The following is a 72,089-nucleotide window of genomic DNA, read 5'->3' as shown; positions in this document are numbered from 1 at the left end:
TCCATATATAAGTGATATTTTACATCAGTGACATCACCGCTCTTCACATATAAGTGATATATTACATCAGTGACATCACCGTTGGTCTCCATACAGTATATATATCTATATGTACAAGCGATGAGGCACCTGCTCTGCCGCTAGCTGCTTGGAAGCCGCTGACGCCATCTTCCTTCTCTTCTAGCTGAGAGCCGTTGCTCTGCACACCGGAAGCTCTGACAGTCACGTGACTTTCGGTCGCGCTCCTGGGCTCCTGCAGTCATATTGAGGGAAAGAGCCGGATGTGGGGGGAAGGGGGGGTGGAGCTGGGGAGCGCAGCCAGGGCCAGCCTTAGGTGTTCAGGCGACCTGTGCGAGCTAGCCTTGTGGTAGTGTTACCTGCAGTCCTATGTAAAACCACAGATAACACTAGTGCTGAATAATGTAGTAGTGTTACCTGCAGTCCTATGTAAAACCACAGATAACACTAGTGCTGAATAATGTAATAGTGTTACCTGTAGTCCTATGTAAAACCACAGATAACACTAGTGTAGATCATGTGGAAGTGTTACCTTCGTCCTTAGTGTGCCTCCCTGTGTCTATCGCACGGACTCCATGCTGGCGCTGCCTCCTCTTCCATCTTCTTCTTCTTGCCCCGCACAGAACGTTCTGAAGCAGCTGCGTCAAGACATAGGAACACTGTGGGCATGGTGATACACACAGGGAGAGACACACACACACACACACAGGGACGGACAGTCACACACACACAGGGACGGACAGTCACACACACACAGGGACGGACACACACACATACATACAATAAATATGATCACCACACGGCTCCTGCCTGTCTGCTTTGGTAAAGCAGGGCATAGCTGGGCTATGCCAGGCTTTAGCAGAGGGGGCACAAGACAGTGGACACAGGGCACGATATGTATGCGAGCACAGCTGAGCGAGTGCAGGGCAAGGGCCTGCATACACATCGCCCCTCCTGCCTGTCATACCACCCCCCCCCCACGGGCATTTTGGGGGGAATTAGGGGTTGGATGATGCGGAGTGTGCACATAGCCACCAATCATATCCCCCCCTCCTAAAGGTAAATGATGTGCTGGGGGGAGAGGACTATGATTCGTGGCACTGGCACACTCAACATCAGCAGCAAGGAGTTAAAGTCCAACCCTTAATGGCCCCCAAAATCCCTGGGGGAAGGGGGGGTTGATGTAGTAGCAGGAAAGCACACACTGTCCCCCTGTCCTCTATGAGCCCCCCATGGCACATTTTTCCCACTCCATCATGGGCCAGTGGCAGATGGGATCCATCCAGTTGTTATCTTTGTACAAAATTGTACTTTCTACTACCAAATAAATACCTGTAAGTTCTGTATGGTGGAACTTGCTTAGTTGCATGGCTGGCTCAGGCTGTGTCTGTTGTGGCTGCTGGCTGGGGCTCGGGCTCACTCCGCCTCCTTCTTCTCTCTGCCTGTGCGGCAGCTGCGTCATGCTCCAGCAGCCACTGGTCTGCTCTGTTAAAGAGACAGGCAGGCCAGGCAGCAGAGCGGCCGTGGGCCCCGCCCCCTCCTCACTCAGTCTCTTTCTATAGTCTGGATTGTGACTCCTTACTGTTAGATGGCCAGCGGGCGGCGGCGGCAACAAAATATAGTAGTAAGCACAGCCCGCCCACACACCCCAAAGGCCTTGGGCCCCCCAGGAGCAACTGGGCCCGGGGCAGCTGCCCCTTTTGCCCCGCAGTAAAGACGGCCCCGCAGGGCATGTTGTATGCAATGCCACATTAAATTAATTATAAACTTTGCCTAACTAATTATTGTTGTCATGTATAGTATAATAACCCACATAAATAAGAATGGGTGTTTTTGGAATTACATTATATGGAAATATTAAACAAGATTTTAACCCCTTCAGGACCCTGCCATTTTTCACCTTAAGGACCAGGCCGTTTTTTGGAAATTTGACATGTGTCATTTTATGTGGTAATAACTAGGGATGAGCAAACCCGTGGAAGTTTGGGCTCGCCGGGTTCGGCTGAACTTCAGGTCAAAGTTCAGGTTTGGGACCCGAACTTGACCCAAACTACAGCCCGGACCCCATTTAAGTCAATGGGGACCCGAACGTCACTTTATTATTTTCCGTTATAACATGGGTATAACGGAAAATAAAAGCATTCTTAAAACAGAATGCTAAATAAAATGTCTGTTGAGTGGTTAAAAAAAAACCTCACCTCATCCAATTGATTGTGCAGCCGTTATCTTCTTTTCTTTAGGACCTGCAAAAGGACCTTCTATCTTCATTCAGCAGGACCTGCGGTGACGTCACCGCAGGTCCTTTTTCAGGTCAAGTGGATGAGGTGATTTTATATATTTGTTTTTTAACCCCTCAATAGACATTTTATTTAGCATTCTGTTTTAAGAATGCTATTATTTTCCGTTATAACCATGTTATAAGGGAAAATAATAAAATCACCAGAACACCGAACCCAAACCTGAACTTCAGTGAAAAAGTCTGAGTTTGGGTCCGGGTACCCGAACTCGCAAAGTTCGGTACAACCCTGAACTTTGAATCTGAACTCTAGTAATAACTTTTGAACGCTTTTATTTATCCAAGCCATTCTGAGATAGTTTTTTCGTGACACATTGTACTTCATGATAGTGGTAAATGTAAGTCAATATTTTTCATTTTTATTTAAAAAAAAAATAAAAAATTTCTAAATTTCAATTTCTCTGCTTTTAAAACAGATAGTGATACCTCATATAGTAATTATTACTTTACATTTATCATATGTCTACTTTATGTTTGGATCATTTTGTGAATGCCATTTTATTTTTTGGGGACTTTAGAAGGCTTAGGCTGCGTTCACACGGGCGAGATTTCCGCGCGGGTGCAATGCGGTAGGTGAACGCATTGCACCCGCACTGAATCTGGACCCATTCATTTCAATGGGGCTGTTCAGATGAGCGATGATTTTCACGCATCACTTATGCGTTGCGTGAAAATCGCAGCATGCTCTATATTCTGCGTTTTTCACGCAACGCAGGCCCCATAGAAGTGAATGGGGTTGCGTGAAAATCGCATGCATCCGCAAGCAAGTGCGGATGCGGTGCGATTTTCACGCACGGTTGCTAGGTGACTGTCTATACACTGTATTATTTTCCCTTATAACATGGTTATAAGGGAAAATAATAGCATTCTGATTACAGAATGCATAGTAGGTGATCAGTTGAGGGTTAAAAAAAATAAAAAAAATTAACTCACCTTCTCCGTTTGTTCGCGTAGTTCTCCCGGTCTTCAGTTCTTTAAAAAGATGAACTATGGGCTAAAGGACCTTTGATGACGTCAGATCACATGCTCCAATCACATGGTCCATCACCGCGGTGATGGACCCTGTGATTGGAGCATGTGATCTGACGTCATCAAAGGTCCTTTAGCCCATAGTTCATCTTTTTAAAGAACTGAAGACCGGGAGAACTACGCGAACAAGAGGAGAAGGTGAGTTAATTTTTTTTATTTTTTAACCCTCAATTGATCACCTACTATGCATTCTGTAATCAGAATGCTATTATTTTCCCTTATAACCATGTTATAAGGGAAAATAATAACATCTACACAACACCGAACCCAAACCTGAACTTCTGTGAAGAAGTTCGGGTCTGGGTACCACAGTCGGTTTTTTATCACGCGCGTGCAAAACACATTGCACCCGCGCGATAAAAACTGAACATCGGAACGCAATCGCAGTCAAAACTGACTGCAATTGCATTCCTACTCGCGCGGGTTTGCCGCAACACACCGGGACGCATCCGGAACTAATCCGGACACGCTCGTGTGAACCCAGCCTTAGAAGTTTAATTAGAAAATTTCCAAAACCCACTTTTTAAGGACCAGTTCAGGTCTGAAGTCACTTTGTGGGGCTTACATAATAGAAACCCCCCATAAATGGCCCCATTTTGGAAACTAAACCCTTCAAGGTATTCAAACTGATTTTACAAACGTTGTTAACCCTTTAGGAGTTCCACAAGAATTAAAGGAAAAATAGATGAAATTTCTGAATTTCACTTTTTTGACAGATTTTCCATTTTAATCCATATTTTTCCGGTAATAAAGGGTTAACAGTAGAACAAAACTCAATATTTAACACCCTGATTCTGTAGTTTACAGAAACACCCCATTTGTTATTGTAAACTACTGTAAGGGCACGTGGCAAGGTGCAGAAGGAAAGGAGCGCCATGTGGTTTTGGAGGGCAGATTTCACTGGGATAATTTTAAGTTGATATGTCACATTTGAAGACCCCCTTATGCACCCCTAGAGTAGAAACTCCAAAAAAGTGACCCCATTTTGGAAACTACAGGATGAGGTGGCAGTTTTTTGGGTACTATTTTAGGATACATATGATTTTTGGTGGCTCTATATTACACTTTTTGCGAAGCAAGGTAACAAAAAATAGCTGTTTTGGCACTGTTTTTATTTTTTATTATTTACAGTGTTCATCTGATAGGTTAGATCATGTGGTATTTTTATAGAGAAGGTTGTTTCGGACGCGGCAATACCTAATATGTAAACTTTTTTTATTTTATTTAAGTTTTACACAATAAAAGCATTTTAGAAACAAAAAAAAAATAATGTTTTCGTGTCTCCATAGTCTGAGAGCCATAGTTTTTTTTATTTTTGGGAGATTGTCTTATTTAGCATCTCATTTTTTGCAGGAGGAGATAACGGTTTGATTAGTACTATTTGGGGTGTGTATGGATTTTTGATCGCTTGGTATTACACTTTTTGTTATAGAGCAGGTTGTTACGGACGCAGCAATGCCTAATATGTATCCTTTTTTTAATTTACATTTTACACAATAAAAGCATTTTTGAAACAAAAAAATCATGTTTTAGTGTCTCCATATTATGGCACCAAAAATGATAAAAGGCAGACCCGGCATGCATGTGGATCCAACACTTCCTTTATGGCGGCCATTATGGCGCATAACAGGTAGTATTTAGTGTTAGGACCCGTCTTACAGAGATCGTCTTGACGTTCGGCAGATGGGCTCAGATGGTTTTGTACAAAATGCATTTGCCAAGCATCTCACTTTATAAATAGAGATGTCGCAAACATAAAATTTTCCGTTCGCTAACGTCGAACGCGAATTTTCGCAAATGTTCGCGAACAGGCGAACCGGGCGAACCGCCATAGACTTCAATAGGCAGGTGAATTTTAAAGCTCACAGGGACTCTTTCTGGCCACAATAGTGATGGAAAAGTTGTTTCAAGGGGACTAACACCTAGACTGTGGCATGCCGGAGGGGGATCGATGGCAAAACTCCCATGGAAAATTACATAGTTGACGCAGAGTCTCTTTTTAATCCATAAAGGGCATAAATCACCTAACATTCCTAAATTGTTTGGAATAACGTGCTTTAAAACATCAGGTATGATGTTGTATCGATCAGGTAGTGTAAGGGTTACGCCCGCTTCACAGTGACAGACCAAACTCCCATTTAAACCACCGCAAACAGTCCATTTGCACAACCGCAAACTCCCCATTTGCACAAGGTTGGATACCAAGCTAGCCATGTCCCGTTCCTTGTCCTCACTGATGTCATTGAAGGTCTCTTCCTCCACCCAGCCACGTACAACACCAAGGGTCCCCGAAAGGTGACAATAAGCCCCCTGGGACGCCTGCTGTGGTTGGTCTTCCACCTCCTCAAAGCCACCTTCCTCCCCTAACTCCTCTTCTTCAGACTCCTCTCTCTGCATTGCCTCTCTCTGCGTTATTATAAGGTGTGTTAAGTAGTACTATTCTTATCAGTTTAATCCCTGTGTATATGGCATCGATTTTAGGAACAGGGAGATGGAAAAAGATGCTTGGTCGGTCCTCCTACTTCAAATTTGGGGCACTGTGCGTGCAATCTAATGTGCCACCAGATAGTTGTGGTGTGTTATGTTGTTCTATTCTTATCAGTTTAATCCCTGTTACGTCCCCTATCAGAAGATGTGTATATGGCATCGATTATAGGAACCGGGAGATGGAAAAAGATGCTTGGTCGGTCCTCCTACTTAAAATTTGGGGCACTACGCGTGCAATCTAATGTGCCACCAGATAGTTGTGGTGTTTTATGTTGTTCTATTCTTATTAGTTTAATGCCTGTTACGTCCCCTATCAGGGGATGTGTATATGGCATCGATTTTAGGAACGGGGAGATGGAAAAAGATGCTTGGTCGGTCCTCCTACTTCAAATTTGGGGCACTGCGCGTGCAATCTAATGTGCCACCAGATAGTTGTGGTGTGTTATGTTGTTCTATTCTTATCAGTTTAATCCCTGTTACGTCCCCTATCAGGGGACGTGTATATGGCATTGATTTTAGGAACGGGGAGATGGAAAAAGATGCTTGGTCGGTCCTCCTACTTCCAATTTGGGGCACTGCGCGTGCAATCTAATGTGCCACCAGATAGGAGTGGTGTGTTATGTTGTTCTATTCTTATCAGTTTAATCCCTGTTACGTCCCCTATCAGGGGATGTGTATATGGCATCGATTTTAGGAACGGGGAGATGGAAAAAGATGCTTGGTCGGTCATCCTACTTCAAATTTGGGGCACTGCGTGTGTAATCTAATGTGCCACCAGATAGGAGTGGTGTGGTAAGTTGTTCTATTCTTATCAGTTTAATCCATGTTACATCCTATCAGGGGACGTGTATGGAATAGATTTTAGACAACCGCAAAGAGTTGTCAAAAGTTGACACACTCATGACATAGATTTTATACCTCTCTGCCTCAATCTTGGTGTAGTTATGACTGTGCTCGTCCGCACGTTTGGGAGATTGCAGGCGATGGGGGTTTTACAAAGCCTATGGTCATGCTGAGGTAGTCCAGTGACAGTTAAGTGACCCAGAAAACAATGATTCTGCAGTGTGGGCCCATTGTTGGCCTAGTAGGCTTTAATAATCACCTTAGATGATCACAAAGAAAATTAATGTTTTTTCTATGCAAAATTATCCAGCCGATCGCTTTTGGTCTGTTCACAATGAAGCAACGACCTTATCATCTGGGGTGTGCCAACATTGCCATTGCCAACACACTCATAGAGGTGGACGCTTCATTGTGATACGCAAGCCCCTTCACCACGACAAGGTAACGATCACGAAGGGGAATTGACACATGTATGTGCCTTTTTTTTTGTTTGGTTTTTGAAGTCACAGTGCAGCACCAGAGGCCAGAAAAATTAAGCATGTACACATGCTTGAAAAATTAGGTATTGTTGCAGCCGCTGCTGTAGCAGCGGCCAGAAAAATTTATGTTTGTTTCCCAGGCAGAAAGTGCCCTAAAACATTGCGGCTTGAACCCTAGTTGGTGGCGGATAAGTCAAGCAAGTCATCCGGCATTCAGAGATAAAATACAGCAGCGTGTGGACCATTTTTAGCCCAAGGCAGCTCATCTCATCAGGCCTTTTTTAGTCGAATGTATCGCCCACTGTCAGTCCCTTCGGGATCCATCCCTCATTCATCATAATAAAGGTGAGGTAATCTAGACTTTTTTGACCTAGGCGACTTCCGTTCTCAGTGACAATACCTTCTGCTGCACTGAAGGTCCTTTCTGACAGGACACTTGAAGCGGGGCAGGCCAGAAGTTCTATCGCAAATTGGGATAGCTCAGGCCACAGGTCAAGCCTGCACACCCAGTAGTCAAGGGGTTCATCGCTCCTCAGAGTGTCGATATCTGCAGTCAAGGCGAGGTAGTCTGCTACCTGTAGGTCGAGTCGTTCTCTGAGGGTGGACCCCGAAGGGCTGTGGCGATGCGTAGGACTTAAAAAGCTCCGCATATCCTCCATCAACAACACGTCTGTAAAGCGTCCTGTCCTTGCCGGCGTGGTCGTGGGAGGAGGAGGATTACTTTCACCTCTTCCCCTGTTAGATTCCTGTTGTGCTGTGACATCACCCTTATACGCTGTGTAAAGCATACTTTTAAATTTTTTTTTGGAACTGCTGCATCCTTTCCGACATGCGGTAATTCGGTAACATTTCAGGCACTTTCTGCTTATACCGGGGGTCTAGTAGCGTGGACACCCAGTACAGGTCGTTCTCCTTCAGCCTTTTTATACGAGGGTCCCTCAACAGGAACGACAGCATGAAAGACCCTATTTGCACAAGGTTGGATGCCGAGCTACTCATGTCCCGTTCCTCGTCCTCAGTGATCTCACTGAAGGTATGTTCTTCCCCCCAGCCACGTACAACACCACGGGTACCAGATAGGTGACAACAAGCACCCTGGGATGCCTGTTGTGGTTGGTCTTCCTCCTCCTCCTCAAAGCCACATTTCTCCTCGGACTCCTCTTCCTCACAATCCTCTTCCAGCGTTGCCGCAGGTCCAGCAAGCGATGCTGATAAGGCTGTTTCTGGTGGTGATGGTGACCTCAACTCTTCCTCTTCCTCTTCACGCTCATCTATGGCCTGATCCAGCACTCTTCGCAGGGCACGCTCCAGGAAGAAAATAAATGGTAGGATGTCGCTAATGGTGCCTTCGGTGCGACTGACTAGGTTTGTCAACTCCTCAAAAGGATGCATGATCCTACAGGCATTGCGCATGAGCGTCCATTAACGTGGCAAAAAAATTCCCAGCTCCGCAGAGGCTGTCCTAGCACCCCGGTCATACAAATACTCGTTGACGGCTTTTTCTTGTTGGAGCAGGCGGTCGAACATTAGGAGTGTTGAATTCCAACGTGTCGGGCTGTCGCAAATCAAGCGCCTCACTGGCATGTTGTTTCGCCGCTGGATATCTGAAAAGTGCGCCATGGCCGTGTAGGAATGCCTGAAATGGCCACACACCTTCCTGGCCTGCTTCAGGACGTCCTGTAAGCCTGGGTACTTATGCACAAAGCGTTGTACGATCAGATTACACACATGTGCCATGCACGGCACATGTGTCAACTTGCCCAAATTCAATGCCGCCAACAAATTGCTTCCGTTGTCACACACCACTTTGCCGATCTCCAGTCGGTGCGGAGTCAGCCACTGATCCACCTGTGCATTCAGGGCGGACAGGAGTGCTGGACCGGTGTGACTCACTGCTTTCAGGCAAGTCAACCCCAAGACGGCGTGACACTGCCGTATCCGGGATGTGGAATAGCCCCTGGGGAGCTGGGGGGGTGCCGTTGATGTGGAGCAAGACGCAGCAGCAGAAGAGGACTCAGCCGAGGAGGTTATGGAAGAGGATGGAGTAGGAGGAGTAGAGGAGTTGGCAGCAGGCGTGCCTGCAAGTCGTGGCGGTGTCACCAACTCCTCTTCAGAGCCACGCATTCCATGCTTGGCAGCCGTCAGCAGGTTTACCCAATGCGCAGTGTAGGTGATATACCTGCCCTGACCGTGCTTTGCAGACCAGGTATCAGTGGTCAGATGGACCCTTGCCCCAACACTGTGTGCCAGACATGCCATTACTTCCTTTTGCACAATTGAGTACAGGTTGGGGATTTTTTTTTGTGCAAAGAAATTTCGGCCGGGTACCTCCCACTGCGGTGTCCCAATAGCTACAAATTTTTGGAACGCCTCAGACTCCACCAGCTTATATGGTAAAAGATGGCGGGCTAAGAGTTCAGACAAGCCGGCTGTCAGACGCCGGGCAAGGGGGTGACTTTGTGACATTGGCTTCTTACGCTCAAACATGTCATTGACAGACACCTGACTGTGGGCAGATGAGCAGGAACTGCTCAAAGCGAGAGACGAAGTGGCGGATGGTTGAGAGGGGGCAAGGAGGACAGCAGTGGTTGACGTGGCTGAAGATGCTGGACCAGGAGGAGGATGGCGGCTTTGAATTTGTGTGCTGCTTGTACTCAAGTGTTGATCCCATAGGCGTTTGTGATGTGCGATCATGTGCCTTCGCAAAGCAGTTGTACCTAGGTGGGTGTTGGACTTCCCACGACTCAGTTTCTTTTGGCACAGGTTGCAAATGACATCGCTGTTATCAGAGGCAGACACACAAAAAAAATGCCACACTGCTGAGCTCTGCAATGACGGCATTCTGGTAGTGGCAACAGCATGCGTTGATTGGCGTGCTGTCTGGCTGACCACGGGTGCCGATGCATGCTGTCTGACTGTGCCACTAGCTCTTTGCGATGACCTCCCCCTGCTTCCAACTTGTCTCCTCCTCCTCTCTGTCTCCCCATCTGAACTTTCCCCCTGTTCTTCTTCTCTTCTAGCGGGCCCCACGTGACATCCACGGACACATCGTCATCATCAACCCCTTCACTTGTATCTGACAACTCAGCAAAGGAAGCAGCAGCGGGTACAACATCATCATCATCATCACACCGTACGTCCATGTGTGTAATGCTGCCTGACTGAGACATATCCCTGTTATCTACATCCTCTGGCAATAATGGTTGCGCATCACTCATTTCTTCCAACTGATGTGTAAATAACTCCTCTGACAGATCAAGTGAAGCGGCTGTGGTGCTAGTGTTGGTGGTGGCGGCAGGCGGGCGAGTGGTAACTTGAGAGGTGCCCGAAGCTAAGATGGAGGAGGATGGTGGTAAAGGTTCCGAGCGGAAGCTGTAGAAGATTGGGTGTCCTGTGTTAGCCAGTCAACTATGTCCTCAGAACTTTTCGAGTTCAGGGTACGTGGCCTCTGAACACTGGCCATTATTCTAGGGCCAAAGGGAATCACAGCACCACGACGGCCCCTGCGGGGTGGCCTGCCTCTGCCTGTCATTTTTTTTTAGATTAGTTAAGTTGTACTATGCGTGCAAGCTACTGTGACACCAGATATGAGTGGCATTGTGCACTGGCAGAAGTTGTCAGAGTAGACGCTGTAGGCCTGACACACCCGCTTGCAGACAACTAACTGCTATTCAATCTATTACAGTCAAAATTGTATTTTTTTTTTAAAATGTGCACTACTGTTACACCAGATATGAGTTGCACTGGTGTGACACTGTGCCCTGGCAGGCCCTGAAACGCACACGTGTGAAGGAAAATGACTGCTATTATTTCACAGTCCAAAAAGTTTTTTTTTTTTTAAATGTGCACCACTGTTACCCCAGATATGAGTTGCACTGGTGTGACACTGTGCCCTGGCAGGCCCTGAAACGCACACATGTGAAGGAAACTGACTGATATTATTTCACAGTCAAAAAAGTTGTTATTTTTTTTAAATGCAAGCTATTGTGACACCGGATATAAGTGGTGGCACTGGGCAAGTGGGCACAGTATACGCTGTGAGCCTGACACACACGCTGGCAGGCAGGCAGGCAACTGCAATTAGATTACACAGGAAAAAAAAAAAAAAAGCAGACTGATGTTCTAGCCCTAAAAAGGGATTTTTGGGGTGCTGTCCTTACAGCAGAGATCAGATGAGTCCTTCAGGACTGTAGTGGACACTGAATACACTAGCCTAGCTATTGATTTCCCTATTAAATCAGCAGCAGCTACACTGTCCCTCCTCTCACTAAGAATGCAGCTTCCGAATGAATCTAAAATGGATGCTGTCCAGGAGGTGGGAGGGTCTGGGAGGGAGTCTGCTGCTGATTGGCTGGAATGTGTCTGCTGACTGTGAGGTACAGGGTCAAAGTTTACTCAATGATGACGAATAGGGGGCGGACCGAACATCGCATATGTTCGCCCGCCGCGGCGAACGCGAACAAGCTATGTTCGCCGGGAACTATTCGCCGGCGAACTATTTGGGACATCTCTATTTATAAATAGGCGTAGCATTAGCACTATAATATTTTTTGTGACTATGGCATTATTGTACTTTATCTGGTATGCAGGGTGCTGTTGCATTGTCTTTTTTTCTCCATATTCTGAGAGCCATAGTTTTCTTTATTTTTTGGGCGATTGTCTTACTGTAGGTAGGGTCTTATTTTTTGCGGGATGAGATGATGGTTTAATGGGTACTATTTTGGGGTGCGTATGGCTTTTTTATCGCTTGGTATTACACTTTTTGTGATTGTAAGTTGGCTTTTTTGACACAGTTTTTATTTTTATTTTTTTACAGTGTTCATCTGAGTGTTTAGGTCATGTGATATTTTAATAGACCTGGTTGTTATGGACGCAGCGATACCTAATATGTCTACTTTTTTATTTTATTCACTTTTAACACAATAAAAGCATTTTATTTAGAAAAAAAATCATGTTTTAGTGTCTCCATATTCTGAGAGCCATAGTTTTTTTATATTCTTTGCCGATTTTTTTTATGTAGGGGCTCATTTTTTGCGGGATGAGGTGACAGTTTGACTGGTACTATTTTGGGGGGCATACGCCTTTTTGATCGCTTGGTGTTGCACTTTTTGTGATGTAAGGTGACAAAAAAATTATTATTTTAGCACAGTTTTTATTTTATTTTTTTCTAAGGCGTTCAGGTGAGGGGGTGGATCATGTGATATTTTTATAGAGACAGTTGTTACGGACGCGCCAATACCAATATGTCTGGTTTTCTTTTTTTTTTTACAATTTTATGTGTTTTATTTTGGGAATTTATTTATTTATATTTTTTTACTTGAAACGTAATTTTTTTTAATTATCAAAAACACTGTTTTTTACTTCTTCTTTTTTACTTTTTAAGGGCTGGATCTCACAGGCTTCCATAGAAGGCATGCCCCGATGCCTATGGAAGGCATCTGGCTGCCTTCTCTGCCATCGGTTCCGACCACTGCAGCGCGGGGACCCGATGGGGAAGCGGAGGGCACGCGTATCTTCCGCAAACCCTCTGTATAATGCAGTCAGCTTTGACTACGGCATACAAGGGGTTAATACGCCGGCATCTGTGTTTTCTCCGATGCCGGCGTATGCAGCAGGGGCCCAACTGTCAGTGGCTGCCGGGTCAGTGCTGCTGATCAGGCGGGCACAGCTCCTGCATCCGCCCGATCAGCCCGCTTTACATGCACGGCACTGGTCCTCAAGTCACGTTTACAAGCACCGTACATGTACAGTACAGCGAGGGTCCTCTACGGGTTAATATATATGATAGCCGTAGTTACTATATAGAAAAAACTATTGAGAAAAGCTCTTATAAAAACAAGGGCAGCATGGTGGCTCAAGAGTTACCACTATTGCTTTATAGCCCTGTGATCCTGGGTCTGAAGTAAGCTAAGGGCAATGGGTAACATTTGTATGGAAGTTGTATGAAATTTATATCACAAGTCTAAATCACATACATATATACTGTAGTTATTAGAAAAACAAAAAGACAGGTCTATCATGTTCAGCAATTTTATACTTACAAGTTGATACAGAAAAAAGACAAAAAACACTCTTATAAAGGGAACCTGTCACTATGAAAGTATAATGTAAGTCACAGGGACAGTGTCAGACTGGGGTGCCTAGGGCCCTACCAGTAAAATTTATTTTGGGGCCCACCGTACGGACACATTCAAATATTACCTGCTCACACAGCAGCAAGATGCTACCAGATGATTGAATATGGGGGTCCCTGCAACAACTTTGAGAAGGTAGGACCTGGGGAGAAGAGGACACTGGCAGCTTTCCACTATGCTTAGAAGCTGGTTGAGGTGGTGTGGTGTACATTGAATATACATATGTAGTGCAGTAAGTCTTCTGTGTTATGTGCCATTTGTGCAGGGGGTGGTATTTGTATTTTATTATATTTTTAACTTATTTTTTTACATTTATATTTATCACATTAAAAGACCTCTGGAGGAAGCTGACACTTTTTATTTTTTTGCATTTTGACTCTGGACTCTGAAGCTCTGCCTTGCCCCTGAGACACCTGGCAATCATGTGATTGTCTGGTCCAATAGAGGAAGTAGCCCAGCCTCTTCCTCTATTCACTGCATAGTGGTCATTCAGCTCTATGAATGAAGCACTGAAGAAAGCAGAAGAGGTAATGAAGCACTTCTGTCTTCTCCTTCGGGTTTCTAGCTGGGACTCGACCTGCTCCTGCCAGATTGCAGAATCAGGAGGTTTAGGCCTCGTCAACATTTCCAGTTTAACGTCCGTGAAAAAAGCATAGGTGTTTTATCCGTGAAGATATCCATGAAGGATTCGTGCTTGGTCTGTGTGTCCGTTTTTACCCTCCATGTGTCATCTATAATACATGACACTGCTCAACTGAAAATAAATACTCATGTGTGAACAGACACATTCAAATTAGTGGGTATGTGTGCTGTCCGCAGAAAATGCTGATAGAACACGTCAGTGAAAAATGGAAATGTGGAAGAGGCCTTAATCCAGCACCGCAGATTAAAGACCAGGAGCAAGCACCATAGATGTGAAAGTTATAGAGGCTGTCAGATTTTTTTTCTCTTAATGACCTATCCTCGGGATAGGTCATCCATATCAGATCAGTGGGGGGGCCAACTCTTGGCACCCCCGCCGTTTAGCTGTTTAAAGAGACCGCTGCATTCATACCTTCTCTTCAGTGTTTACCTGCTCGCCATCATAACTGCAGCGCTGAGCAGGTGTAATTACAACAATAGCGCAATTGTCTCCATTCACTTCAATGTGACAGCTCCTTCCTACTCAAGTGAATACTACAGAGCCGTCCCATTGCAGTAAATGGGACGGCTGAGATGTACGGTAATTACTAGTGTTGAGCGAACTTCTGTTTTAAGTTTGGCGTCTAAAGTTCGGCTTCCGGTTAGCAGAGAATCCTGATATGGATTCCGAATTCCGTTGTGGTCCGTGGTAGCGGAATCAATAATGGCCGATTATTGATTCCGCTACCACGGACCACAACGGAATTCGGAATCCATATCAGGATTCTCCGCTAACCGGAAGCCGAACTTTAGACGCCGAACTTAAAACAGAAGTTCGCTCAACACTAGTAATTACCCCTGCTCACTGCTGGCACATTGGGGCACATTTACTAAAGTGCTTGCGCCTGTTTTTAGTAAAAAGAAAATGCTGTTTTAGACATTCTTATTTTTTTGTTACATTTACTACTCAAATTGAGCATGTTTTGGAGGCCTTTGTGCCTTGTTTGACTATTTAGATTTTTTAGACTAATTCAGGTATTTTCTAACTTTTGCGACTTTTTTCTGAATTATTTATGTACATATGCCTTTGTTGCAACTGAATTTGTAGCAATAACAGTCTCATTGCTACGCAACATCGGGGCTGGTGTACATTTCTTCATTTGATTTCGGCCTTATGCACACGACCATTATGTGTTTTGCGGTCCGCAAATTGCGGATCCGCAAAACACGGATTTCGTCCGTGTGCGTTCCGCAATTTGCGGAACGGCACGGACAGCCATTAATATAATTGCCTATTCTTGTCCTCAAAACGCGCACAGGTTATATTTTTTTGCGGACCACGGAACGGAGCAACGGAGTGCTGTCCGCATCTTTTGTGGCCCCATTGAAGTGAATGGGTCCACATCCGAGCTGCCAAAACTGCGGATCGGATGCGGACCAAAACAACGGCCGTGTGCATGAGGCCTTCAGTGGTGATGTGCAACTTTTTTTTACATTGAAAATTGCACATTTCTGGAGACATGCGACTTTTCTTCTCAACGATACAACTTTTTCATGTGCAAATAAATGAAACCAGTCTAAGTCAATATGAACCTGTCTAACTTAAAAACAACCACCACGACAGAAAAAAATATATGTCTAGCCTAATTCGTCAACGGCTATGCGACTTTGAAGAAATACTCGGCAAAAGAAAGACAGCCGAATGAAATATGCTTGCCTAATTTTACGGCCAAAAACAGGCGAATACAAGAATACCCTGAGCATACCATTACATTTTGCTTAGATCTCCATGGACACACATCAAGCATGTACGTATGTGTCTATAATATCAGAAATATCAGAGAAGACTAGTCAGAAAAGCAGCAGTTTTGTTCATATGCCGTGCAACATAAGCCCTGAATAGCTTATGTCCAAATACGCTTTCATGAAATCTCTCCGATGAACAAATTAAAAGTGATCACCCAACAGGTGTCATCTGAAATACGATAACTGATTACTCATAGCATCTTAGACAAAATAGGCTTTCGCCCCTTTTGGATTAAGAGAATCAGACTGTTGTCAAATATTTGGAGACATTAATGGATTATAAATCAGTGTGTGAAGAAAAAACATTGCACATATTCCTGGTCGGAAAGACACTGGTGCTGGTTGGAGCAGGGGACACACCTGTTTGAGAACATGAAGCTTCTGTGTTATTTACCATTTCGTCCACTTCAGCATCATTACACTACAAAGGCCATCTCCCGAGGTTCCCAGACATACTATGTATTATCACCTGAAGGGTCAAACCCACTGTGCACACACCTGCATGTAGCAATTGTTTAAGGGAATGGCATGTTTCAGATTTTCCTAATCTTCTTTGTAAACATATGTGTCAGATAATTAATTACCATCGCTCACACAGTATAAATAGCATCGTCTGAATGCTCTGGAAACTACACCTATAGCAACTGCCCTGCTACAGCTACCATGGTAAGTCCACCGTCTGCCATTACATTGCGTCCCATGCCATCTATTGCTATGTCTTGTACTATTGTTTTTATAGAGTTATAGTATAGGGACTAGGAAGATATTCTGAAAACCAAGGTTCCTTGTGTTTCCCAAACCTGGGAACTGTTCCCAATGGCAGCAGAACTCCATTTCCTTATATAGCCAGTCACTGCTTCTGTTGTCTAATAGTTTTTTATGTTCAAAAGTAACTGCAGTTTCATAAAACATTTGACATAATCAGTGGGGTACTGACAGGGTTTCAAAGCATCCAGAAATTTCTGACAGTCCGTGAAAATTAGGCAACTTTTTTTCGTCTGTCCGTTAAAAAAAAATAGACGTGTCCGTGATTTTTTTTTTTAAAGTGTAACTGCCATTCTATTTTTATTTGTGAAATGTATAGGATAGGGGCAGTGATGCTGACAATTTTTGGAATATACCATGATTACTGAAATCGTACATTTCTATTAAAAAAAATTGCTCTAAAGTGCCCATTTTGAGCCTTAGCAATGCTCCTCTGTCGTCTGTTTTACATAACACAGTCAGTGTTAGCAAGTCTCCACTGTTACAGTTAGGTCCATATATATTTTGACAGAGACAACATTTTTCAAATTTCTGTTCTGTACATTACCACAATGGATTTTGAACAAAACAATTCAGATGCAGTTGAAGTTCAGACTTTCAACATTAATTCCGTGGGTTGAACCAAATGATTGCATAAAAATGTGAGGAACTAAAGCATTTTTTCAACACAATCCCTTCATTTCAGTGGCTCAAAAGTAATTGGCCGAATTAAATAATTGTATATAAAATGTTAATTTCTAATACTTGGTTGAAAACCCTTTGTTGGCAATGACTGTCTGAAGTCTTGAACTCATGGACATCACCAGACGCTGTGTTTCCTCCTTTTTAATGCTCTGCCAGGCCTTTACTGCAGCGGTGTTCAGTTGCTGTTTGTTTGTGGGCCTTTCTGTCTGAAGTTTAGTCTTTAACAAGTGAAATGCTCTATTGCAGGCATGCTCAACGTACGGCCCTCCAGCTGTTGTAAAACTACAACTCCCACAATGCCCTGCTGTAGGCTGTTCGGGCATCCAATTTAGCCTCTATTTGTGAAAAGTTTCTGCCGGGATTTGAACTCATAACCTTTTACTTTAGAGCCAAGAACTTTAACCACTACGCTACACAGCTCCATGTTAAAGTGCAGTGAAATATGAAATTATACTTCTGCTGTATAGTAATACTACTACATGACAAACTACTATGAGGTTTTTCTGACACTGTTTATCATTCAGCTTTATAGCTGAGTGGTTAAAGTCCTTGCCTTTAATTTAGGCTACTTTCACACTAGCGTTCGGGGCTCCGCTTGTGAGCTCCGTTTGAAGGGTCTCACAAGCGGCCCCGAACGCATCCGTACTGCCCCAATGCATTCTGAGTGTATGCGGATCCGCTCAGAATGCATCAGTCTGGCAGTGTTCAGCCTCCGCTCCGCTCAGCAAGCGGACACCTGAACGCCTGGCCGTGCGGAGGCAAGCGGATCCGTCCAGACTTACAATGTAAGTCAATGGGGACGGATCCGTTTGAAGTTGACACAGTATGGCTCAATTTTCAAACGGATCCGTCCCCCATTGACTTTCAATGTAAAGTCTGGACGGATCCGTCTGAACTACTTTCACACTTAGAATTTTTTTTAAACTATAATGCAGACGGATCCGTTCTGAACGGATCCAAACGTCTGCATTATAGGAGCGGATCCGTCTGTGCAGACATCAGACGGACCCGCTCTGAACGCAAGTGTGAAAGTAGCCTTAGAAGGTTGTGAGTTCAAATCCCAGACACTTTTCAGAAATAGAGGCTAAATTGTATTTAAATACACTGACTCGAACATCGCGCACACGGTATTTGGCTGAGCATCACGATGCTCGAGCCGAACTAGTGTTCAGCCGAGCATGCTCGCTCAACACTACTGATAACCCATTGATAAGTGAAACAATGGGGCAGAAGCATTCAGCTGAAAGCTGTGCCCCTTTCCCTTTGAGCAGTTCTCCTCCTAGAGCCAGGCTGATTGAAGATGGATTCACATGAGGAGATTTTTCAAAGTTGGAAAACTGGCTTTGTTACCCATAGCAACCAATCAGATTCCAATTTTCATTTTTCAGAGCTCCTTTGGAAAAGGAAAGGTGGGATCTGATTGGTTGCTTTGGGCAACTAAGCCAGTTTTCCTTTACAACAGTTTTGATAAAACTTCCCCATAGACTTCTATGAGCTTAAACACCTCTAAACCTGTTACCTGAGGAGGGAACAGCCAATTGGGAAGGGGACAGGCCCGTCTCATTTATCATTTTCTACGCCTGGTTAAGGCCAGAACCTCTACATATCTTCGGCGATCCACAGCCAGCGCAGGACTTTATTAAGACCGGAATCCAAAATGCCATTCTTAATAAATGTGCCCCCGAATGCGGGTCAAAAACACAGAACAGGTGCAGATCTTTCCATTATATCTTTGTAGCCTTCACTCCTGGTTTTGGTCCACAATTAATGATAGAAATCACTGACCAAATCATTGAAAAATGAACTAGCCCTAACAATGCCTAATCTTGTCCCTAAACCGGGCAAGAATAGGACATTTTCTATTTTTTTTTGCGGGTGCCGCATAACTGACATACGGATGCGGACAACACATGGTGCGCTCTCTTTTTATGCGACCAAATTGAAACGTGTCTACATCTGGTACGCAAAATGCGGATCTGATGTGGACCAAAAATATGGTTGTGCGATGGGGCCTTAAAGGGGATAGTGCTTGGCTGAGAGCATCTGCTTCTTTGTTTCATCGACCAGTGGGGAGTCTTAGCACTAGGAAACCCAATAATTTAAACTTCTTGAAGTTCTGACATGACAGTATAATTAGAGGTGAGCGAATTTTTAAAAATTCGGTTCGCCATTTTTTTTATTTTAAATTCAGTTCGATCTGTATTTATTCGCGCCAAATTGCGTTAAAAACGGCTAATTCCTGGCTGCAGAGAGCCTTTATAGTGCTGTAGAACACTGGGCCTTGCAGAATCACTGCACACTTCACTTATTAGGGCAGTCACAGGGCCAAAACTGACCAAATAAATCAAGCATGGCCTCAGCCTTACAGGTCGATGTTAGCGCCAAGAAGAAGCGCACTCCTTTTACAAAGTCGTCAGCTGATTCCACAAAGATGTCTACAGAACCTGTTCTATTAAACGCTAATACAAGTAGAGCCCCCTAACAAAGTGGAGAGCGTGTCAGCAGTAAGTTTGTGTTGACATCACTGATTATTTTGCCCTTCCTCCCGTCAGAACAATACCCCCCAAAAAACGGATCCTGTCTGTTGAGCATCCGCCTCAACTCGGTCAGCATTTGGTCAGTAATCTATCAGTATTGGTTGTCAGTGGGTGATGCAGTGGTTGCTGGGGCAGACTGGACCATCACATCGGAGCCACGGTTCTCCCAGGCCACTTTATGGCGAAGCTGCATATGTTGATGCAGGACCGTAGTGGCAACATTGGCACCCTGGCCACGCTTCACCCTCTGCCCACAGGTTCTACATATGACCACGTTCACCTTCTCCGGCAGCTTATAAGAAAACTGCCAGACCGCCGAATAGGTGAATTTCCCCCCAACACTACGCACTGACTGACTGCTACCGCTGATGCCTCCTTTAACCCCTGCACCGCTACTCCCTGGCAGGTAGGCTCCCGTGAAGTAGGTGTTCCACCCTGGGCATGTTTGGCTACTGACCTCCCACTGCTGCCACCCTGCTCACTCCTGCCCACGCTAGCGACTTGCTGGCTCACCGGCAAGCTGCTACTCTCTTTTCATGATGATGATGATGATGATGATGATGATGATGATGCTTCTTCGTCACCCGGCTCCCAAGTGCAATCAGCTACATCATCATCATCGCATACTGTCTGCACGTCACTGATGTCCTCCTCAACCGTCTCTGGGTCAGGAGCCTGACCGCTCTCAACACCAGCTTCCTCGCCACTCTCCTCATCACTACTTGCCCACCTAGGGGAGGAAGCAGCGGATGTCTCCTCCATATCTTGGCTGGGCAGTAGTTGCTGACTGTCCTCTAGTAGCTCTTTCTTGCTGAATAGTGGAGCCGAGCCTATAACATATAATACTTCTCGCGGTGAGGGAACAGAAAAGGACAGATGCAGGTGAGGGCACAGGGCCTGCTCCCGGGCCATGCCAACTAAGGGTTGTGTCTGACAAACTCATCAACTCTTGGCTGGGGGTGTCTGATGTTACTTGCAACAAAGTCGAAGATCGAGTCAACCATTCAAGAACCGCTGGGTTTCTGGTCACGACACGACCACTAACTGACACTGGGAGCTCCGGCCTCTTGAAGTGACCCCTGCTGCCACGGCCCCTTACTCTGCTGCAACCTCTGCCTGCGCCAGAAACATTTAAGCCTCTGCCACTCCCCTGTGCAGGGCCTGGCACTTCTCTGTCTGACATACTGTTAGATCAAATAACCAAATGTTATATCAAATATTTTTTATTTCGCCACTAAGACACAGCAAACAGGGCTTTAGAATATATCACTGCACTGCTAAACTGCAATTAGGCCCTAATTTTTTTTCTATTTTTACACTACACAAAATGCTTTTCAACAGATAAGTGCAATGCTGAACGGCGATGCTGAACTGGGCTTTAGAATATATCACTGCACCGCTGAGCGGCAAAAATATTTTTCCTTTTTCCACTAATACACGCAAAAAAGGGCTTTAAAACAGATAATTGCGCCTCTGAGAGGCAAATATATTTTACTTTTGCCACTAATACACGACTAAAAAGAGCTGTATTTTCACACTTCACCACACAACGGCTAATAAGCCCTTTTTTACCCACTAATACAATCCAAAAAATGCTTTAGACCATATAACTGCACGCTGAATGACAAATAATACTTTTTTTGCCACTAATACACACCAAAAGAGACTTTAGAACATATAACTGCACCGCACATGGGTAAATAAAACGTAGAAATATTTCTTTGTAATAACCCCTGTTAATGGCTGTATCAAACGACACTTGCACCCTAATTACAGAGCTGTATAATGGCAATTTGGATCCCCAGTCAGTGCTGCAAGGTGTAATAGGATTGTCACCTCCCCGACTAAACCCTGTTCAACAGAAATGCTGTGGAATGATTCTTCCCTATCCTTTCCCTACACCTTGAATAATCTTTCCCTGCACTTGTAAATCTTTTTTTTTTTTTTTTTTAGCACAATGATGTTTTTTCTATTACTGTCCCTAGCGCCTGCTGACGTCTCTCCCTGCACTAAGTACACTGGTAAATGGCAGAATCTAAGATGGCTGCTGCTATTTATAGGGATGTGACATCACAGGGCTGGCTGCTGATTGGCTGCATGCATTGCATTATTGGTGATCCCGCCTTTCCAGAGTTTCTTTCTCCATGTCTTCACACGTGCAGCAGCCATTTTAGGAAAAAATGTGATTCGTTACCATGAAGTGGAGGAAATTCGCATTTGGTGAGAATCAAATTTTTCCTGAAATTCGGAACGAATTCCACTTCGTCAGCTTCGATTCGCTCATCTCTAACTATGATGTGTCACAAGTTTTTTAAAATGGAATTTTGTTTTGAATTTCTCATAACAAGTGTACAATGTAACCTAATAACAACTTGTCCCTCATTTGTTGACTCTTCTATGGTATTATATCCTATTTCATTATAATTAAAGGGATGATTACAGAGATTGATGGTATTTCACTAGGAAATGCGAGCCCCCCATAAATTGAAGGAGATCACACTGTGCAAGTGCGGCCACCCTCCATTTACCACTATTGGAGTTCCAAATATAGCCAAGCGCTGGCTTGGTCTTTTCCGGCAATCCCATAGTACTGCAAGTCTTGCATGTGTAGTGTGTTCTACTGCACTTTGGGGGACTCGTTCCTCAGATAGGTGCGGGTCCCACCTCTGAGACCTGTTCCTATCTGACACGCATGTCCTAGCCATATGCCATCAATCTCTGTGAAGGGAATATCCCTTTAAATATGATTAAACAAATCTTATTAGGATTAAAATAATGATTAATTACTCGATTACACTAATTTCTGATGACACAGTCCCTTTAAAGGGGTTGTCCGAGTGTTTTTTACTGATGACCTATCCTCAGCATAGGATCTGACGTTGCGGGGCTCACTGGAGCTCTGCAGCCTCTTCAAACAGCTAATCAGCAGGTTGTGACGGGTGTCTGACCCCCCACTGATCAGATACTGGTGTCCTATCCTAAATATTTTTATCAGTTATGTCTAGAGATGAGCGAATCGAAGCTGACGAAGTGGCATTCATTCCGAATTTCAGGAAAAATTTGATTTGCACCGAATGTGAATTTCCTGGAGAAAGGAATTCTGGGAAGGCGAGATCGCCCATACTGTCATGCATGCAGCCAATCAGCAGCCAGTCAGCCCTGTGATGTCACAGCCCTATAAATACGGCAGCCATCTTAGATTCTGCCATTCACCAGCATACTTAGTGCAGGGAGAGACGTGTCTACAGGCGCTAGGGACAGTAATAGAAAAATTGTCATTTAAGTGCAGGGAAAGATTATTCAAAGTGTAGGGAAAAGATAGGGAGGAATCATTGCACAGCATTTCTGTTGAACAGGGTTCATTTGGGGAGGTGACAGCCTGGGTAATAGGAACATTCCTATTACACCTTGCAGCACTGACTGGGCACCCAAATTGCCATTATACAGCTCTGTAATTCCAGCAAACCGTTCTTATTAGGGTGCAAGTGCTGTTTGATACAGGCATTAACAGGGGTTATTACAAGGAAATATTCCTATGTCTTATTTGCCCTTGTGTGGTGCACTTATCTGTAGTAAAGGCTGTTGTGGGGTGTTTTAGCAGAAAAAGAAAAAATATATTTGCCGGTCAGCGGTGAAGTTATTTCTTGTTAAGACTTTTGTGATGTGTATTAGCACAAAAAGAAAAAATACCTTTTCCTGCTCTGCAGTGCAGTTATTTCTTGTTAAGCCTTTTGTGACGTGTGGAGTACATTGGAGCACAAGCAATGTGTAGCGAAATGGGTGGTTTTTCTACACAGGTGAAAGGAGAGGAGGAGCAGGAGCAGCCGGAGGAGCAAGAGGGAGATGAAGAAGATGAGGCAGATGACCCAGGCACACCGTGGCAGTATGCAGTGGTGATGGAGGCATGAAGTCCCTCCGAGTCACTTGTTTAAATGGCCCGCTGCATGCTTACTTGCTTGGGTAGTGACAGCTGAATTGTCACCATTTGGCAGAGGGGTGACTCCTGGCTCTTCACCTTGTTGGACCCTCGCTACCGGTCCAAAATGGGGGGCCTTTTTTACACCCGCTGAGGGAGGACAAACTGAACTACTATAGAGATATACTATGTAGTCAGTTGGCTGCTGCCTATCTGAGCCATCCATCCTCTCACAGGTCTGACCGCGGGGGCCCTCTGCGCTCACATTTCACTGCCATGGCTGATGGGGAGGTGTGGAGTGGCAGGAACAGTACCAGCTCCATCAGCAGCAGCCTGAGTCTAGAGTCGCTGATGAGCAGCCTCCTTCACCCGCATAGTGAAAAAACTACTCACCAGCAGCTATACATAGAGCAGGACCTGAACCAGCAGGTGGTGGCATACTTGGAGTGCACCCTACCAACCCACATTGAAGATGCGCTGGACCACTGGGCAGCCAAACTGGATTTATAGCTGCAACTAGCAAAGTTTGCCCTGGAAAAGCTGTCCTGCCCAACCAGTAGTGTGGCATCAGAGCAGGTGTTTAGTGTGGTGGGGGCCATAGTTACCCCAAAAATAACTCGCCTGTCCACACAAAAGGTGGAGCGACTGACCTTTGTCAAGATAAATTAGGCGTGGATCAGCCAGGATTTTTACCCACCAATGCCTGACGCATCAGACTAGATCATCCTTGGTGCCACACCAACACTTTGACAAAAGAGACCGGTTTCTTCTGGCTACCTGCCTCAGCTACTATTTTGATGCTGCCACCTGCCTGAAGCCACACATCTGATGCCAAGTGCTCCTTCTTTCACCTACCATCTTCAGCTGGTACTGGTATTGCCACCAACCTCCCCACTCTGTCAATGGGTCATTCTGTGGTCTCCTGATGCTGCTGCTGCCACCTCCACACTGTCATTTTTCCACTCTGTGGCTTCCTGATGCTGCCGCCACCTGCAGACTCTGTTATTGGGCCACACTGTGGACTCCTTCTGCCACTTCCGCACTCTGTCATTGTGCCACTCTGTGCCCTCCTCATGCTGCTGTCACCTCCATACTATGTCACCTAGCCACTCTGTGGCCTCCTGATACTGCCACCACCTACAGACTCTGTCATTGGGTCACTCTGTGGTCTCCTCATGCTGCTTTCACCTCACCACTATGTCATAGGGCCACTCTGTGGACTTCTCATGCTGTTCCCACCCTCCCCTCTTCATGACTGGGCCACTATTTAGCCTTTTTGGCTTGGCTGACATCATCATTTATTTGACCCATTTTCTGATCTGTCAGAGAGAAGGAAAAATGAGATGCACAACAGATTCTGTCTGTGTAGCAGCTGTAAAGCGTGTGTGGTCCCATAAGAATTGGCTTAGGATTTGGTAGCCAAAAGCAGTAGTGGGTACAAAACGCAGAAGACATGCAAATATTCCGTTCACTTGTCATCTCTGTTTTGGATCCACTCCTGTTTTTTTTGGCATTAGCAATACTGATGGATTACTGACCAAATGCTGACCGAGTGAAGGCGGATGCTCCACAGACAGGATCCATTTTTTGTGGGTTATTGTTCTGACGGATCAGAGGAAGGGCAAAATAATCAGTGACGTCAAAACATACTTACTGCTGACACCCTCTCCACTCTGTCGGGAGGCTCCACTTGTATAAGCGTTTAATAGAGCAGGTTCTGTAGACATCTATGTGGAATCCGCTGACGACGGTGTAAAAGGAGTGCGCTTCTTCTTGTCGCTAACATCGACCTGTAAAGCTGAGGCCATGCTTGAATTATTTGGTCAGTTTTGGCCCCGTGACTGCCCTAATAAGTGAAGTGATTCTAAGTAAGAAGCCTGTCATCTGCATGTCATACGGACTCGGTATTATTTCACTACCAAAGCAGACTCCCTACTCCTGATACTGCAAGGTACAGTGTTCTACATCACTAGAAAGGCTCTCTGCAGCTAGAAAAAAATCAGTTTTTTAATGTTATTTGGCGCAAATTTATTTGAATCGAACCAAATTTTTCCGAAAAATTTGGCGAAACGACGAATGGAATTTTTTAAAACTTCGCTCCATATCATTTTGGAAACAATGCAAATATTATTTTATTTAAAAGCTTAGTGAAAATGCTAAATAGTGGGAACCAATCTTGTGTATTGGGAAATGTGTTCCGTACACATTTGTTATCTTCATTCTCCCCTGCAGAAAGTACTTTTGGCTCTCGGTGTTGTGCTCGCAGTCTCTGTTGCACTGTCCAGCGCTTTCTGCTCTAAGGATTTATTGAAACTGGATTTGAAAACAAGACAAGCAGGTAATAAATTTACTTTTGACACCCCTACACTATATGCATTCACACAATTATGGTTACTTATTTAAAGAAGAGTTCTGGGGCCCTACAGTATATAACCTCCTCCCCAACAAAACTCAGAATTCAGACGTAGTCAGAATAATGAACTAAAGTCAAATTTCTGACTGTCTCAAAAGTTGGGCTATTTTTCATTGATTTTACATGGTTCCTGGGCACTTCTGTACTTATTTACTCCCATTTATTGGCGGAACTACCGCTGTAGCAGCCAAGCGACTGCTACAAAGCCTCAGCAGTGGGCCAGGGCTATTACCAGGGGCATAACTAGAAGTGCCTGGGCCCCACAGCAAATTTTTGTATGGTCCCCCCCAGCCCCCCGCCCAATTTTTGATATACTATTTTTACCCCACCTGTCCTTTTTTATTTTTGATAAAAATCTTTTTTATTTATATGCAAATTACCTTCCTAAAGTGCCAAAAGGGCTGTCCCTGTGGCCGTTTGTGCCCAGCTGCATCCATTATCGCCAAGCCCAGCGCCGTCCCGCTATTAATTATTCACTGCTGTCCTCGTCTTTTTTTTTTCTTTCTAAGTGTGCCGTAGTCTCGCGCATGCGCCGATGTTACTCACGTGCGGTGTCCTGGCAGCAGCCTTAAGTAATGTAATCGCGCATGCGCCAGAAAGCGGAGAAAGCTGGCGCATGCGTGATTACACTACTTGTGGCTGCTGCCAGGACACCACATGGGCCCAGACGTGAGTAACATCAGCGCATGCGCGAGACTACGGTGCACTTAGAAAAAAAGACGAGGACAGCAGTGAATAATTAACAGCGGGGCGGTGGTGGGCTTGGCGATAATGGGCGCGGCTGGGCACAATCAGCCGGAGGGACAACCTCTAGGGCACGTTAGGAAGGTAATTTGCATATAAATAAAAAAGATTAAACTTGACTGACACGCTGCCGGGCCCCTTGTCAGCCCGGGCCCCGAAGCAGCCGCTTTCCCGGTAGTTACACCACTGGCTATTACTCTTGGGCCTATAACTACTGTGCGGTGGCACTAAGTGGGCATTCTAGTATGAAGGTGCACTAAGGGAGAAAACTGTGTGCGGCACTAAGGGGACATAACTACTCTGTGAGTGCTGAAACCTGCTTGGGGAGGCAAAAAGGATGGTAGTGGTAGTTGTGCCACTGATGGGAGTGGTGGTTCACAGTGGCTGTCCTCATTCCAGCAGTCCCTTAGAGCATGCTGTATTCGGAGGACACACCCTTTTGTTCCCTCGGGGGACACCCTGGACTTTGTGGGGGCTCCTGCCTGGTATTAAGTGGGGTACCCTGGATGGTGAATGGTTTACAGGGTGCAAGGCAGGAAAGCAGGTATAGTGGGCTGACATTTGTACTGCATGATGGTGAAATCAATGACTACGTCTCTTTGGTTTTAATAAAAAACGTAATGGATGTAGTGGTACAGAGAGCCGCAATAGGAATGGTTTAGTAGTAAGTTACACAGTAAGGCCTCATGCACACGACCGTATTTTTTTGCGGTCCGCAAAACGGGGTTCCGTTTTTCCGTGATCCGTGACCGTTTTTTCATCCGTGGGTCTTCCTTGATTTTTGGAGGATCCACGGACATGAAAAAAATGTCGTTTTGGTGTCCGCCTGGCCGTGCGGAGCCAAACGGATCCGTCCTGAATTACAATGCAAGTCAATGGGGACGGATCCGTTTGACGTTGACACAATATGATGCAATTTCGGATCCGTCCCCCATTGACTTTCAATGTAAAGTCAGGAGTTAATATACCATCGGATCGGAGTTTTAACCCATCACCATGGGAACGCCTCTATGTTAGAATATACCGTCGGATTTGAGTTACATCGTGAAACTCAAATCCGACAGTATATTCTAACACAGAGGCGTTCCCATGGTGATGAGGACGCTTCAGGTTAGAATATACTAAAAGAACTGTCTACATGACTGCCCTCTGCTGCCTGGCAGGTGGGGGCAGCCCCCCCCCTGTAGTTAACACATTGGTGGCCAGTGTGGCCGGCCCCCCCCCTCCCTCTCCTGTAGTTAACTCATTGGTGGCCAGTGCGGCCGGCCCCCCCTCTCCTGTAGTTAACTCATTGGTGGCCAGTGCGGCCGGCCCCCTCCCTCCCCTGTAGTTAACTCGTTGGTGGCCAGTGGGCCCCCCCCTCCCTCCCCTGTAGTTAACTCGTTGGTGGCAAGTGGGCCTTCTCCCCTCCCTCCCCCTCCTAATTAAAATCTCCCCCCTATCATTGATGGCAGCGAAGTGTACCGATCGGAGTCCCAGTTTAATCGCTGGGGCTCCGATCGGTAACCATGGCAACCAGGACGCTACTGCAGTCCCGGTTGCCATGGTTATTTAGCAATTTGTAGAACCATTATACTTACCTGCGATGTCTGCGTCCGGCCAGGAGCTCCTCCTACTGGTAAGTGACAGGTCATGTCACTTACCAGTAGGAGGAGCTCCCGGCCGGATGCAGACATCGCAGACATCGCAGCTCGCAGGTAAGTATAATGGTTCTACAAATTGCTAAGTAACCATGGCAACCGGGACTGCAGTAGCGTCCTGGTTGCCATGGTTACCGATCGGAGCCCCAGCGATTAAACTGGGACTCCGATCGGTACACTCCGCTGCCACCAATGATAGGGGGGAGATTTTAATTAGGAGGGGGAGGGAAGGGAGAAGGCCCACTGGCCACCAATGAGTTAACTACAGGGGAGGGAGGGGGGCCCACTGGCCACCAATGAGTTAACTACAGGGGAGGGAGGGGGGGGGGCGGCCACACTGTCCACCAATGTGTTAACTACAGGGGGGGGGCTGCCCCCACCTGCCAGGCAGCAGGGGGCAGTCATGTACACAGTTCTTTTAGTATATTCTAACCTGAAGCGTCCCCATCACCATGGGAACGCCTCTGTGTTAGAATATACTGTCGGTTCTGAGTTTTCACGAAGTGAAAACTCAGCTATGAAAAAGCTTTTATGCAGACGGATCTTCGGATCCGTCTGTATAAAAACTAACCTACGGCCACGGATCACGGACACGGATGCCAATCTTGTGTGCATCCGTGTTCTTTCACTGACCCATTGACTTGAATGGGTCCGTGAACCGTTGTCCGTCAAAAAAATAGGACAGGTCATATTTTTTTGACGGACAGGATACACGGATCACGGTCTCGGCTGCAAAACGGTGCATTTTCCGATTTTTCCATGGACCCATTGAAAGTCAATGGGTCCGCGAAAAAAAAACGGAAAACGGCACAACGGCCACGGATGCACGCAACGGTCGTGTGCTGGAGGCCTAACACTCTTACTAATGGCTGTTTATAAGCAGTGACAATGATGGCAGTAATCTCCCCTGAGTCTCTCTCTAAATATGATTCTCAATCCACCTGAATAATCATAGGTATGCAACACAATTTTCATTAACTCGCTCTGCAATCCCCAGTCTGAGAGTTGCAGATGCTAGATCGGTTGGCTAGATAGTTAACCCTTTCCAAGTGTAGTAAAGTCTTAGTGCCATTAACAAGTGGTACCTTAATGTCTGTCCAAAGCATAACCTTGCGAATCTTAACCAACAATGGAATCTGGTCTCTTTCTCTCAGTGGTATTCTCTCTACGTTCAGCTTCTCTGGCATCACAGTCACAGGGATAGAGCTTCCCTGGATCTGACCTAGTTGTAAGGACCTCCAGGCTGCAAAACTCTTCTCAAGAGGCAGGTCAGCCCATCTCCTAGCAATGAACTACAAGACTGTCAGACATAACTTTACGCTGCCTATAATCAACCATTAAGAATACATAAAATACCTATTTTCCTATGCTTTAACAAGAAATCACAACATTCAACTCAGTAGCATTAAATTAACCCTTTGCAGTGATCTACTGGGTCACTGCATGGAGGCAGTAAGGAGGCATTCTACTGTGTGAGGGAGCTAAGGAGGCATAGCTACTGTGAAGGGTACACAAATAGGAAAAGGGGGAGTAACGTCTGTATGGGGCACTAAGGGGTATACAAGGCCTGGGCGGCAAGCTGTAAAGTAAACTCTTGACTCCTCTTCCTGTCCAGTGCTTGTAAGTGTTTTATTTTAAAATTGTATATAGGAGTGGGTAGGGGCTTGTATGTCAGAGAAAACGGATCCGTCCCCATTGACTTGCATTGTGGGTATTGACGGATCCGTCTTGCTCCGCATCCCATGACGGAAAGAAAACTGCAGCATGCTGTGGTTTGCTCTCCGGTATGAGAACGCAACATAACAGAACGGAATGCATTTTGGAGCATTCCGTTCCATTTAGTTACGTTTTGTCCCCATTGACCATGAATGGGGACAAAAGGGATGCGTTTTTTTTCTGGTATTGAGACCCTATGATGGATCTCAATATCGAAAAATAGAAACGCTAGTGTGAAAGTAGCCTTATTGCTGCACAGTTACATGGCTGCTTTGATATTGCCAGGGAAGTTGCAGCTGCCTTACATATTTCCCAACAGGGGCTATCGCAGGAGAAATGCAGTACTGCATGATTTCCTTTTAAATCAATTGGTACCAGGCCAGCTGTAGAGGGCACAGAAGTAGAATGTGCCCCTGGATCCTAGTGCCTGATGAAGTCCAAAGATTAAGACCATTTGCCATATAAAGACCATTTCAGACAAACCTGTCCACTGCAGAAAACATGCTCCTTATAAGAGCGTGATTTCCTGTTACTGACAATGCTCCTTTGACAGGACCACGAAACATTATAATAATTTATAATGCTGTGTGTCCTTGCCCAACCCCACATTTACTGAATTAGGCTACTTTCACACTTACGTTTGGGGTTCCGCTTGCGAGATCCGTTTGAGGGCTCTCACAAGCGTCCCCGAACTGATCCGTTCATCCCCAATGCATTCTGAATGGATAAGGATCCGTTCAGAATGCATCAGTTTGGCTCTGTTCCGCCTCCATTCCGCTCTGGAGGCGGACACCAAAACGCAGCTTGCAGCGTTTTGGTGTCCGCCTGGCCGTGCGGAGCCAAACGGATCCGTCCTGACTTACAATGAAAGTCAATGGGGACGGATCCGTTTGACGTTGACACAATATGGTGCAATTGCAAACGGATCCGTCATCCATTGACTTTCAATGTAAAGACAGGAGTCCCTATTAATATACCATCGGATCAGAGTTTTCTACAATCCGATGGTATATTTTAACTTGAAGCGTCCCCATCACCATGGGAACGCCTCTGTGTTAGAATATACTGTCGGATCTGAGTTTTCACGATGTGAAAACTCAGATCTGAAAAAGCTGTTATGCAGACGGATCCGTTCTGAACGGATACCATCGTTTGCATTTATAGGTGCGGATCCATCTGTGCAGATACCAGACGGATCCGCACCTAACGCAAGTGTGAAAGTAGCCTTATACTAACATAATACTGTCAGTACAATGCAATAGATCCCAGGTAGGCCAGGGACCCACAGCACTATATACAGTATGTTCAGGTCATACCGTAGTGTCAGAGATTTTATTTCCATCTGTGTAACATTTTATATCTGTGTTAGGTATACATTTTATGTCTACGGTTATGCAGGATAATACTTTCTTTTTCAGTTTGGTATCAAATTTCACTTACCTTTCTTTCAGCCTGTGAGGAAGGAGGAAAACAGTACAAAATAGGCAGCACTTGGACTTCAAGATGTATGTCATGCTCATGTTCGAAGACTGGCATGACATGTTGTTCACTGTAAGTTATAAAGCTTTTCAAACTTTGGTTTCATTTTAGGCCTCTTTCACACTTGCGTTGTCCGGATCCGTCGTGCACTCCATTTGCCGGAATTACACGCCGGATCCGGAAAAACGCAAGTGTACTGAAAGCATTTGAAGACTGAGCCGTCTTCAAAATGCGTTCAGTGTTACTATGGCACCCAGGACGCTATTAAGGTCCTGGTTGCCATATTAGGAGCGGGGAGCGGTATACTTACAGTCCGTGCGGCTCCCGGGGCGCTCCAGAATGATGTCAGAGCGCCCCATGCGCATGGATGACGTGATCCATGTGATCACGTGATCCATGCGCTTGGGGCGCCCTGACGTCACTCTGGAGCGCCCGGGGAGCCGCACGGACGGTAAGTATACTGCTCCCCCGCTCCCCGCTACACTTTACCATGGCTGCCAGGACTTTAGTGTCCCGGCAGCCATGGTAACCACTCTGAAAAAGCTAAATGTCTGGTCCGGCAATGCGCCGAAACGACGTTTAGCTTAAGGCCGGATCCGGATCAATGCCTTTCAATGGGCATTAATTCCGGATCCGGCCTTGCGGCAAGTGTTCAGGATTTTTGGCCGGAGCAAAAAGCGCAGCATGCTGCGGTATTTTCTCCGGCCAAAAAACGTTCCGTTCCGGAACTGAAGACCTCCTGATGCATCCTGAACGGATTTCTCTCCATTCAGAATGCATTAGGATAAAACTGATCAGGATTCTTCCGGCATAGAGCCCCGACGACAGAACTCTATGCCGGAAGAAAAGAACGCAGGTGTGAAAGAGCCCTTAAAAGAGCATGAAATGAAAAAAAAAAAAAAAGTTAGTACGTCATGTTTCAAGGCTTTCTATGGGGTTGCACAGTAAAGAGAATTGGCCAATTGTGGCTGAATTCTTGCATAATTTGCATCATAATTTGGTGCATTCTTGTAACATTTTATTTTTATTGAAAATTTTTCATATATCAGGCATAATAATCACTTATGTCAATATACACTTCTTTTCCAACGGTGCATTCTTGGCACATCTCAATTTAAAACTTCTGACACATTGACTGCCTAGAATTATAACCCTTTACCCCACCTTTAAATGCCTTCTTTGTTGGGTGAGAGTTGGTCACAGCTTTATTAATGATTTTTCTCCAACAACCAACTTTTCAATATTAAAACTTATGGAACAAAACTCGGAGTATCAAGAAGCAGTATGCCCCACTGAATCCCCCGTGGGCAAGTCCGCCTTCTTCTCCTCCATTGATTTAACTCACCGACCTTTGCTGTGACTTATTGCATAAAGATTGAACTAAAATAACACCAACAGCGAAATAATCTGAAAAACCAGTCAAACCAAGGGCAGGTGGGTGGAACCGCATGAGGTGACGGAGACAAGAGACTGGGCACACGCCTACTGTATCCTTTAATGCCACGGCCCAAACCACTACCCCCTAGCCAATCAGAACCGAGGGGGGGGGGGGAGGGGAGGCACCATGATAGCCAGCTGCTGCCCCATAACCATAAATCCAGCTAAACAACACCCACGCGGGCTGAACCATTAACGCCTAGCTGCAAGCCCAGTTATATTAACCCTTCTCCTGCCCTGACCCTCTCTGCAGTCAAGTTCTGCCATGCCAACCATTTTCTCCAGTCCCAGGAAACTTATAACAGCTTGAAAAATGTAGCATAAGTGACAAACGTCTGTATTTTGCGCGCATTACGTGAATATTGCATTGGCGATTTTCGCAATCAAGAATATAATCGCAAATTCGTTAATATATGATGAATATTCTACAACTGTCCTCATCACTACTTTCCCGCCTACTGGAGGAAGCGGCGGATGTCTCCTCTACATCTTGGCTGGCCAGTAGCTGCTGACTGTCCTCTAGTAGCTCGTCCTTGCTGTATAGTGAAGCTGAGCCCACAGCATAAAATACTTCTCTGGCTGAGGGAACAGAAAAGGACAGAGGAAGGTTGAGGACAGCTGAGGGCACAGGGCCTGCTCCCGGGCCATGCCTAATAAGTGTTGTGTCTGATGAACCCACCGACTCTTGGCTGGGGGTGTCTGATGTCACTTGGGACGAAGTGGATGACCAAGTCAACCATTTAAGAACCGCTGGGTTGTTGGTCAATAGAGATGAGCTAGTCGAAGTTGACTAAGTGGAATTCGATTCGAATTTCAGGAAAAATTTGATTCGCACTGAATCAGAAATTCCACACGCTTCGAGGTAACGAATCACATTTTTTTCCTAAAATGGAACTCTGGTTGCATGCATGGTATTATGAGTGATCCCGCCTTCCCAATCAGCAGCCAGCCAGCCCTGTGATGTCACAGCTAGGGGCGAGCGAATCGACTTCGGATAAAACATCCGAAGTCGATTTGCATAAAACTTTGTTCTAATACTGTACAGAGCAGTATTAGAATGTATTGGCTCCGATGAGCCGAAGTTATTGCTTCGCGAAGTCTTGCGGAACTTCGCGCAATACCTTTCATACATAAATTTTTACTGTAAAAAAACATTTCCCGTACCTTGGAACGAAACCCGATTTCAGGAAATGGTTTTTTACAGTAAAAATGTATTTATGAAGTTATTGCGCAAAGTTCCACAAGACTTCGGGAAGCAATAACTTCGGCTCATCGGAGCCAATACATTCTAATACTGTACGGAGCTCCTGCTCCATACAGTATTCTAACAAAGTTTTTTATGCAAATCGACTTCATATGTTTTATCCGAAGTCGATTCGCTCATCCCTAGTCACAGCCCTATAAATAGCCTCAGCCATCTTGGATTCTGCTTTTTTCCAGTGTACTTAGTGCAGGGAGTGACGTCACCAGGCGCTAGGGACAGTGCTAGAAAAAACTTAATTGTGCTAAAAAAATTATAAATAAAACGGAACAGACAAGGAAATAAAATACGTTAATGTGCATGAGCCCTTCACCATTGTATTACAGCTCACGCCCATTTGTTTGACAGCTCATGTGTGCAACAGTTTCTAATCTCATAAGCCCCCTCTTAAAGGGTAGACATCTATAGACAGCAAAAAAGTAGCATCTATCTAAAAGTGATGAACATGACAATATTGAGAAATTACAAAATTATGTTCACACCCATTTCTGTAATGTTTGGTGCACAGTAAGATCTAGATTCTGCCTTGCATTTTGACAGATAAGATTTAATTTCATTGCTGGTAAAATTATAGACACATGATGAGTATACTAGATAAAAATTACATTTTCATTTAGTGGCACCAATTATAAAACATTACAAAAAATGCTAAATTGTCCCACATATACAGTGCATTCATAAAGTTTTCAGACCCTTTAACTTTTTCACATTTTGTTATGTTGATGTCTTGTGCTAAAATAAATAAAAAATTCAAACTTTTCCCCATCAGTCTGTACACAATATCCCACCAATGAGAAAACAAACATAATTTTTGAAATTCTTGCAAATGTATAAAAAAAATTCTATGGCATTTGAAATTTAGCTCTGGGGGCCTCCCATTTCTCATGATCATCTTTGAGATTTTTCTGCACCTTGATTTGGAGTTCATCTGTGCTAAATTCAGTTGATTGGACATTATTTGGAAAGAAACATCCCTGTTTATATAAGGTCTCACAGCTGACAATACATATCAAAGCAAAAAGCAGGTCGGGAGGAAAGAACGGTCACGACCATGGTTATGGTCGTGACTCCTGTTCCGCAGGCTGTTGCCTGCGGTTTGGTTTTGTCAATCACATGGTGAGGGCGGCTGGATTGTTGCCTCACGTGTGGTTGCCGCTGGCAACATGTTTGTGCTTTGCAGCTTGCTGCAAGCTGCATGCGGTTACACCTAGCAACCTGCGTTTGTAGGTGTGCCTTTTTATATATCTGGTGTGCACGAAGTTTAGATGTGTGCACTGGGATGGTTTCCCTTCACTTGTGGCTGCCCGAGGTAACGTGGTGTTTTCTGTACATGTGGTGGCGGTGTCTCGGCCTTCTGGCTGACTCCCAGGACACGGTGGCCATGCATGTCGTTGCCTGCGGTAACAGCTGCAGAGTGATAAGGGTTTGTTCACTTCCCCTGTAATGGCTGTCTTCCCTTCCCTGGTGTGTGAAGGGTTAATTCCCTTCTGGGTGTGTCTGTGTGGGTGTGGCTACTTGGGCTATAAAGCCTCAGTGGAGACCTGAAGCTGAGAGGTACTCCAGCCTTGTTTGTAAGCTGGAGGCACCCTCCTGGTTTATACCATGTGCCACTGAGAGCCACCCTTGTGATCATAAATCTTGTTTGATGTTATGAAATTGTGATACACTATGTTATGAAGATGTGTTTCTGTTATCCTTGATTATTGCAGCGTATGGTTTCCTGGGTTCCTGTGTGGTGTGTGTGTGCTCTGTCTCTTGTGTTGTTGTGGACAGCAGCACTTATACTTGGGTTCCAGGCTCTTTGTCTGTGGCAGGTAGGTGTGGTACTAGTTGCACTTACCTGCCATTGCCATATGACTGTTTCTGTTCCCTTTGTAGCTTGGCCACTTTAGACTCCTGTTCCTCCGTGTCCAGGAGGAACGGGCTGTCTACCCAGCTCCTAGTTCAGGGATCGATGGAGGGTCAGAAGGGATCCAAGGTTCCTGAGCATGAGCCCTCCTACCTTCAAGGGCGGCCCATGCAGCTAGGAGTCAGGGTCAGATTAGGGAAGCTCTAGGAGGTGACCTGCTCCCTATTTCTGTGGTACTGGCCAAGTAGCGACCCACCATCTTCCGTCATCGCACGGCTGAGGGTTTTCCCCATCCTCAGCCGTGACAAGAACTGCCTATAGAGATCATAGACAGGATTGTGTAGAGGTACAGATCTCCAAAAGGGTACAAAATATTTTTTTTCTGCACTGAAAGTTCCCAAGAAAACAGTGGCCTCCATAATTCTTAAATGGAAGAAGTTTGTAACAACCAGGAGTCTTCCTAGAGCTGGCCACCCCAGCAAACTAAGTAATCAAGTGGAAAAGGCCTTGGTAAGTGAGGTGATCAAGAACCCAATTGTCACTTTGGCTGAGCTCCAAAGATCCTGTGTAGAGATGTAAGAAACTTCCAGAAGGTCAACCATCACTGCAGCAGTCCACCAATGCTGGCTTTTTTGCACTGACCAGAAAGAAAGTCTCTCCTCAGTAAAAGACAAATGAAAGTTCACAAAAAGTCTCTCAAACTGTGATGAACAAGATTCTCTGGTCTGATGAAATGTGCTGTTCCTTTCATATTGAATTTCTGCACTGTATTATTTCTTGTTTTACCTATGTTGTTTAAGTCTATTGTTCTCTGCTGCCATCTGCTGGCCGGAATTCATATGCTGCACGCCTTCGTTCTTGTTAATAAAGTTTTTTCTCTGGGCGTGGTTTTAGCAGCCTTGGGCCTGGTCACTTCCTGTAGCCTTTTTTCAGTGCTGCATCCTTTGTGACTGGAGACACACACCTCGGCTTGTGAAGGCATCAGTTTTTGACCAGCAGTTGCCTCAGCAGTTAGCCTCAGAAAAGACATCCACATGACAGCATCTACTGCATTCCTGTATTGCATCACTGTATGTCACTGCTCTGGATCAAATAAACCCACGTTTGATTGCATCCTCATGTCTACGTCTGGATCCATCTAACCTGAGCATCTGCCGGTCCGGTCTGCTCCACTGCTTGGATACGAAGGTAGGCCAGTCACAAAGTCATTATCATTTACACCTTCATTCGCCTTCATGTGGGGACAGAACATGAAACAAAGATCAAACTTTTTAAACTCAATTTTAAGCATCATGTTTGGTGGAAATCAGGCAGTGCTCATCATCTGTCCAATACCATCCCTACAGTGAAGCATGGTGGTGGCAGCATCATGCTGTAGGGGTGGTTTTCACCAGTGGGGTAGGAAGACTGTTCATTGTTGAGGGAAAGCTGAAAGGAGCAAAGTACATAGATATTCTTAATTAAAACCTGATCTAGAGGGCTCTGGACCTCAGACTGGGTCAAATGTTCACCTTTCAACAAGACAACTCATTGAATGTCCTTGAGTGATCCAGCCAGAGCCCTGACTTGAACCCAATTGAATATCTTTGGAGAGACCTAAAAATGGCTGTCCACTGACTGTCCCCTTCCAACCTGACAGAACTTGAGAGGATCTGGAAAGAAGAATGGCAGAAAATCTCCAAATCCAGTTGTGCAAAACTTGTGGCATCATACTCAAAAAGTGCTTCAACTCAGTCCTGAGTAAAGGGTCGTAATACTTATGTCAGAGCAAGAATTTAGTTTTTCCTTTTCAATAAATTAGCAAAGATTACAAACATTGGGGCACATTTATTAAGACCGGCATTTTAGACCCCGGTTTTAATAAAGCCTTGTAATGGTGAATGCGCCACACTTATGTAGAGGCGCTGGCTGGTGGATCCACCTCCACTTCTAAATGTAAGACAGCTTCCTAGCTGTCTTATATTTAGACTATTTTTTTACACCTAGAAAATGGTAAATTAGGCGGATCGGCAGCTTTCCCTGTCTATGCCACGCCCGCTTTTTTACCTGCCGTGAGAAATCGCAGTTTGAGGCACAAAGGTCCTTTGAGCCACTATCTGCGCCAGAAATGTGCCTAATTTAGGCGTATTTCTGTTTAATAAATGAACCCCATAAAGTTTTCACTTTCTCATTATTATTTTTTTCTTAGCACAATGCTGCAACATAACAAAATGTGAAAAAAGTAAAAGGGTTTGAAAACTTTCTGAATTAATTGTACATAGTATTTTACACTGAAGTTGCATAAAACTATGTCACAGTACCATTTTTATGATTTTATTTATTGCTGCTCATATATAGCACCAGCATATTCTGCAGAACTATACACAGATTATCAGGGGCATAGCTATAGGCATAACTATAGGCTTGAGCCTCTGAACAACTTCTCCTCATGCTTGCCAGCTGCAGCCCATCCATACTTTATTTCTATTTTTATTTTATTTTTTGCTGCATTGCTGGGTCTCTTAAGTGAGTCATTGATGCAGCACTAGCAGCCAGTGATTACAGTTCAGTTACATCTTCTTTGAATGTAATCACCTACCTCCTAAAGGCTCATGCACACGACCGTTGCCCGGCCGTGGCCTTATTGCTGTCCGTGGTGTTTCTGTCCGTGCCTCCCCACAGCAAAAAAAATAGAACATGTTCTATATTTTTATGGTGCGGATGGGTCACGGACCTACTCAAGTTGAATGGTTCTCGATCCGTCCCGGCCGCCGCACGGATGTTCCCTGTGCATTGGGGACCGCAAATTGCGGTCCTCAATGCACGGAACGGCCTTGTGCAGGAGACCTAATAGTGAATGCAGCGTCTACGTTCTTTGACCACATTGTGCTTTTTATAAAGTTATATGTATGCAATTGCTCTTCAGTAATAAGTGCATGGCAGCCCACATTAATCTGCTTTTGGTCCTGACAATAATTAGTGGTACCCCTACACATGACCAGCACCAGGGTGGGGGTGGAAAATTATCTCCAGTGCAGTTCAGCATCTCTTCCATATGACATGTAACTCTCTAAGCCACCTGTCTGCAATTTCTTCACAACCTCACTTTCTTGCCTATATGCTGCCTAACTGCTATTTCTGGCACTAAAAGATGAATGATCTTCTTTCTGACAGTGGGATATGCAATATAAATCTTCTTTCCCTATCTCCCTTACTCCAGCATCTCGTATTCACAATACACAAAATGCCAGACATCAATGAAGATCAAAAAGGAGATCAAAGTAGTACAATCAGCCTATGTAGCGATATGTGCTTGTGAGCCTGGTAGCCACTGCTGTAGCCCCATAGTTAAGACACTGTAGATTATAATCATATCAATCTCAGTGGAACAGTGTTGTGTCTACTAAGTAGTTGTAATCTATAACATAACGTTCCGAATTTGCATTGTTTGACAAAGTCTGTCTACTGTAGTCCTAGCCTTATTTACTGTATTCTTCAGGTGTGTGATATTTATTTATTTTTTTGCCGCGTTTTATACACACTCATACATTGACATTTTTTTCTTTGTATAGGGTGAACATCCCATCTGATTATGATAAAGAGAACTGTGTCGCTATTTTAGATGAGGAAACCTGTAGCTACAGAGTGACCAAAAAGGATAACCCATCTGAAGAATGTGAAGTCAAGGCGATGGTCGGATAAAACATCTCACAGCATCCTTCAGTCAAGCATATGGGTGTATTAACATGAGTCATTATTTCAAGTTTTGTTTCCCTTTTTTTTTTATTATCTCTGGCGCAGTTGTGAAGTGGCAAAAAATTACTTTACATACTATGCTCTGTTTCCACCATCTTTCTAATCACCATTATTTCTTCCTGTTTGACTTGAATCGACCAGTTATTCCAGCTTTCTCATACTGAAAAATAATAATGTACCTAATAAGTCTATTCAATAAATCTCAATCATCTAATTGGTTTATATTTTCTAGCCCCATTAAATTTCTCGGTTTTATAAAAAAAAAACAGTTATTCACATTATGAGATCTAGTGTTACAACTGGAAAGTTGTAAAAAAATTCAAAGAGTAGCCACCACCTTTTCTTTTCTGTTTTATCTAGATTGAGGGCTGACTAAAGAATGTATCAGGATTGTCAGGACTACAGCATACATCTTTAGACACAGCTCGGGACAATTACTGTATTTTTTGCTCTATGAGACGCACCTGACCATGAGAGCCTATGTAGTGCACATAGCTGGACATGCCTGTCACATCTGGATGACCCCCTAGATGACAGCTAGTGTTCGGACAGTGCCTGATGATGATGGTTATTTCTCAAAAATTTTCGCCGAATTTCCCGAAAAGATTTGATCCGAATATATTTGTGGCGAATCGTGTTAAAAAAACAGCGATTTCCTGGCTGCAGAGAGCCTGTATAGTGGTGTAGAACCCTATGCCTTGCAGTAACACGCATAGGGAGTCTGTTGTGGTAGTGAAACTATATTGTGAGTCAGTATGACGCGCAGATAGCTCTTAGAATTACTGCACACTTCACTTATTTGCACAGTTATGGGGCCAAAACTGACCAAATAACTCAATTGTGAACGGAGCCTTACATGCTTCGATGTTAGCGTCAAGAAGAAGAGCACTCCTTTTACACTGTCGTCAGCTGATTTCACATAGATGTCTACAGAATCTGTTCTATTAAACACTTATACAAGTAGAGCCCCCTGACAGAGTGGAGAGGGTGACAGCAGTAAGTTTGTGTTGAAATCACTAATTATTTTGCCCTTCGTCTGATCCGTCAGAACAATAACCTGCCAAAAAACGGATCCTGTCTGTTGAGAATCTGCCTTCACTTTGTCAGCATTTGGTTAGTAATCCATCAGTATTGCTAAAGCCCCAAAAAACTGGAGCGGATCCAAAACAGAGATGACACATGAATGGAATATTTGCATGTCTTCTGAGTTTTGTACCCACACCTGCTTTTGGCTACAAAATCATAAACCAATTCTGATGCAAAATAGGGACCATGTCATACAGGCCTTACAGCTGCTACATAGACAGGATCCGTTGTGCATCAAATTTTTCCTTCCTTCTGACAGATCAGAAGAAGAATCAAATAAATGATGTCAACCAGGCCAAAAAGGCAAAATAATGGCCCAGTCATGGAGTGAGGAGGGTGGGAACAGCATGAGAATTCCACAGAGTGGCCCAGTGACATAGTGTGGTGGTGGCAGCAGCATGAGGAGACGACGTAGTAGTGATGTGGCAACAGCATGAGGAAACCACAGAGTGGCCCATTGACACAGTGTTGAGGTGGCAGCAGCATGAGGAGACCACAGAGTGGCCCATTGACATAGTGTTGAGGTAGCAGCAGCATGAGGAGAGCACAGAGTGGGCCAGTGAAAAAGTGGTGAGGTGGCAGCAGCATGAGGAGACCAGAGTAGTGATGTGGCAGCAGCATGAGGAGACCACAGAGTGGTGACGTGGCAGCAGCATGAGACCACAGAGTAGTGACATAGTGTTCAGGTGGCAGCAGCATGAGGAAACCACAGAGTAGTCATGTGAGAGCAGCATGAGGAGCCTACAGAGTGGTCCATTGACACAGTGTTGAGGTGGCAGCAGCATGAGGAGACCACAGAGTAGTGATGTGGCAGCAGCATGAGGAGACTATAGAGTGGTGAGGTCAAAGCAGCATGAGGAGACCACAGAGTGGCCAGTGACATAGTGTTGAGGTGGCAGCAGCATGAGGAGACCACAGAGTGGCCCAGTGACATAGTGTGGTGGTGGCAGCAGCAGCATGAGAAGACCACAGAGTAGTAATGTGACAGCAGCATGAGGAGACCACAGAGTGAACCAGTGACATAGTGTTGAGGTGGCAGCAGCATGAGGAAACCACAGAGTAGTCATGTGGCAGCAGCATGAGGAGCCTACAGAGTGGTCCATTGACATAGTTTTGAGGTGGCAGCAGTATGAGGATACCACAGAGTAGTAATGTGGCAGCATGAGGAGACCACAGAGTGGCCCAGTGACATAGTGTTAAGGTGGCAGCAGCATGAGGAGACCACAGAGTGGTGAAGTGGCAGCAGCATGAGGAGACCACAGAGTGGCCCAGTGACATAGTGTGGTGGAGGCAGCAGCATGAGGAGACCACAGAGTAGTGATGTGACAGCAGAATGAGGAGACCACAGAGTGGCCCATTGACATAGTGTTGGGGTGGCAGCAGCATAAAGAAAACCACAGAGTAGTGATGTGGCAGCAGCATGAGGAGACCACAGAGTGGTAAAATGGCAAATGCATGAGGAGACCACAGAGTAGTGAGGTAGCAGCAACATGAGGAGCCTACAGAGTGGTCCATTGACATGCTGTTGAGGTGGTAGCATCATGAGGAGACCACAGAGTAGTGATGTGGCAGCAGCATGAGGAGACTATAGAGTGTTGAGGTCAAAGCAGCATGAGACCACAGAGTGGCCCAGTGACATAGTTCTGAGGTGGCAGCAGCATGAGGAGACCACAGAGTGGCCCAGTGACAGAGTGTTGAGGTGGCAGCAGCATGAGGAGACCACAGAGTGGTGAAGTGGCAGAAGCATGAGTATATCACAGAGTGGCAAAGTAACATAGTGTGGTGGTGGCAGCAGCATGAAGAAAACCACAGAGTAGTGATGTGGCAGCAGCATGAGAAGACCACAGAGTGGTGAAGTGGCAAAAGCATGAGGAGACCACAGAGTAATGAGGTGGCAGGAACATGAGGAGCCTACAGAGTGGTCCATTGATATGGTGTTAAGGTGGCAGCAGCATGAGGAGACCACAGAGTGGCCCAGTGACATAGTGTTGAGGTGGCAGCAGCATGAGGAGACCACAGAGTGGCCCAGTGACATAGTGTGGTTGTGGCAGCAGCATGAGGAGACCACAGAGTTGTGATGTGAGAGCAGCATGAGGAGCCTACAGAGTGGTCCATTGACACAGTGTTGAGGTGGCAGCAGCATGAGGAGACCACAGAGTGGCCCAGTGACAGAGTGTTAAGGTGGCAGCAGCATGAGGAGACCACAGAGTAGTGATGTGGCAGCAGCATGAGAAGACCACAGAGTGGTGAAGTGGCAAAAGCATGAGGAGACCACAGAGTAGTGAGGTGGCAGGAACATGAGGAGCCTACAGAGTGGTCCATTGATATGGTGTTAAGGTGGCAGCAGCATGAGGAGACCACAGAGTGGTGAAGTGGCAGCAGCATGAGGAGACCACAGAGTGGCCCAGTGACATAGTGTGGTGGAGGCAGCAGCATGAGGAGACCACAGAGTAGTCATGTGACAGCAGAATGAGGAGACCACAGAGTGGCCTATTGACATAGTGTTGAGGTAGCAGCAGCATGAGGAGACCACAGAGTGGCCCAGTGACTTAGTGTTGAGGTGGTAGCAGCATGAGGAGACCACAGAGTGGCTCATTGACATATGTAGTGTAGTGTTGAGCTAGCAGCAGCATGAGGAGATCACAGAGTGGGCCAGGCAGTGACATAGTGTTGAGGTAGCAGCAGCATGAGGAGACCACAGAGTACCCATTGACATAATGTTGAGGTAGCAGCAGCAGCATAAGGAAATCACAGAGTTGCCCAGCGACAGAGTGGGGAGGTGGGGGGCAATACCAGTACCAGCTGAAGATGGTGTCTGGCAGTAGGAGCACATGGCAGCAGGTGTGGCATCAGGCGGGTGGCAGCATCAGAATAGCAGCTGAAGCAGGTAGCCAGAAGAAACAGGTCTCTTTTGTCAAAGTGTTGGTGTGGCACCATGGATGATCTAGTTTGATGCTGCAGGCACTGGTGTTTGAAAATCCTGGCTGATCCACACCTGATTCATCTTCACAAAGGTCAGTTTCTCCACATTTTGTGTGGACAGGCGAGTTCTCCTTGGGGTAACTATGACCCCTGCCACACTGCTGGCCGGGCAGGAAAGCTTTCCAGGGCAAACTCAGCCAGTTGTGGCCGTAAATCAAGTGTGGCTGCCCAGTAGTCCAGGGGATCTTTGATGTGGGGTGGCAGGGTACACTCGAAGTATGCCACAACCTGCTGGTTCAGGTTCTCCTTAATGTCTAGCTGCTGCTGCTGGTGAGTAGTTTCTTTGGTAGGTGATGTGAGGCGGTGACAGTCATCTATGAGGGAAGATATGTGTCACCCAGAATGTTGCAGGAAGCAATCTAAAGCGGCTTGCTTACCAGGAATGTGCCACCAAGGTGCCCGGCCTTGGTGGAGTGAAAGCCATAATCTAGGTGTCCACTAAGTTAGCTGGTGGACACAGAAAATAGATAATGTAGCTCGTTCAGCTAGTTCAGGGCGGGCTTTTACCGAGAACAGGCAATGTGTTGGGTGGGTGCCTGTTCCCCAGGTTCCAGTCCGGAACTTGAGGCATGTTTATCTCCAGGAATCCTATTTAATCCTACTGCTGGATCTTAGGTGTGTCTCAGTCTGGAGGAAAGGCAGACAGTGTGATGTAACACTATCAGAGTGTGCTACAACTTTCTGACCTGGCTGCGATCCGGAAGTACTGGCTGTACTTTTGATGAAAAAGCCTAAAGAGGACTTTTGTTGAACGTTTTGGTGTCCCTGCCTCTGGTCAAGTGAGTATGGTTCCTCACAAGTGGTGTCGGATGTGGGCAAGTGACCAGTGAGGCAAAAACTATTGTGCATGTCCTTCATAAAGCCAGCTAAGTTTTGCCCTAAGACAGCGGATTAAATGGAGGCAATACTACAGCAGCTGGTCCGGGCTAATGCCCAACAAGCCAAGTGCAATGCGCAACAGCAAGCAGCAAACGCCCAGCAACAACAGACAAACAGCCTGTTGATTCAACAGATGGTGGCCATGCAAGAGACCCTACGAGCATCCCAGCAAGGAACCCCACCTGCAGTGACCCTGTTTCCGCCTGCTGCCAAAGATAAAGTCCGGACTATGAGAAACTTAAAGGTGAGGTCTTGGCTCGGATGGGGGTTAACACGTATGTGCACGCACAAAGGGTGTACCAGTGTTGTTTTTTAGAGACCCAGCCAGCCAGGTCTCAGGCATATGACTTGCTGCACCTGGTAAAGAAGTGGCTCCAGCCGGAGACCTTGAGTCCCTCACAAATGATTGAGCCGGTTGTAGTGGACCGTTTTGTGCAGACGCTGCCGAGGGCCATACGGCGCTGGGTGGGCCAAGAGACCCAGGCAACTTTGATCAGTTGGTTAACCTGGTCGAGCGGTATATGGCGACCAAGGACTTGATGCGGGACTCTGCTCAGTTGAGAAAGACACGCCAGCCCACCTCCCAGCCTAGGGAGCCTGGAGCAATGGCCCGGCCTTCTATGGGGGGCAACGCTACCAGAACTGATGTGAGGCGAGTCCCAGGGTCCCGCGAGGCCACTGTGATTCGGTGTTGGCACTACCAAGGCCCAGGACATGTTGAGGCTTACTGCTCTATGACTTCTGAACCCATGGACTGCGGGTTCGCTCGCCGGTCCTCGTTCTATGCACAGCCTGTGTGTATTGCTGACCCCCTGCTGGCCGCTGATACGCCCTCCTTTGTGCCAGGTCTCTGTTAATGGGTACCCAGTTAAGGCGCTGCTGGATTCTGGGAGCCTGGTAACACTTGTGCATGAGTCACTGATTTCAGAAGAAATACCAGGAAATCAGAAAATAGCCATAATCTGAATCCATGGAGACCTCCGGGAGTATCCCACAACGAGGGTTACCCTGTCCGCGTCAGGCAGGGAAGTACAACATGTTGTCAGGGTAGGGCGACATCTCCCTTATGACGCCATTTTGGGAAGAGACTTACCCATGTTCTGGACACTGTGGAAGAACGGTACGCATTCTCTTAGGGGGGAAAACTGTCCGGGCCCTTAACCTGACGACCCCGATGCTGGGGTATCAGCCATAGGGGTCACCACCACAGATATAGAGTGTAATCCCGATAGGTTTCCTCTAGAGGTGTTGGCTGGTGAGACGGTAGAGACCCAATCCATCCCGGACCTGGAGGTGTCTTGAGAAACGTTCGGGACAGCCCAGTTCCAGGATCCTACATTGATGCAGGCGAGAGAAGGGGTAACCGTAATCAATGCCGTGTCTCAGCACCCAGGAGCAGAATCTGTGTTTCCCCATCTGGCTTTTAACCAAGACGTATTGTACACGGTGGACAAGGTGCAACAAGAGATAATAGAGCAGCTGGAGGTACCCCAGCCTTACCGCCGGATGGTGTTAGACTTGGCCCACACGCATGTACTGGGAGGTCATCTCGGGGTGAAAAAGACCCAAGAGCGAATATTGCAGTGTTTGTTTTTGGCCCGGAATATATGAGGAGGTTAGGAGGTTCTGTCAGTCCTGTCCTGTGTGTCAGATAACCAGCCCCCAGCCCCATTACCGTAATTCATTGGTACCTATGCCAATCATAGAGGTACCGTTTGAAAGGATAGCCATGGATCTGGTAGGCCCTATAAATAAGTCGGCCAGAGGTCACCAGCATATCTTGGGGGTCTTAGATTACGCTACCAGATATCCTGAGGCAATTCCACTGCGCCATAAATCGGCTTAACTTATAGCCAAAGATTTAATGGGCATGTTCTCTCGGGTAGGGATACCTAAGGAGATCTTGACAGACATGTCGAAGGTCATGAAGGAACTCTGCCGGTTGTTAAATGTTAAACACTTACACACGTCTGTTTACCATCCCCAAACAGATGGACTTGTGGAAAGGTTTAACAAAACTTTAAAGACCATGCTCAAGAGAGCCTTGTCCAAAGATGGAAAGGACTGGGATCTTTTGCTGCCGTATGTATTATTCGCTGTACGAGAAGTGCCCCAGGCCTCCACTGGGTTCTCGCCCTTTGAACTATTGTACGGCAGACATCCTCGGGGGTTGCTTGACGTAGCTAAAGAAGCATAGGAGCAACAGCCCACCCCACACAAGAGTGTTATCGAACACATAGAGAAAATGCAAGAAAGAATAAGGACAGTTCTAATGATTATCCGGAAGCATTTGGAGGCGGCACAACTGGCCCAGAGCCGGGTATACAACCGGGCCGCCCAAGTAAAGACTTTTAACCCGGGCGACCGGGTACTGGTTCTTGTGCCCACGGTCGACAGTAAATTCCTTGCTAGGTGGCAGGGACCCTACGAAGTAATGGAGAAAGTAGGACCAGTGAACTACAAGGTATACCAGCTGGGCGAAAGCCAGAGCAGGTATACCATGTTAACTTACTAAAGCCCTGAAGAGATAGGGAGAGTATGTTTGGGGACCGCCCACTCTTTGTCTTGACTGCGGGGAAGGCTCTGGTTCCAATAGTGATCCCAGAGAAAGCCTCCTCTGCGATGAAGATAGCAGATGGCCTGTCTACTAAACAGGTTTATGAGGTCAGAGAGTTTGTGAGTCGGAATAGGGATGTATTCTCCGAACTTCCTGGACGCACCTCCATAGTCCGACATGACATTGTCACCAAGCCCCAGGTCAAAGTTCGCTTAACCTCTTCAGGACACATAACGTACCAGTACGTCATGTGTTGTTCCGATCACTGCAGCCCGGCCAGCTGTGATCGGAACAAGGTGCCTGCTCAAATCATTGAGCAGGCACCTCGGCTAAATGCGCGGGGGGGGGGGGTCCCGTGACCCCCCCATGTTGGCGATCGCAACAAACCGCAGGTCAATTCAGACCTGCGGTTTGCTGCTCTTTCAGCAGTTTCTGATTTCTATATTTTAGCTATATAAAGTTTCTGATCCCCGCGGTCACGGACCGCGGGGATCAGAAACTTTATATAGCTAAAATATAGTTTTTTCAACCCCCCCTGCACCCCTGAATGATTTTATGGCGGCGGGAGGTGCAGGGGGGGTTTGCGGGCGGTGCAGGAGGCAGGCGGTGAGGCAGGCGGGATCGCGATCCCCCGCCCGCCTCCTCTTGGTGGGAATCGTTGGTGGCCAGTGGTTATACCAGAGTGTCAGCACATTGCTGACACTCTGGTATAAACGGCTGACATCTGTGATGCGACGGACCGCGGTATGGAATAGCAGAGGAAAACAGTCGGGAGCTCCCTCCCTCTTCCATCGGGGGGCTGCTGTGCCTTTGCAGCCCCCCGACAGGATGGGGTGACAGAGGGAGGGAGCCCCCCTCCTTACCCTTCCCCGTCTGAGCAGTTGTGGCCACAACTGAGAAGACGGGGAAGGTTCCCATGGCAACAGGACGCCTTCTCAGGCTGTGCTAAAGGCATAGATCTGTTCAGACAAAGTGTAAGTAAAATACAGTATAGTACACTATATATTGTACTGTACTGTATTATACAGATATCAGACCCACTGGATCTTCAAGAACCAAGTGGGTCTAGGTAAAAAAATAGTAAAAAAAAAGTTTAAAAAAAAAGTAAAAATCAAAAAACACATTTATCACTGATTAAAAATAAAATAAAAAAAACTTCCCTACACATGTTTGATATCACCGCGTCCGTAACGACCTGATCTATAAAATGGTCATGTTACTTTACCCAAACGGTGAACGCCATAAAAATAAAAAATAAAAAACTATGATGAAATTGAAATTTTGCCCACCTTACTTCCCAAAAAAGGTAATAAAAGTGATCAAAAAAGTTGCATGTAAGCCAAAATAGTACCAATCAAACCATCATCTCATTCTGCAAAAATCATACCCTACCCAAGATAATCGCCCAAAAACTGAAAAAACAATGGCTCTTAGACTATGGAAACACTAAAACATGATTTTTTTTGTTTCAAAAATGAAATCATTGTGTAAAACTTACATAAATTAAAAAAAGTATACATATTAGGTATCGTCGCGTCCATATCGACCGGCTCTATAAAAATATCACATGACCTAACCCCTCTGATGACCACCGTAAAAAAAAAAAAAAAAGGTGTAATCTTACGTCACAAAAAGTGTAATAGCAAGCGATCAAAAAGTCATATGCACCCCAAAATAGTGCCAATCAAACCGTCATCTCATCCCACAAAAAATGGGATCTGACTTAAGATAATCGCCCAAAAACTGAAAAAACTATGGCTCTTAGACTATGAGACACTAAAACATTTTTTTTGAAATCATTGTGTAAAACTTACATAAATAAAAAAAATTGTATACATATTAGGTATCGCCGCGTCTGTGACAACCTGCTCTATAAAATAACCACATGATCTAACTTGTCAGATGAATGTTGTATATAACAAAAAAAAAAACGGTGCCAAAAAAGCTATTTCTTGTTACCTTGCCGCACAAAAAGTGTAATATAGAGCAACCAAAAATCATATGTACCCTAACTAGTACCAACAAAACTGCCACCCTATCCCGTAGTTTCTAAAATGGGGTCACTTTTTTGGAGTTTCTACTCTAGGGGTGCATCAGGGGGGCTTCAAATGGGACATGGTGTCCAAAAAAAACAGTCCAGCAAAATCTGCCTTCCAAAAACCGTATGGCATTCCTTTCCTTCTGCGCCCTGCCATGTGCCCGTACAGCAGTTTACGACCACATATGGGGTGTTTCTGTAAACTACAGAATCAGGGCCATAAATAATGAGTTTTGTTTGGCTGTTAACCCTTGCTTTGTAACTGGAAAAAAAATATTAAAATGGGAAATCTGCCAAAAAAGTGAAATTTTTAAATTGGATCTCTATTTTCCATTAAATCTTGCGCAACACCTAAAGAGTTAACAAAGTTTGTAAAATCAGTTTTGAATACCTTGAGAGGTGTAGTTTCTTAGATGGGGTCACTTTTATGGAGTTTCTACTCTAGGGGTGCATCAGGGGGGCTTTAAATGGGACATGGTGTCAAAAAACCAGTCCAGCAAAATCTGGCTTCCAAAAACCATACGGCGCACCTTTCCCTCTACGCCCTACTGTGTGCCTGTACAGTAGTTTACGGCCACACATGGGGTGTTTCTGCAAACTACAGAATCGGGGCAATAAATATAGCATTTTGTTTGGCTGTTAACCCTTGCTTTGTTACTGGAAAAAATGGATTAAAATGGAAAATTTGCCAAAAAATCTAAATTCAGAAATTTTATCACCATTTGCCATTAACTCTTGTGGAGCACCTAAAGGGTTAACGACGTTTGTAAAATCAGTTTTGAATACCTTGAGGGGTGTAGTTTCTAGAATGGGGTCATTTTTGGGTGGTTTCTATTATGTGAGCCTCACAAAGTAACTTCAGACCTGAACTGGTCCCTAAAAAGTGGGTTTTTGAAAATTTCTGAAAAATTTCAAGATTTGCTTCTAAACTTCTAAGCCTTGTAACATCCCCCAAAAATAAAATATCATTCCCAAATTGATCCAAACATGAAGTAGACATATGGGGAATGTAAAGTAATAACTATTTTTGTAAGTATTACTATGTATTATAGAAGTAGAGAAATTGAAACTTGGAAATTAGCTTTTTTTTACAAATTTTTGGTAAATTTGGTATTTTTTTATAAATAAAAATGATTTTTTTTTTACTTCATTTTACAATATGTGACGAAAAAACAATCTCAAAATGGCCTGGTTAAGTCAAAGTGTTGTAAAGTTATCACCACTTAAAGTGATTTGCAAAAAATGGCCTGGTCCTTAAGGTGAAATAAGGCTGTGTCCCTAAGGGGTTAAAGCCATATCGGGTGCCTGAGGCTCGGCGACAAGCCTTCTCCAAGGAAGTGAAGTCGATGTTGCAACTAAGGGTCATTGAAGAGTCTTGGAGTGAGTGGGCTAGTCCAATAGTCCTTATACAAAAAACAGACGGAACGTTACGTTCTCTAACGACTTCCGGAAGCTCAATGAAGTATCAAAGTTTGACACCTACCCCATGCCTCGGGTCGATGAATTGATAGAACGGTTAGGGCAAGCACAATACTTTTCGGTCTTGAACCTCACAAAAGGGTACTGGCAGGTGCCCTTAACAGAGGCTGCAAAGGAGAAAACTGCCTTTGTCACCCCCGAAGGGCTGTTTCAGTATAAGGTGTTGCCCTTTGGCTTATATGGCGCTCCGGCCACCTTCCAACGGTTAATGGATATCATCCACCGGCCCCATCGTCAGTATGCTTTGGCCTATCTCAATGATATTGTAGTGTTTAGCACGGACTGGGAGAGTCACTTACCCAAGGTGCAGGCGGTGATAGACTCTCTCCGGAAAGCGGGGTTGACCGCCAACCCGAAGAAATGTACAATAGGGTTGGAACAAGCTCGGTACCTGGGGTATGTACTTGGACGGGGAGTCATTAAAACTCAGGTAAATAAAATAGAAGCCATACAGAACTGGCCCAGACCCCTTACGACGAGGCAGGTAAAAGCTTTTTTAGGGTTAATGGGATATTACCGGAGGTTTATTCCCAATTTTGCCATGTTGTCTTCTCCATTAACAGACCTCCTGAAAGGACGGAAGTCTGTGATGGTCCGCTGGAGTGTTCAGGCAGAGGAGGCATTCAGGTCACTGAAGTCAGTGTTGTGTGGGACCTCGGTCCTAGTTACACCCAACTTCAATAAAGAGTTTTTTGTACAGACAGACGCCTCTGAGGTAGGTCTAGGTGCTGTACTGTCTTAGGAGGTTAACGGGGAGGAGCATCCCGTTAGTTTCCTGAACCACAAACTAACACCAGCCGAATCTAGGTATAGTGTAGTGGAGAGGGAGTGTCTCACTTGAATCACTACGCTATTATCTGCTGGGAAGAACGTTCCGCCTGGTGACCGATCACTCACCTCTCAAATGGATGAGTCAGGCGAAGGAGAGGAATGCTCGGGTCACCAGATGGTTCCTCTCCATGCAAAATTTTAAGTTTACAGTGGAACACAGGTCGGTGACGCTGCAGGGGAATGCGGACGCCCTGTCCAGAGTTCACTGTATGGCATGTGTTCACCCCCACAGGTTTGAACAAAGGGAGGGGGGTATGTGAGGCTGTGACAGGAGTCATCTATGAGGGGAGATATGTGTCACCCAGAATGTTGAAGGAAGCATTCTAAAGCAGCTTGCTTACCAGGAATGTGCCAAGGTGCCCGGCCTTGGTGGAGTAAAAGCCCTAGTCTAGGTGTCCACTAAGTTAGCTGGTGGACACAGAAATAGATAGTGTAGCTGGTTCAGCTAGTTCAGGGATGGCTTTTACTGAGAACAGGCAATGTGTTGGGTGGGTGCCTGTTCCCCAGGTTCCAGTCCCGGACTTGAGGCATGCTCATGTCCAGTAATCCTATTTAATCCTGCTGCTAGATCTTAGGTGTGTCTCAGTCTGGAAGAAAGGCAGACAGTGTGAAGCTGCTATCCGGAGGTACTGGCTGTACTTTTGATGAAAAAGCCTAAATAAAGAGGACTTTTATTGAACGTTTTGGTGTCCCTGCCTCTATACACTGGTCAAGTGAGTACGGTTCCCCACAGTGGGTAAAGAATAGTGTTGATCGTGAATATTCTAATCGCTAATTTTTATTGTGAATATTGGCACCTCGAGAATTCACAAAAATTGTAGAATATAATGCTATATATTCGTAATCGCGAATATTCAAAAATTTTTCTTCATCAATGACCTCCCTTCTTGCTTGTGGGCCAATGGGAATGCTGCAATATCTTTGTCAGAGCCTAGCAACATCACTAGCAACCAATACGATAGTTGCCTACCCCGTACTATATAGGAAACTCCCCAGCTGCCATTTTCTGCTGTTTTTTTGCAGTTCTGAGAGAGAGAGAGAGAGCAGAGCCATTGCTGTGCTCTGTGCTTTCATCTGGATCCTATTCCTTATCCAATTACATTAGATAGTTAGTTAGTAGAGTTGAGCAGACAAATGGATGTTCGGGTTCGACGGGTTCGGCCGAACTTCACATAAAAGTTTGAGTTCGGGACCCGAACTTGACCCTGTACCCGAATCCCATTGAAGTCAATAGGGACCTGAATTTTTGAGCACTAAAATGGCTGTAAAAAAGTCATGGAAAGGGCTAGAGGGCTGCAAATGGCAGCAAAATGTGGTTAAGAGCATGGCAGGTGCTCTGCAAACAAATGTGGATAGGGAAATGACTTAAAATAACATAAAATATGTAAAAATTAAAAATAATAATCTTGATCTTGGAGGACGAGTTCCATATAGAGTAGGAGGTTGAGAAGGCGGTGAATGTGGCGGTATAGGTGGAAGCAGCGGTGGAGGATGAGGAGGTAGCCTACACTGCTTTTTGGTTTTATTTTAAAAAAAAAATTTGTTTAAATTAGGGTACACCCCAAAACATTGGGAAATATAACCTGTTATAACCCCCTCCAGCCATGCTAAACAAACGTTCAAACGATACACTGGCTGCAGGGCAGGCCAGCACCTCCAAGGCGTAAAGGGCAACCTCAGGCCATATGCTCAATTTGGAGACCCAGAAGTTGAAGCTGGCAGACCCATCAGTCAGTACGTGTAGCCGTGTGCACACATACTGCTCCACCATGTCGCACGTCCCCGTGATGTCCACAATCCAATTGGATATCTGCTCTATCAACTTTCGATGTTCTTTTCTGCGCCTACCATGTTGTTCACAGTTAGTGGCGAATCAGGGTTCCATGCCAGAGAAGGAGCGTGAAAAAGGGAGACCACATCCAAGGGAGGTCAATGGCTGCAATGTGATCGAGCTGAAATGTGGGACAAGTTATTAAAGCGGAAGGATCGAATGAAAGGGCCAATTAAAGATGAATTTTACAAGTTTAATTCCCTGTCACCTATGCAGAGCAGGGGGTTTTCATCGCCAGAAATGGGTTAATGTCACCCACCAATGGAACAGATGATTTTTAAAAGTTTCGGTCCCTGTCACCTATGCAGAGCAGGGGTTTATTCACGGCAAAAATGGTAATATGTCACCCAAGAATGTAACAGTCTACCGTATTTTTCACCCTATAAGACGCACTTTCCCCCCCCCCAAAAGTGGGGGAAAAATAGCAGTGCGTCTTATGGGGCGAATTCTGCATTTTGCCGAACTGTCAATGATACGCCGCAATGCCGCGCGGCGGGTGTATCAGCTGAGAGGGAGGAGGGGCTGGGGGCCGGCATCTGGTTTTATAATGACAGCGGGGCCCGTGCAGTGACTGTATTCTACTACACGGGGCCCGCTCACTGTATATAACGTAATCTAATCTATAATTGTAGGCATTGTTAATATATACAAATTCAAGGTAATCAGCGCCTGTATTACTTACAACAAGCGCTTGGTAGCAGGGAGGAGGCAGGCCGGGAGGACGGGCGCTGGCAGCGTGAGTCACTACGTCATGCGCCCACGCCTCCCTGCGCGTGACGTAGTGACTCACGCTGCCAGCGCCCGTCCTTCCGGCCTGCCTCCTCCCTCCTCTCTGCTACCGAGCGCTTGTTGTAAGTAATACAGGCGCTGATTACCCTGAATTTGTATATATTAACAATGCCTACAATTATACATAAGATTACGGTATATACAGTGAGCGGGGCCCGTGTAGTAGAATACAGTCACTGCACGGGCCACGCTGTCATTATAAAACCAGATGCGACCCCCACCCGCTGTATTGGGGGTCATTCACACTACAGGGACACTGTTATGGAGGGGATCTGTGGATGACACATAACAGTGTCATCCACAGATCCCCCCATAACAGTGTCATCCACAGATCCCATAACAGTGCCATCCAGAGACCCCAATAAGAGCCATCCAGAGATCCCCCATAACAGTGTCACCCACAGATCCCCCATAACAGTGTCACCCACAGATCCCCCATAACAGTGTCACCCACAGATCCCCCATAACAGTGTCCTCAACAGATCCCTCATAATATTGTCATCCACAGACCACCATTAGTTCAAAACCCACCAAAAGCACACCTTTTTGTTCAAAATATTTTTTTTCTTATTTTCCTCCTCAAAAACCTAGGTGCGTCTTATGGGCAGGTGCGTCTTATAGGGTGAAAAATATGGTAATTAGTGAAATTTATTAACCTGTATACTAGGTAAAACAGGGGTATATCACAGACAAAAGTTGGTGAATGTCACCCAACTACGGTATGTAACAGAAAAATTTGTGAAATGTATTAACCTGTCAACTAGGTAGAGCAGGGGTATATCACAGCCAAAAATTGGTGAATTTCACCTGAAAATTTAACAGACAAATTAGTGAAATGACATAAAATAAAATACGTACAAATGAAAAAAAATTATCTTGATGTATGAGGTGGAGGTCCATATGGAGTAGGAGGTTGAGGAGGCGGTGGACGTAGCGGTGTAAGTGGAAGCGGCGGTGGAGGAGGACGAGGTAGCCAGCACTGTTTTTTTGTTTTAATTTAATAAAAAAAATTAAATTAGGGTACATACCAAAAGAGTGGGATTTATAAAAAATACAACAATGAGCAATTGCGCTGCAGTATAACAATGGCTGGATAAGGCCGGTATACATGTCTATTCTGCACAAGGTACGGACAAGTCCTGTGGGATCCATGCCTGGTTCATTTTAATGAACGTGAGCTTGTCCACATTGGCTGTGGACAGGCGGTTGCGCGGCTGTGATAACGCCCCCTGCCGTGCTAAACACACGTTCAGATAATACACTGGCTGCAGGGCAGGCCAGCACCTCCAAGGCATAAAGGGCAAGGTCAGGCCATGTGCCCAATTTGGAGACCCAGAAGTTGAAGGGGGCAGACCTGTCATTAAGTACATGTAGGCGTGTGCACACATACTGCTCCACCATATTGCTGAAATGCTGCCTCCTACTAAGACGTTCCATATCAGCTGGTGGTGCTGGTTGTTGTGGCGTGCTGACAAAGCTTTTCCACATTTCGGCTATGCTAATCCTGCCTTCTGAGGTGCTGGTGGTGCCCCAGCTGCGCTGGCGACCTCTTCCTCCTCCTCTGCCTTCGCCTCGTGCTTCCACTGTGCCCCTGCTGTCAGGTAGGAATGCCACTAGCAGCGCATCTACCAGCATATGCTATATTGTATGTTTTGAAGACAAAATGCATCCAGTATATTATATATATTTCTCACTAGTATAGTCTCTAAAAGAGTGTCTGTAAAGATGTGTGTTTTGTAACAATTAATCACATCTTTGGTATGACAGAGGAGGTACTGATATCTCTGTGAGAAAACAAGGCCCTTTCATATCATTACGGTCCATAGATCAACAGTGTGAGAAACATTCAGAGAGACGCCTAGAGGTCTGTCTCTAATTGCTACAAGTTTCAGAATTAATCACTATAGCTTTGAATTAGAGCTTCTAAGGTCAAATGTATAGAATATGTTTTATTTCAGACTTACATAGTTAACCCTTTATACTATGATGCAAATAGCTTATACAGCAGCGCCACCTAGGTATCAGTAGGTGACATTACAACAGTAGCAAAAGTGCATTCTGGGTAATGTTATGATGTCACATTTATTATCAGTGGTCACGCCCATCCGACAATGATTGGAAAGTTCCAAACTAGGAATGTGTGTCTAACTGATAAGTTTGTGAGATTCCTACTAGGACTTGGTAAGAGACACAGAATGATATTTCATTTTATTAAGACTAATTTGATAGTGTGGGTGAAATTATACCATCTAGATTGGCGAATAAATAAATAAATGAATTGATCATCTCCATATTGAGATGTAGTCTTAGGATATTGTGAGGCTTCATTCTACCTGCAGAAGAATCTAGACTCATAATCTAGCAAAGCATTAATGATTGCATATATATATATATATATATATATATATATATAATAATATTCTTGATGGATTCCCATAGGAAAGACTTGTTTCAAGTCCTTCCCTTTTAAGATATGGTCTAGCAAAGATCCTAGATCCCTGTTATTTGTCTTAATAGCCTTACCAAAGTTATGTGTGAAAATAGTCCAGTATGGGAAGGAAGGATACAGTTATCTCTTTATGACAAATTTATGACAAATTTTATAAATTTGTGACAAATTTTATGACAAATTTATGACAAATTTTATGACAAATTTATGACAAATTTTATAAATTTTATTTTTTTCATGGTTAATTATTTTATGACCATAATTAATAATTCTTAATTGAATTATTACCGCCCGACACCCATTATCGCACGCCACCAGGCCGGGCTTGAGGCTCACTGGCGTTAACCACTCATCGGTCTGTTGTTCCATGCCCGTCCACAGCTCCTACTCTGTGTGGGGTTTGTCCTCCAAACAGATAATTTTTAAAACTGCTTGCTGTCGTTTACCCCTGGCTGTGCTGAAGTTGGTGGTAAAGGTGTTACGATGACCGGAGGAGGAGCAACAGGAGGAAAACTGAAGAGCCCTGCAATCCTCGGTGGTGGAAGGACATGCGCCAAACTGCTATCCGCTTTAGGCCCAGCCGCCACTGCATTGCACTGCATTTACTGGTCCACTTATCCGTAGTTAGGTGGACCTTGCCACCAATGGCATTGCGCAGAGCACAGTGTCCCCCACTTGGTTGTGCAGGGAAGGGATGGCTCTCCTGGAAAAGTTGTGGTGGCTGGGCACGATGTACTGTGGTACAGCGACTGCCATAAGGTTTTTAAAACTATCCGTCTCCACCAGACCGAATGACAGCATTTCAAAGGCCAGTAATTTTGAAATGCTGGCATTCAGAGCCAGGGATCGCGGGTGGGTAGGGGGGCACTTCTTCTTTCACTCCAGTGTTTGGGAGATGGAGAGCTAAACGCTTCCGTGGGACATTGTGGAGATGCTTGGTGACCCAGGTGGTGATTTTTTTCTGGCAGATCGCCTGTTTGCGGGGTGACAGGTGCCACTGTCACTCCAGAGGTGGATGAAGAGGCTGAGACTGCAGCAGACGAGGAAGCAGGAGGAGCCAGAGACCTTTCTTGGTTTTCGAGGTGTCTACTCCACTGCAGCTGGTGCTTTGCACTTAGATGCCTGGTCATGCAGGTTGTGCTCAGGTTGAGAACGTTTATGTCTCGCTTCAGGCTCTGATTGCACAGCGTGCAAACCACTCGTGTCTTGTCGTCAGCACATTGTCTGAAGAACTGCCATGCCAGGGATCTCCTTGGAGCTGGCTTTGGTGTGCTCGGTCCCTTGCTGCTTTGGGCAGTAGCAGGCGTACTGTCTAGGGGATGACCGCTCTGCTTTTACACCCTGCTCCCTCTTCTGCTGTGGCACAGGTACTACCGACGCCGAGGATTGCAGGCCCTAATTCCATCAGAGTTTCTGCCAACGATACGTGACTCCAGCTTATATAGAGGCTGGGTCACATGCTGCACTGGCCAATCACAGCCATGCCATTAGTAGGCATGGCTGTGATGGCTTCTAAGGGCACACAAGTTAAACACTTGTTGATTGGCTGCTCTGCAGCCTTTCAAAAAGCGCCATTAAATCGCCGAACGAACCCGAACTTTTACTGAAAAGTTTTGGTTTGGGTCCAAAAATCCTAAAGTTCAGAACGAACCCGAACTTTACAGTTTGGGTTCGCTCAACCCTATTAGTTAGCTCATATATATATTACAGATAGTTAGTGGGAGATAGTCAGTGTAGGTTAGATATTGATATAGTGTAGCTGATAGGTTCCAGTGCAGGGTGTTAGGTAGTGTGATAGGAATTACTGTTTCTCTGCTGTCCATACATATATGTTACAGACATAGTGATGTGATGTCACAACAATACTTGGTGCGCCAGTCAGTAATATCTACTAATATGCGCATCATTAGTGCCAATTTGCGCAATCTCAAAAATAATGACTGGAGATCACAAATTCGAGAATTTGCTAATTTATTGTGAATATTATGCAAAACATTTGCAAAATATATCGAAAACGAATATTGCTTATGCCGCCCATCGCTATTCTTGAGTAATACAGAAATTAAAACTTTTCTAAAGTAGAGATATACAATCTTCAGATAAGTCAATTTTAGATATTGCCTTCATACTTCTCAATTGTGTTACTCTGTACAAGAAAAAGGGAAAGGGTTAGGTCAAGAATTTGGCAAGGGTGGTGCAGTGTAAATTTTGCTTCAGGCAGCATGAAGACTATGTGCTTTCCTGCCCCTAGCCACAAAGCACTGAGGGAAGGGGGGCCCAAGCTGAACTCTTGCACCAGGGCCCATGAGCCTTTTAGCTATGCCCCTGAACCTGGGTATATAAACCCTCAAAAGTTCCACCTATGTTGTATTTTTTCTGTCATACCATTTTAAGACAACTGGTTGAGACTGTCTAACATTCTCTCCCAAGAGTTCGCACACATAGCTGCACCAAAAAGACTTCTATTACTCTTGCATGTGGTCCAGGGACAAAATTATTCACTGCACTTCTTCCTTCCTCTGTCAAACAGTCTGCAGGACCAACTGCGTCAGCCATTTTGGTTTCGCGTATTCCTGCTCTTTGGCTTTTCTTTAGGAGGTTTCTTTAAAACCTCTCTCTTTGTTCTATGGCTGCTGTCAGGTTTCCTGTTCAAAAGTGAGCTTGTTTAGCTTAGCACTGTGTTCTGTGTTGCTATTATACTGTATACTGCTGCCACCTTGTGGTCACTTTCTATAAACACACTGTAAGTAGTTTTATTAATTCTCTTCTGCCTTTCATCTTTTCTTAATTAATTTTAAATAAATATATATATATATATATATATATATATATATATATATATATATATATATATTTATATTCAGCTATTGATGTACAGCTATGCTTCTGTACCAAGAAAAAGTGCTTGGAAGATACAACATCTGGTCCTCAAGGAATGCAATTCTTCTCTTCCTGATGGATGTAAACTCTTCTATTGCAGAGACTCTGTGCCTAAAATACTTCTGATATTGCAGTTACCAATAGTAGATTATAATTGGGGCATTTGGGTCGGCAGTCCCAGGCCCATCATTTCTGAGGGGCCCAATGCTGTCCCAAAGGGCCACATGTACACATGAATTCAGCAGCACTGCACTGTCCTACTAAGCTGTGGAGACGCATCGCTTCTATTAAATACCGGCTCACAGCTGCTGAAGTCCCCACCTCCTCTCTCATGCTGCAGCTGCAAACTAGCTGGAAGAGGAGGAAATCCGAGGAGCAGGGTGGCAAGAGGGAGGAGGCAGCACCAGACTGCAAATAACATGTGCCACATTATCTGTACCCAGAGATGTTCCCTACATAGGACTGCAGAGAAAATCTACTACATTCTCTGTATCAAGAAAGTTATTGCAATTTTATCTGGGGCATTACAGAGTACTGTAGGGAACATCTACTATGTTATCTATGGCCTATCCTCAGGATAGGTCATCAATATGAGATTAGCGGGGTCCAACTCCCAGCACCCCTGCCGATCAGCAGTTTGAGGAGATCCTGCTGCTACGATGAACGCTGCAGCTTCCTCGCTGCTTACCAAGCACAGCACTGTCCATTGGGTAGTGGCTGTACTTGGTATTGCAGCTCAGTCCCATTCACTTACATGGGACTGAGCTGTCCCTAGGCCATGTGAGTGATAAATGTGATGTCACAGGGCCTAGGAAGAGGTTGCAGCAATCACATAGTACTGCAGCCTCTTCATACAAAAAAATATATAACTATTGGGTAGTACAAACAGTGTCGTACTGGGGTGCCCAGGGCCCACCAGTAAAATCTATTTTGGGGCCTATCGTACGGATACATTCACATATTATCTGTTAACACACCAGCAAGATGCTACCAGATGATTGATTATAGGGGTCCCTGCGTAAGCAGGTCCTGGAGGAATCAGGATACTGGCTAGCATTCCTCTATACCTAGATGTCATCTCAGCTATCTGATCGTATCTATAATAATAAACTGGGTAGTTTCTTAAATAATCTATTGAGTATTTTTATATGAACATAGCGTAGGCTGGCTGAGGTGCTGGACATTGAATACATATATGTAGTGTAGTAAGTCTACTGTGTTAGGTGCCACTTGTGTAGGGGGTGGGAGACTATGGCCCCACCTTGCTCTGGGGCCCACCGAGGGATTCATCTGTACCCGTGTGGGCCAATCAAAGCCTGGGCACAAAGATGGAGGAGGGCCCAAGTTGAGTAGACAGCTCCAGGCCTATGATGCACTTAATCCACCCCTGGCAGTTACCACTAGAGCTATAGTGGTTTGGGTTAAGGACTTTGTACATGATTCTATACGTGAAAGGAAGGATGAATTCAAACATTCCCTGGATCGGCTTTTCTACAGTCTTCAGAGACATTCAAATGAAGTGGATTTAAGAATTATTGTTGAGGTCCACTCCTCTTCCGAAGAAGAGGAATCGAAAAAATTATCTCTATATAATATGGAGAAGATAGTTGAGTTCATTAGGGCAATCCGGTCTGATGGCCAAGAGACTGTCCAGAGGGATACCAGTGACTCCTCCTCAAGCAGGCCTAGGGCATTCAAAGGTTAAGAAAAACTCTCATCTCTTATGACTAGTGTAGAGCGAGTAAACTTGGCTGAACTGCTGTTCGGCTCGAGCATCACTAAGCTCAGCACATGGCGGTACTGCATGTGCTCGAGCGCCATGCTCGAGTCTCCTCCCCGCACGTTTGCAGCCAATAAACGTGCAGGTAAGTACTGCCCTCACTGTAATGCCAGTAGCCATGTTGGCTACTGGCATTACAGTGATTGGCTGGCCGGAACACGTCATCGGGTGCTATATAGCACCCGATGACGCATGTTAGGCTAATTTGTAGTCAGTGAGAGCTGCGCTTAGGAAGGGACAGATAGTGTAGGGAGTGTGAACGCAATCTATTTAGTTGAAAAATGTTTCAAAGACCCAAAAGTCCTTTCAAGGACTATTGTGTGTGGTGGCAGCAATATAATATAGCCATCAATTTTTTTCCCAATCATTTTCAATACTTTTTCTATAGATGGTGTCTGCAGTGACTTGTGACATCTGTGCAATACCTTCTGTGTGTCAGAGCCAGAGATAGGAAAAATATGAGTGAAAACTAGTATATTTTTCCATCATTTTCAATACTTTTTCTATAGAGGGTGTCAGCAGTGACTTGTGGCATCTTTGCAATACCTTCTGTGTGTCAGGGCCAGAGATAGAAAAAATATAAGTGAAATCTTTTCTTCTTTTTCCATACTTTTACGTACTTTTTCCATATACTGTGCTTGCTGTGAACTGGGACATCCGTGCCACCTCTGGTGTGTCAAGCCTGCCTATAACATTTAATATGAAGAAGGCGAGCATTAAGGGATGGGGAAGTGGCCGTGATGCTGATGGTTCACTCAGAGGCCATGGACCTGGGCGCGTTAAAACTGTGCCTGCTGCCAGAGCACAAGAAAAACAATCATCCACGATACTTAGCTTCATGTCCCAGTTTGCAGGGTGTCGCATGACAAAACTCTTGAATTCAGACCAGTGCGAAAAGGTTGTTCGGTTGGATTGCATCAGATAATGCTTCCAGTCGGTTAAGCACCACCTTGTCTTCCACCAAGTCCAGTCTCAGTAGCCAAGAGTCTGGTCAATAGAATCCTCACCCTGATCCTCCTTCCTCCCTCCATGGAGAGTCTGGCCAAACAAGTGATCCCACACTCGGAAATTTCGAGGAGCTCTTTTCATCACCATTACTTGATTTGGCCTTCTCGCCAAGCACGCTTGAAGAGGGACATGAGATCTTGCGCCCAGATTCCCAACCTCTTGAGCATCCACAGTCAAAAGAACATGATGGTGGGAAACGGCAATTAGGGTTTAATGAGGTAAATGATGATGAGACACAGTTGCCAATGAGTCAACCGCAATTACTGTCTCAAGAGGTTGATGAAGAGGATGAGACACAGTTGTCAATCACTTAGGTTGTGATTAGGTCAACAAATCAAGAGGATGATCATAGTGAGGAAGTGGAAGAGGAGGTGGTGGATGATGAGGTCACTGACCCAACCTGGGAAGGTGAAAAGCCGAGCTAGAACAGCAGTACAGAGGGGGAGGGACCTGCAGCACCGCAACAGATCGGAAGAGGCAGTGGGGTGTCAAAAGGTAGAAGGCAGGCCACACCACACAGGCCCGCAACTGTTCCACGAAGCACCCCCTTGTGGAAATCTCCCTTGCCAAGGGGTAGGTGTTCCGCAGTAAGCCGCTTTTTTGGAGAAAGTGCGGACGACAAAAGAATAGTAGTTTGCAACCTGTGCCACACCAAAATGAGCCGGGGCGTGAACACTAGCAACCTCACCACCACCAGCATGATCCGCCACATGGCAGCCAAGCACCTTAATAAGTAGAACGAACGCCTGGGTCCACAATCTGTGTCTGTAGGTCCCACCACTGCCTCCTCTTCCCCTATGGTACGTGCTGGCCAATCGCCTGTCGAAGGCACAGGCGAGGATGCCTCCCGCCCTGCACCTGGACCTTCGCAAGCACATCAGCGACAACTGTCCCTGTCCCACTTCCCTGTCCCAGCGCAGCGTCCAAATGTCATTACCCCAGGCATTTGAACGCAAGCGCAAATACCCAACCACCCACCCACAAGCAATAGCACTAAATGCGCACCTTTCAAAATTACTGACCCTGGAAATGTTACTATTTAGGCTTGTGGACACTAAGGCCTTCCTCAGCCTGATGTCGGCGGCCGTCCCGCTGTACTCTGTCCCTAGCCGCCACTATTTTTCAAGGTGTGCCGTGCCCGCCTTACACCAAAATGTGTCCCGAAACGTCACACGTGCCCTGACCAACGAAGTTTCTGGGAAGGTCCACTTAACCACGGACACATGGACAAGTGCATTTGGCCAGGGATGCTACATTTCCCTGATGGCACACTGGGTGAACATTGTGGAGGCCGGGAGCGAGTCGCACCCTGGGATGGCACAGGTGCTACTGACGCCGAGGATTGCAGGCCCTAATTCCATCAGAGTTTCTGCCAGCACATACGTTAGTGGCTCCAACCCCCACTTCTCCTCATCCACCTCCTCCTCCACTTCCACCTCCGAATTATCTGCGTGCAGCACCAGTCAGCTATCAGCCGGTAGCTGGAAGCAGTGTAGCACTGCAGTGGGGAAGCGTCTACAGGCCGTGCTGAAACTGATATGCTTAGGGGACAAACAGCACACCGCCGCAGAACTGTTGCAGGGAATAAGAGACCAGACTGAGCTGTGGCTCTCGCCACTCAACCTACAACCAGGCATGGTTGTGTGTGATAATGGCCGTAACTTGGTGGGGGCTTTGGAGCTCGACAAGCTCACACACATCCCATGCCTAGCCCACGTCTTAAACGTAGTAGTTCAGCGGTTTCTCAAAACCTACCCCAATTTGCCTGAGCTACTGGTGAAGGTGCGCCGTGTGTGTGTGTGCACATTTCCGCAAGTCATCGAAAGCTTCAGCCGGTCTGTCAATGCTGCAGCAGCGCTTTAACTTGCCAGCTCACCAGCTGTTGTGCGACGTGAGCACACGCTTGCCAGGCATTGTGAGCAGCATAGGGCAGTAGTAGAATACCAGCTGCAACATGGTCGTCGCCTTTCCAGTCAGTTTCCGCTAATCAGAAGCGAGAAGTGGGCATGGATGTCTGACCTCTGTGAGGTTTTAAGAAACTTTGAGGAATTAACACAGATGGTGAGCGGCGATAACACTATTATCAGCGTAACCATCCCACTTCTGTGTCTACTCACACGCTCGCTGCTCACAATTAAGGATGATGCTTTGTATGTGGAAGAGGTTGAAATGGGGGAAGAAGACATTAGACAGGGTGATAGCCAGACCACCCTCCATCCGTCTTCTCAGCGTGAATTGGACGATGAAGAGTAGGATGAGCAGGAGACAGTTGCCTCTGCTACAGAGGGTAGTATCCATCGAAGTTTAATTCCATTTGTTCAGCGTGGGTGGGCAGAAGAGGAGGAAGAGGATCAGGAGATTGAGAGTGATCCTCCTGATGATGACAGCAAAGTCTTGCCTGTTGGTACTCTCACACACATGGCTGACTTCATGTTAGGCTGCCTTTCCCGCGACCCGCGCGTTATACGCATTTTAGACAACACGGATTACTCGGTATTCACCATTCTCAACCCCCGCTACAAATAGAACTTCTCATCTCTCATTCCTCAGGTGTAGAGTGCAATATCAAAATAGTGCAATACCAAAAGGTCCTTGTTGAAATATTGATCCAAAAATTTCTATCTGACAACGCTGGTGGAGTCCATAGTTCCTTGGCCAACCGAGGAGGGGAGACACGGGGAACACACAGCAGTTCCAACAGAGGCAGGGCAACACTCTCCAAGGCCTGGGACAGTTTCATGACACCTCGCCAGCACCCTCACTCTGATGCGCGGCCTAGTGTCACAAGGATGGCAACGTTTTGGAAGATCATGAAGGAGTACGTAGCAGAACGTGTCAGCGTCCTCAGTGATCCCTCAGTGCCTTACAACTATTGGGTGTCCAAGCTGGACATGTGGCACGAACTGGCGCTCTACGCCTTGGAGGTGCTGGCCTGCATTGCTGCCAGCGTTTTGTCTGAGCGGGAATTTAGTGCTGCTGGTGGCATTATAACAGATAAGCGTATCCCCCTGTCAACTGAAAATGCTGACAGGTTGACTATTTTTCTCATCCTCCTCCTCCTCCTCTTCCATCAAATCAACATGCTTATTTGTCGCATATAGTGCCCTCTAATATATCCCCTCGCATATAATTTTATAGAGGGTCAGCTCACCTGCAGGCCCTTACATATAATGTTTTACAGGATCAGCTCAACTGCAGGGCCTTGCATATGATGTTTTACAGGGTCAGCTCACCTGCAGGCCCTCACATATAATGTTTTACAGGGTCAGATCACCTGCAGGCCCTCACATATAATGTTTTACAGGGTCAGCTCAACTGCAGGCCCTCGCATATAATGTTTTACAGGGTCAGCTCACCTGCAGGCCCTCGCATATAATGTTTTACATGGTCAGCACACCTGCAGGCCCTTGCATATAATGTTTTACAGGGTCAGCTCACCTGCAGGCCCTCACCTACAATCTTTTACAGGGTCAGCTCACCTTCTGATGACGACAGCGAAGTCTTGCCTGTTGGTACTCTGGCACACATGGCTGACTTCATGTTAGGCTGCCTTTCCTACGACCCGCGCTTTATACGCATTTTAGACAACACGGATTACTGATTGTTTACCCTTCTCGACCCCCGCTACAAAGAAAACTTCTCATCTTTCATTCCTCTGGTGGTGAGGACTAGCAAAACGGTGCTATACCAGAAGGTCCTTGTTAAAAAATTGCTCCAAAGTTGGTAAGGCAGACATCCAAATAGATTGTCGCCGTCACGTGTACGTGTGATCACCTAGAAGTTATCTAGAGTCAACAAAGCGGCAGCAGGCCCTCACCTACAAGTCCAGTCTCAGTAGCCAAGAGTCTGGTCAACACAATCCTCACCATGACGGCAAACTGTGTGAACGTTGTGGAGGCCGGAAGCAAGTCGGCTGCTGGCACCAGACTTGCCCTCCAATAGATCCTCGTTAACGGAAAGTGTACTTATTCCAAAAACAGGGCCTCTTGTTATTTATCGTCACTACCTCCCTGAGTCGGAAGTGGGTAATTGCCGCGCACCTGCTGCCTTCCTTGGACGCTTGTGCTTTAAAAACTTGACCCACCCTCTCTGAGTGGTTCACAATTAGGAAAAAAAAGGGGCAAGGCAACAATAGCCAATACTGATTTCAGCCATTGACCTCCCTTGGATGTGGTAGCCATTTTTCAGGCTCCCTCTCCGGCATCGAACCCTGATTCCCGTTACCCGTGATCACCATGGTAGGTGCAGAAAAGAACATCGAAAGTTGATAGGGCAGACATGTGAATCGATTGTCGCTGTCACGGGGACGTACAATCGCCCAGAGGTTATCTAGAGTCACCAATGCGGCAGCAGGCCCTTGCCCCTCATGATTTAGATGGTTAGATCAGCAGGCCCTTGCTCCACATGTTTTTGAGGGTCACCAGCAGGCCATCAATCATAATTTTTCAAGGGTGTGTATGATGCCCTCCTTTATGTGTAACAAAGGGTGTTTTGGAGTGACGGTTCCTTGTAATTTTTGGCAGCCCTTTCACTTAGTGCATAGGCTTTATGAGTGTAGGAGTCCCACTACCTGAACTATTGTACCACAATGTAAATGAGGCCCTCCATTATGTGATATACAGGTTGTATTGGAGTAGCTCTTCCTTGTAATTTTTGGCAGCACTTGCACTTTATATACAAGTAAGTATACAGGAAAGAATTTGTCCTCTAAAATTGATTATTTTTTTCGGTTTTATGCGTATTATTGTCAGTCCATAAAAGTGGCGTACTACTCGGACAACATGGTTCCCAGCAGCGACCTGGGAGTCCAAGAAGCACCGAGACATCCTCCCCATGCTGTTCCAGAACCATTTTGGTAATGTTTCCATCAATTTCTGACCTTTTCCTATGAACGAGGCACCCTCCCCTCTTCAGAGCAGGGGGTGCCTGGTTTAATGCTCGGGTTCTCCCATTGACTTCCATTGTACTCGGGTACTCTGTAGAGAACCCTAGCATCCCGATGTGTTCGGCCAGAGCACCCAAGCACTTTGGTGCTCGATCAACACTACTTATGACCACAGAGTGAATCCTAGGACAAAACTCCTAGATAAGAAGTTCAAGCTCCTTTTTCACCTGAAGGATGAACAGAACTTGAATTGGCTGATGCCCTCCAATATGGATGTGGGCATAGCCAAATTGTGACTTCTACCTTCCAGCCTTAAGGACCCCATGGACTGCAAAGGCTGAATGCTCTATGAGACAGTTATATGGCTGCTATTTCTTAGATTAAGGTTAGTCTAGTGCATCGTGCCGCCCCCCAGGGCCGATTGAGTCCCAGGTTTATAGTAATTCTGAGTGGTGGGGTGCAGCCCTTAATAGTCTCTGTGTGGGTCATGGTGCTCCTACCTGGATACCATTGATCCCCAAGGTTTGACTCTGAAGTAATTAAGGGGATGAGTAATGGCGGAGATGGAGAATAAGTTGAGTCCAGACCTTTTTAAACTTCAACAGCTTTACTTGAGTAAACTTGCATCTAGACAATATTCAGGCTTTCTCTTGGTTCCAGCAGGCTTTGGCATAAACTGGCAGGCAATTTTAAATATTCTGCTTTCTCTCTCTGCTGTGATAAACTCAGATTTAGTCTGAGAGCTGGACTTTCGGGCTGTTATGGTACCTCTGGAGTGGGATGCCTTTGGCTGTTGACCCCCTCTAGACACTATGTTGGTAAATCTGCAAGGAGTCATTGTGCTCTATGAGCTACTTACCTCTGGAGAGACTACTGCTGCAACAGGGGAACCTTCCGCTTGCTGTTTTATCATGGGCACGTCTGGCTCTCAAACTGCCCTAGCGTACTCTGACTAGACTTCCTGCAGTCCCTCTCTTTGGTAGGAAGCAGCACTAGTTCAACGCGCCGCCCTGCAGGGCCCTGTCGTGTCCCAGGTTTAGTGGAAATGGTGAGTGGTTTGGTGCGGCCTATATGTGTCTTTATGTGTTGCAGTGCTCCTACTTGGATACAGAAGAACCCCAGGCTTTGGCTCCGTGGCATTAAAAATGGGAATAATCGAGTCCAGACCTTGTTGTGAAGTTCAACGACAGCTTTACTTGGGTAAACTTTCATCCAAACAATTGGTTCCAGCAGGCTTTAGCATAAACTGGCAGGCAAACTCAATAACTCTGCTTTCTCTCTTTCTCTGCTGTACTGACAGGCTTGCTTAAATACTTTGCTTTCTTTCTTAATGCTGCACTTAAAGGGACTCTGTCACCACTTTCTAACCGCCCCTTTTAAAAGTATTGTTCTCTCCATGGCGCCCTTGTGATTACGGCGCTGTGTGTGGTTTTGTGGGAGTGATTGCAGGTGGCTGAGTGTGGATTGCAGCAGAGATCATTGAAAGTTAAGTGTTTGTATTTTTGTACTTGCATTTAAAATCGTTTTTTTTTTTTTTTTTTTCTCTGCTTAATTAAGGCGAGTGCCTGGGGCAACCAGGTGCTATAAATTGAGCCACTTATACTCTTCAGAGCCTGCTCTTTCTGAGGCTTGCTCTACTAAGTGGCTTCTTATTAAGTGGAGTTAAAAAATAAGGAGTTTAAGAAAAGGATTTTGGAAACTAAGGTTGGATATAATTTCCTTGTGTGTTGTTGGCTTAATTTTACGTGGTCCTTCAACTACAGCAGACAGGGTCTAAATCTAAATAATTTATACTGTTTTACTTTTTTACTGTTGTAATCCCCATTTAGCATGTGTTGCACAATTTACAACGCAGTCCAGTGCACATCTTGCATGATGTATGCAGTCCTGGAACAGCCGTTCGAGGGTGTATATCTTTGTTCTAGATGTGAGCAAATTACCCGTTTGGAATCGCAGATCGAGTCTCTAAATGGGCAAGTTGCAACACTGAGAGGCATTGATAATTTGCAAAAGAGTTTGCTTCTCACCGAGCAAGCACTCTTTGGGGTAGATGAGGGGGAGGGTGACAGAGAGGAGGCTGAGGAAAGTGAGGTAGCTATCTGGGTAAAAGTTAGAAAGCGGGGTAGAGGGAAGAGTGCCAGGGAGGCTAGCCCTGATCTGACACACCCCAACAAGTTTGCACGTTTGGCAGATGAGGGGGATGTCAGTCCGGGGACGGCACTGCTGCAGCCAGACACTTCCTCTGCCAGTCAGGCGAATGTCAGCTCCAGTAAGCAGGGAACCAGGAGAGCAGGGCAGGCCAGACAGGTGCTGGTAGTGGGAGACTCCATTATTAGGGGAACAGATAGGGAAATCTGTCACAAAGACCGTGATCGCCGAACAGTGTGCTGTCTTCCTGGCGCTAGAGTTCGACACATCGCGGATCGGGTTGACAGATTACTGGGAGGGGCTGGAGACGATCCAGCGGTCATGGTCCATATCGGAACCAATGACAAAGTTAGAGGTAGGTGGAGAGTCCTTAAAAATGATTTCAGGGATTTAGGTCAAAAGCTGAGGGCAAGGACCTCTAAGGTAGTATTTTCCGAAATACTGCCTGTACCACGAGCCACACAAGAAAGGCAATGGGAGATTAGGGAGATTAACAAGTGGCTCAAGAACTGGTGTAGGATGGAGGGGTTTGGGTTCCTGGAGAACTGGGCCGATTTTTCTATCGGCAACAGGCTCTATCGTAGGGACGGGCTGCACCTCAATGGGGAAGGGGCAGCTGTGCTGGGGAGAAAGATGGCTAGAAGGTTGGAGGAGTGTTTAAACTAGGGACTGGGGGGGAGGGTAATTACGTAATAGGAGGGGAAGATAGTGCAGATAGAGACCGGGGGCAAGGTAATAAGAATGGGGGAGGAATGGAAGGAGGGACTAGAACAATTCAGAAGGAAAGGTGTAGGGTAAAAAATATACATAAACCTCTCAAATGTATGTATACTAATGCCAGAAGCCTGACTAATAAAACTGGTGAACTGGAATTAGTGATGTGTGAGGAGGACTATGACATAGTGGGAATAACTGAGACATGGCTGGATGATAGCTATGACTGGGCAGTTAATGTACAAGGTTACAGTCTGTTTAGAAAGGATCGTCAAAACCGGAGAGGGGGAGGGGTCTGCCTTTATATAAAGTCCTGTCTAAAGCCCACAGTCCGAGAAGATATAAGTGAGGGACATGAACATGTGGAGTCACTATGGGTAGAGATACATGGAGCTAAAAACAACAATAAATTACTAATAGGAGTTTACTATAAACCACCTAATATACCAGAGTCCACAGAAAATCTACTACTAAACGAGATAGACAAGGCGGCAAATCATAATGAGGTGGTTATTATGGGGGACTTCAACTACCCAGATATAGACTGGGAAACTGAAACTTGTATATCTCATAAGGGAAACAGGTTCGTGGCTATAACCAAAGACAATTACCTCTCCCAACTGGTTCAGGACCCGACTAGAGGGACGGCCATACTGGACTTAGTATTAACCAATAGACCTGACAGAACAACAGACGTGCAGGTCGGGGGACACCTGGGAAATAGTGACCACAAAGTAATAACCTTCCAATTATCATTCAAAAGAGCGTTTCTACAGGGAGGAACAAAAATACCAAACTTCAAAAAAGCTAAATTTAGCCAACTAAGAGAGGCCATAGGCCAAACTAACTGGGACAAAGTCCTCACAAATACAGACACAAAATGGGATATCTTTAAAAACATCCTAAAAACTCATTGTCAGAGGTACATACCGTATCGTAATAAAAGGTTAAGGAACAAAAAGAAACCAATGTGGATAAATAGAACTGTAAAGAAAGCAATAAATGACAAAAAGAAAGCATATAAAACACTAAAACAGGAGGGTTGCACGGAAGCACTGAAAAACTATAAGGAAAAAAATAGAACATGTAAAAAACAAATAAAAGCGGCCAAACTAGAGACCGAGAGATTAATTGCCAAAGAGAGTAAAACCAACCCTAAAATGTTCTTCAATTATATAAATGTTAAAAAGTATAAAGCTGAAGGTGTTGGCCCTTTAAAGAGTAATGAGGGGGGAGTCGCAGAGAGCGACGAGGAGAAAGCAAAGCTGTTAAATATTTTTTTCTCCAATGTATTCACTGAGGAAAATAAATTGTCAGATGACATGCAGAATGCAAAAATAAATTCCCCATTAAAAGTGTCCTGTCTGACCCAGGAAGAAGTACATCAGCGGCTTAAAAAGATTAAAATAGACAAATCGCCAGGACCGGATGGCATACACCCCCGTATCCTAAAGGAATTAAGTAATGTCATAGCCAGACCCTTATTTCTGATATTTGCAGACTCTATACTGACAGGGAATGTCCCACAGGATTGGCGCGTGGCATATGTGGTGCCAATATTCAAAAAGGGGCCAAAAACAGAGCCTGGAAACTATAGGCCGGTAAGTTTAACATCTGTTGTGGGTAAACTGTTTGAAGGTTTTCTGAGAGATGCTATATTAGAGCATCTCAACGGAAATAAGCAAATAACGCCATATCAGCATGGCTTCGTGAGGGATCGGTCATGTCAAACTAATTTAATCAGTTTCTATGAGGAGGTAAGTTCTAGACTTGACAGCGGCGAATCAATGGATGTCGTATATCTGGACTTCTCCAAAGCATTTGACACTGTACCGCATAAAAGGTTAGTATATAAAATGAGAAT

The 72,089-nt window shown here is 45.6% G+C and overlaps 1 protein-coding gene across 1 annotated transcript; it reads left to right on the top strand.

Annotated features, from left to right (window-relative positions):
• Positions 1 to 16,211: 16,211 nt before the first annotated feature.
• LOC121004875 (beta-microseminoprotein-like) lies at positions 16,212 to 40,103 on the top strand. Its single transcript, XM_040437283.1, has 4 exons — positions 16,212 to 16,379; positions 25,848 to 25,953; positions 31,580 to 31,679; positions 39,706 to 40,103. Exons 1-4 carry the CDS (start codon positions 16,377 to 16,379, stop codon positions 39,833 to 39,835), a joined length of 339 nt encoding a protein of 112 aa, XP_040293217.1. The 5' UTR covers positions 16,212 to 16,376; the 3' UTR covers positions 39,836 to 40,103.
• Positions 40,104 to 72,089: the final 31,986 nt, after the last annotated feature.

Source organism: Bufo bufo, chromosome 6 (assembly GCF_905171765.1).
Source record: "Bufo bufo chromosome 6, aBufBuf1.1, whole genome shotgun sequence".
Classification (NCBI taxonomy): domain Eukaryota; kingdom Metazoa; phylum Chordata; class Amphibia; order Anura; family Bufonidae; genus Bufo; species Bufo bufo.
Note: the sequence above shows the minus strand (reverse complement) of the source record. Positions and strands in the feature narration are given on the sequence as shown.

What these genes read in the sequence shown, in the direction of transcription:
- LOC121004875 (XM_040437283.1), top strand. An exon ending in TTTGAAAACAAGACAAGCAG is followed by an intron (nt 25,954 to 31,579) that starts GTAATAAATTTA and finishes CCTTTCTTTCAG; the next exon opens with CCTGTGAGGAAGGAGGAAAA. An exon ending in GGCATGACATGTTGTTCACT is followed by an intron (nt 31,680 to 39,705) that starts GTAAGTTATAAA and finishes TTCTTTGTATAG; the next exon opens with GGTGAACATCCCATCTGATT.